This window comes from Diadema antillarum, unplaced genomic scaffold (assembly GCF_040938485.1).
Source record: "Diadema antillarum isolate AM-2024a unplaced genomic scaffold, OU_Dant_1.0 seq00001019_RagTag, whole genome shotgun sequence".
Classification (NCBI taxonomy): domain Eukaryota; kingdom Metazoa; phylum Echinodermata; class Echinoidea; order Diadematoida; family Diadematidae; genus Diadema; species Diadema antillarum.
Window position 1 is genome coordinate 163,870 of NW_027271854.1, and position 60,948 is coordinate 224,817.

The window sequence follows — 60,948 nt, forward strand, 5'->3', positions numbered from 1 at the left end:
GAATATGCCCTATGTATGCAGGCCTACATAAAAGGTGTGCATTTTCATCTCAGTCCAAATTCGCCACATTTTTTTTCAACATGACTTTACTCAGGCTATTCCACATCTATTTTTTTTTTCAGCTCTAACTTAGTGATGTCTGCATGCTGTCTCCTAATTCCCCGTCTGCCTGGAGAGGACATGCTGTATGTCTGTGACAAAGTAAGTGCTGCATTTTTTTTATGGGAGGCGGGAATTCCATCTGCTTTCTGACTAGAAATATAAGAGGAATATTTCTTTGCAACATTATCATGTTTTACTTATATGACAAAGAGCTGAAATAAATCCATCCGACTGGATTTGTTTAGAAACCAATATCAAAGCTTAAAGGGATGGTATAGTATTGGTGGAGGTGATGATTTGGGCTTTTAACTTTTTGTGATATACCAAGAACCTACTTATGAAATAATAGAGAGTATGCCATTAATCAATTTTCCATTTTCTGGTCAATGGTCATAGTTGCAACCTGTTAGTTTATGTAAGCAACAAAACTGCATAGTGTAAACGACCTATTTCCTTCGAAATTTTATTCAGTCATTATTTATTCATGCCAAAATCTCTTTCAGAACCTGGCAGGACTAAATCCCACAATCTTCACTGTGAATGCTGCTTACTAGTGACATCACTTTTTGGCTGGATGGTTGTGAAATCTGCCCGAATTCCTGTATACAATCGTGTCTTCCTTCGCTACAATGTTTGCGGCCTTCTGTGCTCTGTGGCTTTCAGTATCCCAGACAAGGCAGAAACACTCGATGCATTCTTCAGCAGTACATTGCAAGCCTTGATCTGAACAGGCAACTATCACGAAAAAAAAAACCTACGCCATTTCATTAACAATATTGTTCAATAATTGTCTTGATATAGTTCACCAGCCTAAAGTTTTCATGGTGTATACTTTTACAAGGAATTGTCACCAGAGAAATGATGTTGTTCAGGTTGTCCCTCCGTTCGTACATCAGTCTGTTATCAATTATGGCAACGTTGTATCACGAAGGGAAATGAAACGAAAAGTACAAGTGGACAAGTTAATGCAGGGAGATTACTTTAGCAGTTGAACACATCGTGACAAATTGACGAATATCGGGAAATCCGTTGAAGAGCTATATATACACATATATTCAGAGTTTCAGTGCCGCCATTACGAGATGAGAAAGCTACATCTTTCACGTCAACCATGGAAAATTATATAAAGAAATGTAAAGAAAATAGGCATAGTTTCACGTTTCTAGCATTACAAAAGGAGCACTTGATTTACTTCTTCCAGAAGGGGGGGGGGGGTAATATTACCCTTAACATTATGGCAACCACAAATAAGTGGAGGCAATTTGTACTTTTCATTTAGAATCAGATTTTATGAAATTCCCTTGATATTTTCTTCATATACGTTTCCATACATGAAAGTTACACTGAAACTTTAAAAAATGCATAACTTCCACTGGATCATACGATTTTCCATGTTCACTTATGTGTTCTTATGATATTGCTCCAATCCACGGGTACATTTGGGTTTCATTCCCTTTCAAGTACTGCTTGAGGTATCCAAATGAAACTTTGCATATGTATGTATGATTGGACGAAGTTATTTCTACCACCTTGTGGGTGCCAGCGTTCAAGGTCAAATATTGTAGGTCATTGTCAAATTCTACAATGTCATTTCGTACTCTTTCTTTGTATCTCACCTGGTAAGCACTGTCGACATAGTATTGTGGTGTTCTTTTAATATCTTTCCATACTTTTGAGCTATATGACCACCAAATTCACTCCTCAGATCATCTAAAGATGGCTGTCAAGTGTTGATATTGGTGAAGTCCGACTCCGTCAACAGTCAAAAAGTCAATGAGCTTACATTTGAAAATCAGTGTAATCACAAATTCGATATGTGGGCAAGACATCACTTCGCTTTTACCTTGTTAGATGGTAAATATTTGTGAAGCTTCCGTTTCTAATTCATACAGCATCAGCATACCTCATGTCTGAGAATAGTAGTAAAGAAGATTAGAGACTTTGGCAACAGCGTGTAAAATTCGCAAAATTTTATTTTGTGCCTTATTTGCTGAACAAACGTCGTAGGAGTACTACAACCTGCCAGGCATTATGGCGGAACAATTACTCTATTATTAGTGTTATAGAATAAATGACAATGATGTAGTTCTGAAGCATGCTCTTCATTAGATACTTTTGCAATGACTCCATATATACTTTTAATCGAACTAGGTACATGTATTTAATCATCAATGACTTGTACTTGAATAATGACAGAATGATTTCGGTGAGGAAAGTTTTCTGTCACGTCATTAAGGAAGAAGGGAACGTGTCAATATTATGGTATTTGTTCCATAGTTATTTCTGAAGTGGTTAAATGTATAAGCACGGTAGTCCCCTATTCGGAGACTACAAGTTAGATAAGCTGCTTTCATTTTGCACGCAACCATGGCGTTATAGCCAAAGGTGATCTGCAAATCCCTGTGTGCCTACAGAGGATTGGAAAACGTAACAACTTTCTGTGTATAGAACAACGAAACAGAAACTGGTGCATGTATTATTCTCAGTCACTCTGTTAGTCATTATGATGATTTGCTCATTGCAGTTCCGGAATCTCAGCTCGAGGGACTCGAATTGATCCCAAATCAGTCGGAATGCGTGTATCACCAAAAACAAAATCTGAATACATAACCATGATAACTGCGATTCTGCCTAGTCTCCATTGGTCGCCCATAAGGGCTGGTATCAAGTTCGATTTTCATATTATAATTATACCTTGTATTTAGATGTTTTCATCGAAATGCCCGTATATCTGTATACGGTATGCGTATGTCAGTTAAGTATCTAAACCATGATAAATTGTAGTCGTAATCTAAGTGCCAAGAATCTCATGATTTGAATAAGTGTAAACCCCAAGACATGTCGTGAGAAGGACTATAAAACAATTGGCATCGTCATTATAAAACAAACTCTTAATTGTAAGACATGTTTTAGATTTTAGATAAATTCATGTCTATGCTGGAAACATATCTTTTTGATGATTCATGATGACGTCACTGTCACATGAATATTGTACGCATGGAAATATGTAGGCCTATTCGTTTAAATGCATACAAACAACTTGTTAAATCCTCTTACATTTTTTTTTTTATAGATGTGGTGCATACTTTAGAAATGTACGTAGCATGCTCTTGTTTTTTTAGGCTTTGTGTACTGGTAAAAAGCATATCTTATTCTTATAGATTATGTGAATAAGTACGTATTCAATTACGTTTTGAATAAAACGTATCCACACAAATGTATATCATATTTTTACCTCTTCCTTCATGCAGATGTATACTCTTGCCTAGAGGGTTTGTTTGATAGATAGTGATAGTGCTCACCTTATTGGAAATGTAATTGGGTAAATATTTGTTTTAGTATGTCATTCAAACACAACTATAAGTTAACTTCTACATTAACATTTCGAAACTCACAAATTCCACACACACATTTCATGATTCACAGGATCCAAATTACACCAATCCTATTTACTTTGCAGAGTGCAACAACAGCATAAGTTTGATATACTGAGCAAACAGGCTTGCATTAGTTCGCACTATTCAAGGTTTAAAGTAGTTAAGTAACCAAATTGTACCTTGTTATGTGATGCTAAGTATATATACCTTATAATAAGTATAATGTTGCAAATATGTGGTGCTTATTTCATCCATAACTGCTGCAAAATTGCTTCTTTAAAGGAGCCCATCAGTGTGACTGCCTGTTCCTCTAGAGACGCAATATTGCCCAGTAATCTCAAGGTGCATTTGAGGTTACTGGGCAACATTGCGCCTCTAAAGGCGTAGACAGTGACACTGACTGGCTCCTTTAAAGAAGCAATTTTGCAGCAGTCATGGATCAAATAAGCACCACATAGGTGCAGCATTATACCTATATATATGGCACAAAATCGCACCCTCAAGAGAGGCTACAATCTTGGAACTTGGGGTGCTTCTTTGCACCCTCACGAAAGGTGTAAAGTTGCACCAAAAGTAGAGGCAAGAAAGGGTGCAAAGTTGCGCCGAAAATTAAAGGGAGAAAGATCACACCCTCAAGAAAGGTGCAACTCAGCACCAATTAGTGTGGGTGGAAAGATGCACCCTCAAGAAAAGGGTGAAACTTAGCACCACTTAGTGTGGGTGGAAATATGCACCCAAGGAAAGAACTTCACACCCTCAATAAAAGGTGCAATGTTGCACCCTCTATGGAGGTGCAAAGTTGCACTCACAGAGTGCAAAATTATGCCATTGCACCATGGTGCAACTTTTGCACCAATATCTTGAGGGTGCAAGATAACACCCATAGGGAGCCACCAGTGTGACATCACTTTGCACCCTTAAAAGGTGCAAGAGTGAACCATTTTTTCTTAGTGTGTACATGCCTTCTTGTTTAACTTCAGAACCAACTTTTGCACATCATGTGCACATAATGGAGAAAACTGTGACAACTTATTTTGAACTTCTGAGTAAGAAGATTGGTTGGGGAATCCATCTGCTCTTTTCGACTGAATGTCTTCACACATTTTCACTACTTTCTGCTCAAAATACATACCCAACTCATTCACAAAATTTGGAGTATCAATGTGTGATGGTAAATCAACTATGGACTTCTTCATATTTAACAAAGACTTTGCAATATGAAACAACTTTTTCTGATCAGCAGCATTCTCAGTTATACATCCATTATGATCTTGTCTAGCAGGATTCGATAAAGACAAAGTCATATTCCGTATATAGGCCTACTCTTATAATCGTCATGATCACATTTGTTGTGGCTTTTCATCCACTTCTTTCTGCTTTACGTCTCTTTCGTTTCGTTTGCCGAATGTCTTCATTGAACCAAGGTGTTTGGGGCCTCTCGGCACTCACATATTTTGTTACAAGTGGTGCATGTTTGTCAATAACAGATGAAAAAGAGTTTTCATAATTGAGACCAATTTCATCTAAATCATCACACGTGCAAGTACTGAGATCACTTGCTGTCAAATCATTCTGAAAAGTGTCAAAATCAATTGATGCAATTTTACGACACATAACTTTCTTTACTTTTACTGATGGTTTTTGTGTTCTCAAATGACACATGACTGACATATGATCGGAAACCAATGAATCAGCCCAAGGCTCTCCAACAACTCTGTCATCTGAACTTCTACTGATGATGAGATCTAAAGTATTACCATGAGTATGAGTATGTATACATATCATAACCATATAGCACCCAAAACTAGACTATGAATATTGTCATGTTTTTTTGTTTCTACTGCTTGATGTGCATGCAGATGTAAAATTAAAGAATGTACTTTGTGGAAATTCAATGAAAGAAAGAAAGACAGAATGAATGAATGAATGAATGAATGAATGAATGAATGAATGAATGAATGAAACATGTCGCAACTATTTTTATCGCCAATACTCATTAGACTTCACGAAAGGACAACATTCGTGCAATCTTACGTCGGGTTGGCGAGCTGTAACAATACATCGGTTACAGTTAGTAATCCAAAGGTTCTTTATTCAGAAGGTTGTTTGTAGGAAGATGAAATAAGGTTCGCTATGCCCAAGCCATACAGGTTAGTCCGAAAATGGAGAAAAAAGAAATAAGGCTTGTTATTTCGAAGGTTTGTATAGTCCACACATCCTCTTAACCTGTTACAGACATTTTTGCCAAAGCATTTATCACTCTCCACACCATCTGGATGATGGAGATCCATCCAATGTTTTGCATATGTGACCCTGCACCTCAAAACAAACAAAAAGTCGCCAGACATAAATTTTTAGTTAAGACCATATTCTAAAAGAGCAGACTTTAAGCTTTAAAATGATGTATAACTCAATTCAAATGGACTCTCCAAACCTATCTAAATATTGGAAAGAAAGCACAAACTCAGGAAAAGTGTGAACTGAGAAAAGCGGCTCTGAAGTAGAGTGTCTATTCAAGCGCTTAATCTTTACCAAACCGTGCTGGCTGTGTGATGAATGGGACAAAAAACAGGAAGTAAACCACCAGAGTAACAACAATGAAGGGATTATCAGATTATACTGAAATTAGGTATGCCTCATTAACACATTCTGTCCATAATCAATGCCAACTTTCAAAGCAGTAGCACTATCCTTTCAAAAGTTATTAGAGCTGAAAGTGAAGAGTGTGGACAAGGTTTTTCAGAAATGAAAAAGGGATTCTAAAAACACACCTAATCACACTATTCTACCAAAAATGTTCGAGATAAACTGCTAAAAAAACACACTTTCCTGCCCGTTTTATGATACCAAATTTGAGCATAATGTAAAAGAAGACCCGCTCTTTCAGAAAATATGAAAAAGTCAAGTTTGGCTAGGTTGACCCATTTCTCCTATTTTCAGTCCTCACGCAAAATCAGTGCGTGCGATTTTATGTTCATTTTGAGGTGCACGGTCACATATACACTATGTTTATGATATCGGAGTATCTTTATATCGTATACCACTGTGTTTTAGAGTTTCCATCCAGGAGAACAAACAGTCTATTCATTTTGAAAGGAATGTTCAATTTTCCTAACACTTTTTATTCAGTGTTTTGGAATCACAATGACTTAGATGGATCCCGATGCATTGGAGAAATAACTTTCATTGAGGGGTGGACAAAGATCGTGGTAGGCTACACTTCACCGAGTACTGCTCTAGGAAAATGGACAAACAAAATCAACATTGGCGCAATGTCAACTTTATTACGCGATGTGTACACCCAAAAATCAAAGAACTTTATATTTGCGATTGTTTATTACATTCACCTACACACTAAGAAAAAAAGGTTCAATAAGGGAGCTAGAAGGGTTCGAAGTCGCGAAAATGGGTGCAAACTACACGATTTGAGAAAATGGTGGAACTTTGCTTCTTATATGGTTCATTTTGGGTTCGATCTTGCCACGGTCATTGACGGTGCAATATTACGCCCCAAACTAGTCTCAAAACAAAGGCCATGCTATGGTGTTGCTCGGCACTAAAATGCAATATTACATATCCTTGTGCTGATATTATGAACATATATTTTTTGATATCAGGAAACTTAAATTTCTTTCATATTCTATAATCATTCATCGAGAGTATATTTTCAAATTAAGTTGAGTCCATGATGAAAGGGGTCTACTAAAAAAACAAAAGTAGAATACCTGATTGCTTGTCTGGTATTGACCAATTATACACATAACCTATAGGAGGTTTAACAGATGAAGTTCCAACTGGATGTAATTATTCAAATAGTCGTCAGATTTCTATTGCTGTACAAAACAATTCCACAGGTGCATTTGTGCCTTCGCTGATCGGGATTCGATGCCGCCGTCTCACTGAGCAATCTGAAGATTCATTTTGGACGTTTACATAATTTTGGCTATATTTTGCTTCAAATGAAATCCTATACTTTAAGATAAAAACATATAAAACAAAAGTCAATTCTGAACAGAAATATTATTGTGCAAAAGTGTTAATCAGAGCTGTTTCATGTGAAAGTGTTTAAACTGTACCCTGGATAGCCGGTTTATTTTATCACTTTTCCTCATGATTCTGACAAAGCAAACTGATATGAATCTTCAAATAGAATTCTCTATCAATAGAAACATCAGATTTCTGCCCAGGCATGCCTATTAGAATAATGTTCGTTTTATTTCATTTTCTTGGAGCAATTTCTATTCGTGTATCCCCGTGTCTTTAACATTCACCTAACCTATCTCTTATTGGTTGGGATGTCGAAACGTAATTACCATTACAAAGACATATCTTCCTGTTTGTGGTTCATTCTTGCTAAGGTGCAATATTGAGCCCATAACTAGTCTCAAAGAAAGACCCATATGGTGTTGATTGACACTTGAATACAATATTGCATACCGTCGTGGTGCTACTATGTACATGTTTTTTTAAAGACATCATAAAACTTGATGTTCTCCCATAATTTCATAATCATTCATCGGAGCATCTTTAAATGAAGTTGAGTCTTTGATGAAAGGGTCTGCGAACAAGCTAACGAAGAATACTTGACTGCTCGTATGGTATTGACCAATCGAAATGGAATATGTCACAGCATTCCCTGCATGCTTACTGTGCGATGATAGAATCAAACCCTACTACACGCTAAAGATTTTCGTTGCGACTCGATCTCGGGACAGAAAACAAAAAAGTCAATATTTTTTCAAGGCCCTCAAATCTGGAATTCCATCCACTCTGATGTGAAATGTAAGAAAACGGTACAAAGTTTTAAGGAAGCTTTAAAACGTATTTTACTTGAAAGGTTTTCTGGAAGTTACCAATATCATTTTACGAATTTATAAGAGACTAGCAAGATAGGGTGTGTTTGTGAAAATGACATCTTGTGTATTGCTAATATGCGCTGGTCCATGTTTTTGTCTGTGTATGCATGTGTGTGTATGTGTGGGTGTGTGTATGTTTGTGTGTGTGTGTGTGTGCCAATGTTTTTCTCTGTATATACAATGTATTTACTTTTCCGGGATTTGTTTTAAATAAGGCCAATTGCCTTCTCACTCACCCCTTCACTTGATATCTTTTGCTGTTTGTTTGCTTTGTTTGTTTGTTTGTCACATTGTCATTTTATTCATACCATTGTCACATTTTATGTATGCATATTTTATTAAGTGAACGTAAAGGAAATGATAAACTAAAATCATTTAGAGAGCAAACTCGCGGATATATAAGGGTGCAAACTATAATACACGATTTATTTGTAAGGGTTGATTTTTCCCCCCTTTTTTTTCATGGATTCATGCACGGTAAAGCCTAAGGGTAAAATGCATGCACATGAAAAATGTAAGCACATGTTTCCGTGTGCTTGCAAACACCACATTTTAGAATGAATAAAGACTAGCTGTGATAGTGGAATTTCTCATGAATAAATAATAAAGCATTAAAACCCTGGCTATTGTTCAACACCAATGTCAGGGTGTTAACCACATACTCCCATACACACCCATTGACTCCTGTGCAAAGTGAAAATTTTGTACAGAGGGTTGGAAATAGAGCAAAATCTGTAACCTAACTGTGAAATTGATCATGGATTTCATGAAACTGATTTGTGTTTTAAACCACCTCCAACGAAATTGTACACGATACAACTATCTCCCATATCAATGATAGTGTTATCTGATATATAGTTACTGAATTATTAAGAATCAAAAGTGGAATTTTTTTTAAACGCCTATTAATCCATAGAATACATTCGATGCAAAATAATGACATGGATGTTTCCTAGAGTGTCAATTCACGGACCCAGTAATTTGGTCACCTGGTGTGGGCATGTTCATTCTTTTCTTGAACATGATTTATGAATTCAATGAATTGTTGAGTCGTGTAAACTTATGTGCACATAAGTTGACTCCCAGATGGCTCATTGTACAGCTCGTTCATGCGTGTTTGAGCTGAGCATCTAGCGCAAATTCCATTTCCATAGCAGATCAGCTCTTCTGAGGCTTTTCGTAGCGGCTTACTGCAACTCTGACTTCAAAATTATTTTGTCCACTTCATAATATCAAGACCCCGCAGATTCCTACCACGTGGAAAATGGTGAGTTAAAACATCATCGTAAAGCATGATTTGAAATATCCACAATGTTCTCGACCAAGGCCTTACTCTCGATATTACCCTTCATCAAATTTCTTGTATCTGTTATGTTTTTGGTTGTATAGCCATGTCTTATAATGTAGGCTTGCAGGCAGTAATATTAAAATGTTCATTTTAGAGTTCTGTTAAAACTGGCTAGTTTTATGCGTGCTGTTTTCTGTTCTATTTTGTTTTGTTTCGTAACCATTCTGTGGAATTAGAGCAGCTTTAGCGATAAAATGTCTTGCTAAAGACGTCATGGCATTCCGATTTCCGATTTCCGATTCATTTATTGTTCATTTAGGAAATTCTTTTTGTTGGTACATGGGCGTGCACATAGGAATATCTACATACATGCATAAACTCACATATATTCATGTACATGTACACATTATAAATGATACAATTTTTACTACATACACAATTATACAAGCATATTTTATACTCACAATACAGTGAACACATACATAATCACAAATTTCAAGTAATTCTTTATATTTACCGATCAACAACAAAACAAAATAGTTAAGAAAACGTGGAATCGGATATTCCTATAGGAAGTGTATCCTTAACATAACCTTTACGCCACCTCCCCCCCCCCCCCCACAAACACACATCCCCAAGGATAATACATCGCGTCGTGCCATACCACATTTGATTAATAACGAATAAAAGGAACGGAAATGAAGTTGATGAATAATTGTTGATAAACTTATGGATAAATAGACTAGTGTACTAACTAGACTTATAATGGCAAACATCGCACGCTTATCTTTATGCTGGGATAATTCTCTGTAGTCAGGTAGTGTTAGTGGTAGACTTAAGTTCACCCTGTATGCAGCAAGGCAGTGCATAAAATTTGAACTATACATTAAGTTGCCATGGAGAGAGTTATGTAGTCACATTTACATAAGTTAGCTCTTCTGCAAAATTATTACACACGCATGAACAGTGGCCTTGAACTCATGACACTTGATTTTCCTTTTCAGGTATTCAAGCAAGATACAATAATTTGCGCGCATTCTCCTGATCACGTAAACTGATATGCAATTCTGAAGGACAGAGTGATTCCTCAACAGAATATGTAAGTTTCATTAATGGATTAATCCGTAATACATGTACACTTGTATATGTATTTTCAGGTTATTGATTCAACTAGATTTTCAGCATGTGATATCCCTGAAGTATATTATATTAAAGCGTATTATTACACATGAACGCAGTTTTATCAGTTACTATAACGTAGCCACCGTTTAGTGGGTTGCAGAAAATTTGATAAGACTGTAGTGCAATTTTTGATACCATCTATAATCGAGAGATATGTTGCTCAAGTGGACCATTGCGATCATTCATTCTTGCCTTTTCCGTTCTACGTCTTCTCAGTTTTTTTTTTTTGACTTTTTCCTGAAAACTCCATGATGGATTGTAACTCATACAGGCAGCATCTCTACCCCGCAAGAATCTTCTTTTTTTTTTCATTTCTTATTTATTTATTTATTTATATATTATTTATTTCATTTTATATTATTTTTATTATTATTATCATTTTTTTTGGGGGGGGGGGGAATCTTCTTTTCTGTAACCAGTATTATCAAAGTAAATCAAATCAATGTTATGAATAAGTAGAGGGGGCTATATTTTCACTTTTTTGTGTGTGTGGTAGCAGGATTAGAGGTGTCAACCATAATGGGCATCATTACACCCATTGCCATGGCCAGCACCCGGACCATCATCTGTGGCAAGCTCAGCAACGGCTGAATGGCTGAGGTCTATAAGTCTTACTCCTTTCCTAACTGTGTAAAATATACAGCAAACTGATGTTAAATTGGCATGTAATTTGATGTTGTCTTACTTTGTTATTTTATGTTATGAAGACTTTGAGTTGGTCAGGAAAAATGTGGGAATATTTGAATATGCCCTATGTCATAAATGTATGCAGGCCTAAATAAAAGGTGTGTATTTTCATCTCAGTCCAAATTCGCCACATTTTTCTTTTCAACATGACTTTACTCAGGCTACTCCACATTTATTCTTTTTTTTTCAGCTCTAACTTAGTGATGTCGGCATGCTGTCTCCTAATTCCCCGTCTGCCTGGAGAGGACATGCTGTATGTCTGTGACAAAGTAAGTGCTGCACTTTTATTTTTTTATGGGAGACGGGAATTCCATCTGCTTTGTGACTAGAAATATAAGAGGAATATTTCTTTGCAACATTATCATGTTTTACTTATATGACAAAGAGCTGAAATAAATCTATCCGACCGGATTTGTTTAGAAACCAATATCAAAGCTTAAAGGGATGGTATAGTATTGGTGGAGGTGAGGATTTGGGCTTTTAACTTTTTGTGATATACCAAGAACCTACTTATGAAATAATAGAGAGTATGCCATTCTAAGAGGAATTCTAAAGATTATTTGATGAAAATTGGTTTTGAAATGGATGAGCCATCCAAAAACAAAATAAAACGCAGCGATCATGATAAAAAGTGAGTCCTATATTATATTATTATTGCTCTGTTTTGGATATCGCAGCTATTTCAAAACCATTTCTCATTATTTCAGCAAAAGACGTTAGAAACCTGAAGTAGATCTATGCAATCAATTTAATTTTCCATTTTCTGGTCAATGGTCATAGTTGCAACCTGTTAGTTTATGTAAGCAACAAAACCGCCTATAGTGTAAACGACCTATTTCCTTCGAAATTTTATTCAGTCATTATTCATTCATGCCAAAATCTCTTTCAGAACCTGGCAGGACTAAATCCCACAATCTTCACTGTGAATGCTGCGCACTATTTGGCTGGATGGTTGTGAAATCTGCCCGAATTCCTGTATACAATCGTGTCTTCCTTCGCTACAATGTTTCAGGCCTGCTGTGCTCTGTGGCTTTCAGTATCCCAGACAAGGCAGAAACACCCGATGCATACTTCAGCAGTACATTGCAAGCCTTGACCTGAACAGGCAACTATCACGAAGAAAAACCTACGGCATTTCATTAACAATATTGTTCAATAATTGTCTTGATATAGTTTACCAGCCTAAAGTTTTCATGGTGTATACTTTTACAAGGAATTGTCACCAGAGAAATGATGTTGTTCAGCTTGTTCCTCCGTTCGTGCATCAGTCTGTTATCGATTATGGCAACGTTGTATCACGAAGGGAAATGAAACGAAAAGTACAAGTGGACAAGTTAATGCAGGGAGATTACATTAGCAGTTGAACACATCGTCACAAATTGAGGAATATCGGAAAATCCGTTGAAGAGCTATATATACACATATATTTAGAGTTACGAGATGAGAAAGCTACATCTTTGACGTCAACCACGGAAAATTATATAAAGAAATGTAAAGAAAATAGGCATAGTTTCACGTTTCTAGCATTACAAAAGGAGCACTTGATTTACTTCTTCCAGAAGGGGGTGGGGGTAATATTACCCTTAACATTATGGCAACGACAAATAAGTGGAGGCAATTTGTACTTTTCATTTAGAATCAGATTTTATGGAATTCCCTTGATATTTTCGTCATATACGTTTCCATACATGAAAGTGACACTGAAACTTTAAAAAATGCATAACTTCCACTGGATCATACGATTTTCCATGTTCACTTATGTGTTCTTATGATATTGCTCCAATCCACGGGTACATTTGGGTTTCATTCCCCTTTAAGTACTGTTTGAGGTATCCAAATGAAACTTTGCATATGTATGTACGATTGGATGAAGTTACTTCTACCACCTTGTGGGTGCCAGCGTTCAAGGTCAAATATTGTAGGTCATTGTCAAATTCTACAATGTCATTTCGTGCTCTTTCTTTGTATCTCACCTTGTAAGCACTGTCGACATAGTATTGTGGTGTTCTTTTGATAACTTTCCACACTTTTGAGCTATATGACCACCAAATTCACTCCCCAGAACATCTAAAGATGGCTGTCAAGTGTTGATATTGGTGAAGTCCGACTCCGTCAACAGTCAAAAAGTCAATGAGCTTACATTTGAAAATCAGTGTAATCACAAATTCGATATGTGGGCAAGACATCACTTCGCTTTTACCTTGTTAGATGGTGAATATTTGTGAAGCTTCCGTTTCTAATTCATACAGCATCAGCATACCTTACGTCTGAGAATAGTGGTAAAGAAGATTAGATACTTTGGCAACAGCGTGTAAAATTCGCAAAATTTTATTTTGTACCTTATTTGCTGAACAAACGTCGTAGGAGGACTACAACCTGCCAGCCAGTATGGCGGAACAATTACTCTATTATTAGCGTCATAGAATAAATGACAATGATGTAGTTCTGAAGCATGCTATTCATTAGATACTTTTGCAATGACTCCATGTATACTTTTAATCGAACTAGGTATATAATCATCAATGTCTTGTACTTGAATAACGACAGAATGATTTCGGTGAGGAAAGTTTTCTGTCACGTCATTTAGGAATAAGGGAACGTGTCAATATTATGCTATTTGTTCCATAGTTATTTCTGAAGTGGTTAAATGTATTTTCCTTTAAAAAAATTCCTTGAAAGAAATTTCCTTTAAAAAAAAATCATTTTATATATACCTACGTTGCATCCAGATGCTTATTCCTTGAAAAATATGGGCAATGTATTCAAAGGACAAAGATCATACACTAATGGGCCTATCAATAGGGTATACAACATTTCACTCGTTATTGTTGTTTTGCTTTGTTTTGTTTTGTGTTGTTTTTTGTTTGTTTGGTTTTTTTTTTTTTTGGGGGGGGGGGGACACGGTTCAAAGTGTCCTGAAACCTTGTATAATACATGCATTTAGTCATGTATGATGCCAAACTGTTCCCGCTCATACAAATGCAGCCGTTTCAAGGAAATAACATAAGATTATTCTTATACTCCATGATTTGGTAATACTTAAGTGGTTCATAAGAGTCCAGTGAAACTGTGTACAGAACAAAAAGTGGATTTGACAATGGTATACGATATCCGCAATTTACTCTTTTTGACGGGGTCTATCATCCGATTAATATGTATAAGCACGGTAGTCCCCTATTCGGAAACTATAAGTTAGATAAGCTGCAATCATTTTGCACGCGACCATGGCGTTATAGCCAAAGGTGATCTGCAAATCCCTGTGTGCCTACAGAGGATTGAAAAACGTAACAACTTTCTATGTATAGAACAACGAAACAGAAACTGGTGGATGTATTATTCTCAGTCACTTTGTTAGTCATTATGATGATTTGCTCATTGCAGTTCCGGAATCTCAGCTCGAGGGACTCGAATTGATCACCCAAAACAAAATCTGAATACATAACCATGATAACTGCGATTCTGCCTAGTCTCCATTGGTAGCCCATAAGGGCTGGTATCAAGTTCGATTTTCATATTATAATTATACCTTGTATTTAGATGTTTTCATCGAAATGCCCGTATACCTGAATATGGTATGCGTATGTCAGTTAAGTATCTAAACCATAATAAACTGTAGTCGTAATCTAAGTGCCAAGAATCTCATGATTTGAATAAGTGTGAACACCAAGACATGTCGTGATAAGGACTTTAAGACAATTGGCATCGTCATTATAAAACAAACTCCTAATTGTAAGACATGTTTTAAATTTTAGATAAATTCATGTCTATGCTGGAAACATATCTTTTTGATGATTCATGATGACGTCACTGTTACATGAATATTGTACGCATGGAATTATGTAGGCCTATTCGTTTAAATGCATACAAACAACTTGTTAAATCCTCTTACATTTTTTTTTAAAAGATATGGTGCATACTTTAGAAATGTACGTAGCATGCTTTTGTTTTTTGAGGCTTTGTGTACTGGCAAAAAGCATATCTTATTCTTATAGATTATGTGAATAAGTACGTATTCAAGTACGTTTTGAATAAAACGTATCCAGACAAATGTATATCATATTTTTACCTCTTCCTTCATGCAGATGTATGCTCTTGCCTAGAGGGTTTGTTTGATAGATAGTGATAGTGCTCACCTCTGGAAAGGTAATTGGGTAAATATTTGGTTTTAGTATGTCATTCAAACACAACTATAAGTTAACTTCTACATTAACATTTCAAAACTCACAAATTCCACGCACACATTTCATGATTCACAGGATCCAAATTACACCAATCTTATTTACTTTGCAGAGTGCAACAACAGCATAAGTTTGATATACTGAGCAAACAGGCTTGCATTAGTTCGCACTATTCAAGGTTTAAAGTAGTTAAGTAACCAAATTGTACCTTGTTATGTGATGCTAAGTATATTTACCTTATAGGTATAATGTTGCAAATATGTGGTGCTTATTTCATCCATAACTGCTGCAAAATTGCTTCTTTAAAGGAGCCAATCAGTGTCACTGCCTGTTCCTCTAGAGACGCAATATTGCCCAGTAATCTCAAGGTTCACTTGAGGTTATACTGGGCAACATTGCGCCTCTAAAGGCGTAGACAGTGACACTGACTGGCTCCTTTAAAGAAGCAATTTTGCTGCAGTCATGGATCAAATAAGCACCACATAGGTGCAACATTATACCTATATATATGGCACAAAATCGCACCCTCAAAAGAGGCTACAATCTTGGAACTTAGGGTGCTTCTTTGCACCCTCACGAAAGGTGTAAAGTTGCACCAAAAGTAGAGGCAAGAGAGGGTGCAAAGTTGCGCCGAAAATTAAAGGGAGAAAGATCGCACCCTCAAGAAAGGTGCATCTCAGCACCAATTAGTGTGGGTGGAAAGATGCACCCTCAAGAAAAGGGTGCAACTTAGTACCACTTAGTGTGGGTGGAAATATGCACCCAAGGGAACCACTTCGCACCCTCAATAAAGGGTGCAATGTTGCACCTTCTTTGGCGGTGCAAAGGTGCACCCACAGGTTGCAAGGTTATACCCTTGCGCAAGGTACCACTTTTGCACCCATTTCTCGAGGGTGCAAGATAACACCCATAGGGAGCCACCAGTGTGACATCACTTTGCACCCTTAAAAGGTGCAAGAATGAATCATTTTTTCTTAGTGTGTATGATATCTTCTCAGCTACTCAGCAAATACATTTGTTACATTCGGTGTATTTTGTATCATTCATTGAGAAATATGAAAATAAATGAAATGAAATGAAATGAAATAGCAATTAACGTCTTACGAGAGACCCAGAGAAGAATATTGACTACTAATTCAATTTTTGCATTTCTTTTAGTAACTCTGTGTTCGCTCTTGGGTCACTCCATTCATGCCATTCCGTGGCTTCCAACTGTGGTAACGCTGCCTAACCACAATCCATGCAGATATACATACATCATACATACTACATCATACAGTTATAGATGACGACTGGCGGTGGAGGGAACATACCGAATGTTCCACCCGAAGGGTTTGAAGTTCTATTGAGGGAGGTTATAAGTCCCGAGACGAAGTCGAGGGACTTATAGCCTCCCGAAATAACATTTCAAACCCTTCGGGTGGAACCTTTAATGTTCCCGACAACAAAAGTCATCAACTGTTATGGGTTAGTCAAATACGTCAACGTCAACCACCAAGTATCGTAGAGATTCAGTGTACGATGTTTGCAACCACCAGCATGCAGCACAACGCACTCGATCGCTCGCTCGCGCAGAGCCAAATTCACTGTGCGCGCGCGGTCCTAGGCCTTCTGTCATTTTTTACGTGAAAATAGTTTCCCTTGGGAGAACATTACCAAGAATGTTCACCCATGGGCGAACATAACGAATGTGCCTCCATCACGTGACTCTGTTTGGCCAATCACTAACCGGTATAGACCCTGTACTTCAAAGCCTCTTTCTCAGTTCACACTTTTCAACAAGTGTGTGATTTCTTTCTAATATTTAGGTTCCATTTAGAGTCCATTTGAATTATTTATACATCATTTTAAAGCTTAGAGTCTGCTGTTTTTGAATCTGCCCTAAACTAAAAATCCATGCCTATATAGCGATTTTTTTTTTTTTTTTTTTTTTTGGTTTCGTGACACGGGGTCACATTTTGAGTTCCACTGACTCTTCATGCAGTGTGACTGCAAAGGTAGACATTGGCTGTCTGCATGTTGTCAATTAACAACAACACATTACCAGCTTTGTCCCGCTATATCCTAGAATAATTTCTTTGTAGTTTTATTTTGTTCATGGTAAGTATGTGCATGAATTCAAAAGGGTAATAATCTAGCGGCATATAAGGTGGAAGGTTATCAAAAATGTGTAAGTGAAAATATGGCAGATTATACTCGATGGAGCTGTATTTCAAGATATGAGTTATCCTATCATATTCAATGCGATCAAAGGATTGGCAATGTATAGTTGTCTATTCCATTTCATGAACACGATCAACAATATTTCAGAGCTTTGGTATTACTTGGTCATACCGTCAAAACGAAATACAAAGGTATCCCATTAAAACAAAGTCATCGGGACAGACAGATTTCTTTCGTTATATCGAAATTTTGTTATAACTGAACAAATAAACGATAAAGAACAGAAAGCCGATTATGTCGCGGCCCGAGTTTTTTACTTCATTGTAACCGGAATTTCGCTATAAACGACGTGTTCATTATAACGGGAGTACACTGCATTGAATTCATGTTGTTTGTATAGTGTCATTAGTGCAGATCATCGTTTTCTAGACAATGTGATATCAAATACAAACCCGTTGTCCTCAATGTTCTTGTCCTATACTTCAGAAGGGATACTTGTTTAAAATGCGTATTCGTTGGAAATGTGAGTCTCTTTAGCACTTATATGGTTTTTCTTCTCATCTTGTGACAAGAACTGAATTCGATTTACTGCACTGAAGGACAAATGTTGATTACACTATTTCACTGACACACTCAACTTGAAACTTCTCATCAGTCAATTAATTCCTTAGTCCCACCAAACACCTTGCAAAAGGTATGCACGTACACCTTCTTGATTAAGCTACACTAGTAACATTTACCATGGCAACAACTATACATTTTTCACAGCTTGCTCTATAAGTGTACATGAAATTGTGATATTTCCAGTTTTTCATTCAATTTTACGTCCCAGTCTCAAATCCTGACATATCTAACTGATCAGATCATTATTCTGAAGTTATTCAATAATGAATAACATCATGTTTAACACTCGAAAATAACAGAAACATTTATTTTTTTTTTGGGGGGGGGGGGGGGGAGGGGGTTGTACACGATCAATGGAAAAGTGTGAGGTGACGATTTCATCAGCTCACCAAACCAATGGCTTTTTCGAAATCAGCTCTTCAATTATTTCTTACACGCGTATACCTTTGTGGGCGTGCAACAGCACGCGCGGTCGTTGAAGCAGCAACGCTGACAAGGCCGGGGATATCAGAAACGCCACAAGGATATTGTGATGTCCACAAGGGAAATCGTTCATACATCATGTAGGCATGCATGTGCATTTATTAAGCATATTACGTGACATGTTATTTGAATAAGTGCATGTTGGATGAAACAGTGTATCACTCCCTTTCAGAACAAGATGAATCGTTATCACCAAAGGGTAAGTTCATACCATAAACTAACGACATCATTTTGAAATAATAGAGTGAACGCTGCGAACGATCCAGAGGTAGTGTATATAGGCCTATAGACGAAATATCCGAATCCTATGGGAATTGGAATCAAAGATTAAACTCACAGAGTAGGGAGTCTTGCGGTGATCTAACTCGGGTAACAACTTTGAATGTCTCTATAGTAAGCAACACAATCTTGTGGGTTAGAGTAAGGTTGAGAAAAATTATTTGAACTCAGGATTTTAAGAACAATACAGGTATGACATTTTAGAAATACAATATTTTTGGTCATTGTTAAACTTCACTGACAGTATATGTAGTTTCTCTGAAACTCGTCAGATGTTATGTGTGCAGATGGTGGGCGTAGTTTCCTACTTTCACAACTGATAATCTTATGTTTGGATGGGCTCTGAAGCCTATTTCAGAAGACGTGTTTAGATGCATCTGCCGTTACAGACTGAGCATTAATCATACCAATAGGCCTACAGTTCATGTGAACGGCAACAGGCGAAGTGTAGAAAACTATACCCTTATATAAATACCAATCCTAAAGATGACTCTATATCAATTTGAAATAACTTAAAAACAAATTAGAAGATTCTTTGGTGTTAATGTTGTTAGGGCAGATGATAAACGACTTGTCATTGGTTCCCAATATAATGGTTCTTATAGGCCAAAGGCAACATCCTAGCTCTGAAGCAATAGAGTTATTATATACCTCACATTGTTAAAAAAAACCTCAAGAAATGATTTTTTTTAATTGTTTCATTCCTTGCCCTATTTTTCACCCATTTTGGTACATTTGACGCCTTTGATTTGTGACATTATTATTAAATTACTTGTACTATACCATCAAAGGTCTTTAATGTGTGGAATTAGACTGCTACTGCTATCACTGCAACCAGTGCTCCTCTTTGTACTTTCAGCAATAGTTATATAATAACCTATTAAATTGGAAAGTGTGAGTCTGGACACATTTTGCATCAACTTACTTAAAAAGACATGATTAATGTTCTTGAATACGCTGCTATGTTCTTCACGGGTGCTGTTCATTATTCCGAAGGTTCGTTAATCCGAAACATACAAATCCCCTATATGCCTAGAGGTTCGTTAATCCGAAAATGAAAAAGGATTCGTTAATCCGAACATTTGTGGCCTTATTCCGAAGGTTCGTTATTCCGAAGGTTCGTTAATCCGAAAATGAAATAGGGTTGGCAATTCCGAAGGCTCGTTTATCCAAAAATTAAAAAGGGTTCGTTATTCCGAAGGTTCGATAATCCGAAAATGAAATAGGGCTCGCTATTCCGAAGGTTCGTTGATCCGAAATGATATAGGGTCAGTAACAAACCTTCGGAATAACGAGCTTTTTTCATTTTCGGATTAACGAACCTTCGGAATAACGAACCTTATTTTAATTTTCGGATTAATGAATCTCGGAATAACAAACCTCATCACATGTTCGGATTAACGAACCTTCGGAATAACGAATCTTCGGAATAGCGAACCTTCGGAATAACGAACCTTCGGAATAACGAGCTGTAACCTTGTTCAGAGAGCAACACAAAACTGAAGAATAGTAGTTATCATTTTCTCTTTGCATTTGTTGAGGAAAATATCCATTTCTCTGGTTTCAACATTTATTCCAGGGAATTTCAGTCTCCATCTGGCTCTCTTTTCTACTGCTGAAACTTTCAGGTAAGCATGCCTTGTTTTGTTTTATTCTTTCGTTTATATATTATGGTGATCGTGAGAGATCACGGATTACCTTCTATTTCTGCAATAATCCATAATTTATTTATTTACGTTGTATTTGTATCTGTACAAATCTCAGAAAGCTCAATTTCTTATGACTGGAAAATCATGTCAGTCATTTTTCATGATTTAAGTTTTGAATGATATATTTCTCCATATGATCACTCAACCGTGATGTCAGTATGATGTCAGTTTCTAGAGTCCCATTATTGTCCCTATAGTAACTGTCATTTTGCAATGAAACTTCGCAGGAAGATATTTCATGTGACGGTGTATGTGTAATAAGTGCAAAGTACTTGAAATTGTCTCACATTTGATCACATTTGTTAGTTGTTACGTGACATAATCTTGGAGTACTAGTAGTTATGTTATATTATCTATAGATGGTATCGTAGTCTATAAGAAAATAAGTAAAAATCATTTGAAAGATATGAGAAAAAATCAGTGCTGATCCCATTACAGCTTTATGTGATCCACTGCTCTACAAGAATTTAGGAGAATTTAGCAAATAATTGCTCGGCAAGCCCAGTTTGGACATTCGGGCAAGAATGCTGCCCACAGCCTCGAAATGATGTCCAAAAAAAAAAAAACGAAGAAGAAAGGAACAATTGATTCAACATGACACATGAATGTATCCTCACTAAAGACATGACGCATGTAAAATCATTGCACGAGCAAGATATAGAAATTATCATTATACAGTACCTGTTATAACGAACATGGTTGTAACTAAGCTCTAGTTACAACGAAGTAAAACTTCAGGTCTGAAAATTATCATTTCATATCTTTGTATTCTTTATTGTTCAGTTACAACGAAATTTCAACACATGTCTAACTAAAGAAAACTGTCGGACATAGTTATAAATGGAGTTGCCTGCATGTGTTATGCCTTTGTATACAAGAAGTTCATAGGAAACTGCTTATTTTTGTGTATTACTGAAAGTGCACAGTCCTGACATGCACCAGTGGTACCAAAAACCAACAGAACAAAAGGAAAGTAAACATATAGAGCTACTGGATCATTGCCAAAGCTCTCATTAGACCGTTGATATTAAAGTGATCTCCTTAATTGACTGTCGCTTAGCGACTAACCATGAAACTTCCACCAATGTCTGTCTCATTAATTTGTTGTCGTTGTTGTTGTTTTTGTTATTGTCGACTTCGTCATCATCCCATTGTAATTTTCCCAGTTATATGCCGTAAGGCATCACCTGCCTTGTAATTTAAGCGCAAATGAGTTCATGAAGTACTATATACATCAATAATCAGATGAATGCAATAGCTTCGTTTAGCTTGAAAAAAAGAATACAAACGGAGGGGACGGAGACTAGTTGGTCCGTCTATAAGGGACAAATAATAGATTTGCCAATTCAAGGGCAAAAAAGAACAAAACAAAACAAAAACAAAAAGGCACTGCCTGTTGTGGTACAATGTAATGTCTAACGTGACCATGGTGACTGTAATGTCCCTTGGGGCGAGTGGTCTGTATTTCTGTTTCTACAAAAAAGAAAAAACTCTATAATCTTTAAAACTCTTTTTGAGCTGGAATATTTATCTTCAACCTGGCGGAATTTTATATTATTCCAGGAAAAAATTTGCACCAGAGGAGTGTACTTTTTTTGTATCAAAACTTGTCTTTCAATTTGCAGAAATGAAACAAAATTAATGCACAAAAATGAAGGGATTTTTGAGAACCCGTTAAGTTTCAAGTTAGATGATACCCAGATCAAGGCAAATTTTGTAAATCACATACACACGTATTACCGATATCTCATAATGGACAGTTCGCGGTGTCATGGGGTGTACTATTGTTCTAGAAATGTTGAATTCATTGAGGGATTACAGTTTTATAGAGATACTTTTTGAAAAAGTAACACAATCGTAGCCCGGAATAAATAGATTAGAAGATTTTAATGTATTTTTAAATCATGGAAAAGACAAAACAAAAATAGAGAAATATATAAGATTTACAAAGATTTGTTTCGGGCACTGCCGTTTTCTCTTTCTAGTCACTCAGAATTGGAACGGGAAAGGCCACAAGGGTGCAACAAAGAAACCAAGCAAAGAGGTTGATTGATCGATTGATGTTGGTTCAAATGGATGAGAACACTGCCTCACAAAGATTGCAGAAATTAGAATTGATGAATTAAAGATCATGACGTATGATTACTGTGAGGTTTAAGAAAGATCACGAATTTTATTGGAAGACATCATCGCATCATACCATGCAGTAAAATGCAATCCTTATAGGCTTTAGACCCCCACCGGAGGGGGTGAGGGGTGGGGGTGGTGGTTGTCGAGTAGCAAGCATCAAGTTATTGGTATACACATCGTTGCAGATTACTCTTCCAATTGTTCACTGTATATTGCCCAAGTTCATACAAGGGAATAGCACAATGTGCCTGGTTGATACCATTTGCTGATTATATTGGTAATCACCTTGGGCTACCAAACCAGGAGGGATCGGCACCATTCGCCCGTTTTCTTTGTGGGTAGAGGGGCACCACTTCACCAGGTTTATATAACACCCTGCTCTTTGCGATGAATGAGTGACTGAAGTGGAAATCGAGGCTAACTCACACACGGAACATCAATGAGAAGACTACTACAGCTTGTGATGTAATATGAGTAGTACAATAAAGAGAAAATTCAACATATCTTCACTTTTCTCCCATAATAAAAAAAAAACCCACGCAACCTGTCTTTTAGAAGGCAGGGATAACAATATTACCCTTAACATACGTCAGTGACAAGTCGAGGAAATGTGCATTTTTTCTTTCAGAAGATAAAACTTTGTGAAATTCTCTGTATATTTTCCTTATATCGTTTTACTCGTGTGATATCATACACTGAAGTAGTTTCCTCATACAGCGATGACTGTGTAGATACTCTAAAAAATATAATGGAATGTTCGATTTTCCCCAAACTTTCACTGATATGCAGCTGCTCTGATATTACTGCATTCACTCAATTCACATGCATATGAAGGTGGACTTGTTCTCTAACAAGGCTTGTAGTAGGCCTACATTAAAGATATTTTAAAATGTCACATGTCACTTTTCGCGTATATATGCATCATTTGTAATTTGTCATATTGACATAACTATAATACTTCAGTCCTAGTTGCTTTGTTTTAGCAAACAAGAAACGTATGGAAAGAAAAAAAATCGAATCTATTATATAAATTATACCCTACAATTACAAACATATCAAGCATACAGTAAAAGTTAGCAAAAAAAAATACGAACACGTACACAGGTTACAGGTATAATGCTATATAGTCGGCAGTAGCCAGAATCGAAATGACCCTTATTTACGGCTAACTTAGAAATGTTCAATATCCAATTTTTCATGCGTTTAAAGGCACGTATAAAGTAAGAATTAAAGAACATCGCAAAGACATGTCAAAACACACAATGACAAACAAATAGAATAAAGGATGTGTCATAACATAAAGGGAAAATACTCTTAACAGCAATAAGTTTGGGTGTCATTATTGATGAGAATATCTTTTTTGTAAAGCTAGATTTAAATGTGTTAAATATTTAGAATTATGAAGTCAGCATGGTAAAAAAAAGGTAATGGATAATAGGCAGATTATAATAGATTATTGATGAAATGAAGTGCGAAAAATAGAAGTGAATGAAAATCACTTTTGAATCTCATGTTATAATTTTGAATGTGATTAACAAAACTAAAGATATCTAAGAGAATGTTTGGTAATGATACATTCTTACAAAGATATTTAAAAATTCCCGCTTGATGTTCATATATATCATTCAATCACATTATCTTTAGTGGAAATTATTCGTATTGCACGTTTTAGGGTACTGAAAGTATGCTAAAATGAGTTTCATGAGCATTGGCCCAGACGGTGAATTAAAAATTCAAATGAAATAAACCTTTTGTTTTGTAAATTAGTTTCAAAAGAGACTTTTTGAAAAATGTGAGTATAAAGATTAGGTTGTTTTTTTTTCTTATACTGTGATAAATACAACACTATAATTTTATTACTTTCATTTATTTCTTTTTTGTAAAATTGGTTCTTGATATATTGAAAATTTGTTTATTCTTAGCGAGGTTGTAACTGATTGCAATTCGTTTTTTTTTTAATAGAAAAAACTCTTGAAGAGAATCAATATCATCGTGAGAAAAGTATAGGCTCATTTCATCTGCTAATGACATTTTGAATGATCAGAAACACTCCCATATGTGTTTATATTCTAATACATTGTTATCGAAACAGACTGTTTACGATTGCCGAAATATTATTTTTTTTGTTTAAAGTATGAGAATCAGAAAAGAGAATCAATGAAATAAATACAAATCAGTAAGATACGTTTTAATATGTTCTCTTATGTTTAAATTTACTTTTTTTTTTACTTCTAAAGTAAGAGAATCAGAGAAGTGAATCAATAAAATAGATAAAGATCAGCAAAATACATTTTCATATGTTCTCTTATATGTGTGTATTCTGATACATTGTTATCAATCGATACAGACTGTTTATAATTGCTTCGATATCTTTTTTTCTTCAAGTTTTAAAGTAACAGCGCGAATTCCGTAATTAACTTACTCTATCTGAAAGTATCTTATAATCAAGCGTATAAAATGCTTTACTGAGGTCTAAAGATAAGCTCAGTAAAATCAGTATTGCACAGTTCACCTTGTGAATAAGATCAATCAATAAAGCCGAAGATGTGGAGTGTCCCCTTTATAGTCAATATACTGAATTTTCTTCATGATATTGCACTTTGTAAGGAAATCAGCAAGCCTAGTGTAATTGCATCTATTCAAAAAAAATAGGAGAAATTAGACAGGCTAGATAATTTGCCATTACATCAGAATGATCACTCTCAAGAACTCTTGCAACTGTAGCTTCAGCCCAGCCTATCCGGAAATATAACAGATTCTGTACAATGATTGATATTGCACATGAGGGTTTACATATTAATTGGATAGGTCATTTAACAATTCACATATCACATGTCAACTGTCTTGTTTCATCCTGAAAATGTTGACAGTATGAAATATTTCTTTACTTGTCTTGTAGTCACTTTAAAGGGAATGGCTAGTAACCAATCAGTGGGAATCAGTGGGAAAGCTGGGGGATGATTGTTCCAATCCTTGTGGGATTCATTTAAAAGTACATTTTATATCTATCGTTGTGTGAAAATTATTTGCTTCAGAACCTGCTTCCAGGTTAGCATGCCTGTACAGTGACGGGGCGATCATTAACATTAAACTGCACATTACTTGAATATGAGACCATTCCGAAGCAAATAATGTTAACACAACAATAGATATATAATGTATACTCTTAAGTGAATCCCACAAGGATTGGAACAATCATCCCCAGCATTCCCACTGAGTCCCACTGATCAGTTACTAGCCATCCCCTTTAAAGTATGCCGTTGGCTAAACTTTTTTGACGTGTTTGAGTTAGTTATTTTCGTTAGAACAATGAAATAAGAATTTATTTCATAACCAATTTTGACAAGGAAAAATGTATTTAATGAATAACAAGTTTCTTTCTTATCAACAACTGTTTTGTTAGCACACTTATAAGATTTAAAGGGGATGACTAGTAAGTGATCAGTGGGAATCAGTGGGAATGCTGGGTATGGTTGTTCCAATCCTTGTGAGATTCATTTAAGAGTACATTATCTCTATTCCTGTGTGAAAATTATTTGCTTCAGAATGGTCTCATATTCAAGTAATGCGCAGTTCAATGTTTCCAGGTTAGCATGCCCGTACAGTGTCGGGGCGATCGTTAATGGCCCGTTAACGATCACCCCGTCACTGTACAGGCATGGTAACCTGGAAACATTAAACTGCACATCACTTGAATATGAGACCATTCTGAAGCAAATAATTTTCACACAACAGTAGATATGTAATGTACTCTTAAATGAATTCCACAAGGATTGGAACAATCATCCCCAGCATTCCCACTGATTCCCACTGATCACTTACTAGTCATCCCCTTTAATAATTGTTTTCTTCATTGCACCTCCCCCCCCCCCCCCCAGGGTGTTAGTTGTCACATCCGATGTCTTTCTATTATTCCAATTACGCTAGGCTAACATTTTCTGATAACTTTTATTTTTAGCTAATTTTCAATCGGTCACTGTAGTGCTGTATTTCTTATAGAAACTTTTACGATAATAAGTAGGGATTTTTTGTATAGACTGTTTATGTTACATTTCTTGCTTAAAAAGTAATCGATCACTAATTTATTTTCAATCAATTTCCTTCCACAGCATCACAAGATCCCGAAATGTGCCCCCACCTCACCAAAGCCCCGTGCCCTTCTGTGCTGTCAGATGATGGTACCGTTATTCAGTACATACCTAAGCCCATAAAGGCAAACGCATACACTCTACCACAACTGCCGCCTGAAATGAATATCCCAAAAGACGTGAAAAGATACGTCTGCACAAAACCAGGTAGGTTCATACATCTAAATTTAAACATACGTAAGAGTCTCTATTGATTGGTGTGGTACAATACCAGTCCTCATTGACGAACTGTGCATTTGTGCATTTGCACATTATCCTTACCCATAGCTTTAATATATCATCAATATGAAGCCGTAGTCACCCTCCTGTTGATAATATTGATATATTCCATAATTTTTTTTTAATATTTTCCTTATATTCCTTGAATTGGATTATAAGGAAAAGTTAGCAATTGATATAATTTCATGAGAATTAAAATTTGAATACACAACTAACCTAAAATAAACTTACAACGTATAAGCTTCCTGTATATGCGCTGCTTATCCGAGTCTGAAAAATCCTAGGTGTTTTCTCTTTTCTTTTCTTTTCTGCGTCAAACAACTTTCTGATATCACGACAAGCTGGTTGAAATGAACACAGGGAAAGCAGAGACTAGTATAAGTTATCACTATTGTTTTAATGAAGAGGAGTATTTACTTTGGCTTACTTTGCATTTTTCTTTGCTTCTCTGATTAATTGTTGTTGATAAAGTTCAGGGAAGGAAATGCCAGACAATTAAGTAAAGAAACTTGAAGTTTAATTTACCATGTAACTCAAAGGCATATGTTTACATATTTATTCCATGTATTCTTTTAGGAAAGCTATGGAAATAATGTTACTCTCCCGATATCAGTAATTTCGTTGTCATTGTTAGTATAAAATACCCGAAATTCCTTCATATAAATATCGCCGCATTTCATCTACTATGTAATCATGTAACCAACCATGAACTGTAACTGTTCACCTGTACCTCGACCGGTGAAAAATATTTTGTCATGCCTTTATAGGCCTACTGATCAGTGATCCAGGTGAAATGATTTTGTGTAAGCCTTTAGTGAAAGCAGACAGACCTCTCCTTTTCCCTTTCTCCTTTCTACTATCCTATCTCTACGCAAGTCACTCTCCTTCCCATTTTTTCTATGTGTATTATGTACGAGGGCTGCACGTAAATCAAGCCATGAACGCTAAACTGTAGCCCTAATGTATTATTCATTGTACGGTTGTATTGCTGATACGTTTTTGCTGTTCATTGTGTAAAGGCAAAGAAGAAAAAAAAATATTTTGTGAACAACTGATGTTTATGTATGGCTCCAACAATGTATGAATATAAACATTTACATGTATGCCCATGTACAATGATAATACAGGAATCAATAAATCAAATCAAATCAAATCAAATTTATCCACCATACTCTCGCATATCTCTCGTTGAAACAGCCTGTCTGTCTGACCCGTGTCTTCACCAGTCCCAGTGTACTGAGACGGACGAGGGTTTCAACTGCACGTGTCGCGATGGTTTGCGAGGTCCACGATGTGAAATAGGTGGGAAACAGAATTTCTGCAGAATACTTGATGTCTTTGTTTTTATGAGATGTCTTCTTCATGTTCTTGTCGCCTTTTCGGTCTCGAAAGATTATTCGATGAGGTAGATTCTATCATCCTGATAGACTAATTTCACCAATATGTTTTTCTTTTCCAATTAAACTCAAGTTTGATTGAAAAGAGATGGGTATGTATTCTACGCTCCATTAGTTTAACTGCAATCATGTATTCGTTTCCATTCGTATAACCTGATAGATACATGGGTGGAGATGTTGCTTTTGTTTAAATGTCTGTGTAGAAATTATATTTTCATTTGAAGGATTTTCTTGGGTTTCATGATCGTTTTTCTCAGCTACTTTCGTCGAAACTGTCAGAATCATTGGAGGAAAGAGCGCTGAAGGGAGAATGGCCTTAGCCCCTCGCTACAGCCCAGACAAATTTAGATTTATACACCAAAATGGGTGGACGGCAAATGCATCTCGTCTGGTCTGCCAGTACCTCGGATTCGGGGGATCTTACGCAACAGTTAATGGGAACCTCTACGGCGAATCGTCACAGGATGCGTACGCCAAAGTGGGTGTGGTCAGTTGCCCAACGAACGCAACAAATATCACTGACTGTTGGATTGGCGAAGAGACGAACTATGACGTAGACGCTACCATAGGTATCTTGTGTTGTTCAGGTGAGACGTTTCACCACATGGAGTATAGGCTAGCATCTGTGTGCCTGTTTGTTTGTTCTTATGTTCCATCTGACAAGGTGGCTGATCGCCCACAGTCAGTACTAGCTGGTCTCCCATGGGGTCCAGTTGTAGCCTATGTACTCTGGGCGAAACACTTAACCGTATTCATTGTACGTAGGCATACATGTAAAAGTGCATGTGCCTTTGTGTATACGTAGTTATGAAAAAAAAGACTACATAGTACAGTATCATACATAAATAAAGACATACCTACGAACGTACATGTTTTATGTTATATACGAACCATATCTATCGATCTATCAGATATATAGATATAGCTATTTATATGATATTTAAGTAGAATAGCTTGTCTCCCATGGGGTCCAGTTGTATATACTCGGACCCCATGAGAGTCAAGCTTAGTATAGCTGAATGTTGACGACTAGCAGTATGACTAGCCATCTTGTCAGATTGTATTTTTCATTATATACATTGTATATATATTTCATAATTCCCCTAATGTGATTTATCACGGGACCTGTAACTATACAAGCTTGCTCTTTCTAGACAGGCCCCATCGTTATTCGTCGCATAATGACCAGAGCCCAACTCTAATGTATACAGACTTTATGTTTATATCGAGACAAAGTATTGTACAATTAGTTTCATCTAATTCATGTCTTGTTCAATTGTGTATTTATTTTTTCCCTGTTCTATTTGTGAAAGAATATGAAAACACATTACAAAATTGAATTTGAAAATATGTATATATCGGTCCTATATGATGAAGTGGAATGACGGTACGCAATGTCACAATTTGATCCTGTAACATATTCCCTCAGCGAGTCCCAGCATGTCTCCTGGTAGTCCTCTTGGTCTCGAAAGTGGCGCCATTCCAGACTCCAGCATCACCGCTTCATCCTATTACTCCGACCCCAGTGTCAGGCATGAACCCCAATACGCTCGTCTCAACGGACCTCAAGAGTGGTGTACCAGCGAGTTAAACACAGATCAGTGGCTGCAGGTGCAGTTCAAGTCGAACTATCTGGTGTCAGGTATCGTCACGCAGGGACGAGTTACAGCTGCTGCTAATGACCACTATGTGACGTCGTATAAAATATCGTCCAGCGTAGACAACTTGGTTTGGACAGAATATATGGATCCTTTCACAGGTAGCGTTAAGGTGAGTTTGATGTCTCTGAAACCAAAGCGTACATAGACAGTGTACATAATCTGAGGATTAATGTGCATCGATCAAAGGCCGCAGAATATATCACGAAAAAAAAAATATTTTGAGTTTTAAAAAAAAGTTCATGAGCATGGATGAATTTCAATGGCTAAATCGTGGTTTATGTTTGATATAATTTTTGATTGATTTGATTTATTTATTTCAACACGGTAAAAAGCCTGCTATCAGCTTTGAAGCTGCTTTTCAGCAAGGCCGTGCATAAGGATTTACAAAACTGAATCAAAAACAAAGGAACAGGCACAATAATAATTTGAAAGAAAAAATGACAAAACTCACAACATAGATAGCATAGAGTGAATAAAACTAGAATTGGAACAAATATAGATACAAATATAAAATGGCTTACACATGGAGAAGGCATTTCGATGACAACAAAATCAAACTGTGACGAAAATGATATGCGTCATCAAAAAAAAATAAATATCACAAAGATTTGTAACAATTGAATGGCAAAAAAAAAATAACATAATATCTGGAAATTTACTTTCTGAATTTGCTTGTGTAAAAAAGCTTAAACTATCAATATTTCGAATATTTTGAGGTAAACTGTTAAATAATTTAGATGCATAATAAAATGGACTTCGCTTTAAACAATTCGTTCTTGGTATGGGTAAAAATACAATTCTATTATTATTGCGTACATTATAATAATATTCTCTTAATGTAATAAGTGAACATAAACTCTGCGGTAATAAATTATGAACGGCTTTATATATTTGAGTTGCTGCGTGCTTTTTTCTTATGTTGCCACTCACTTGCGCGTAGTCTTCACTGTGTGCAAGTATATTATCATGGAGGTGGGAAGTTGTCACCAGCCGTGACGAAATAAATGGAGTATGATGTGAGTGGTGACAGAAGCCACGATATTGCTATTTCATCCAAATCCCATTTGTGGGGAGGGGGGACACTTTTTTTGCACCATGCAAAGGAATACATTAGACGTCACCACTCTGGTTCCCCCCCCCCCCCCATATTTTTTTTTTTCCCTGGAAGTGCGTATAAAGTTGCACTAGAAAGAAATAGGTAGAAACCATAGAAGTATGGTAAGGGTTGTTTTTTTTTTCTTTTTTGCTTGTTAGCTGATGAAACCGAGAGTGGCACCAGAAGTCTGAAGTGCCCCCCCCCCCCCTTTGAAAACGTGGCGCCGGCCATGAATTATCCTAGCTACAATGATAGTCATTATTGGTCAAGCTTACTTGTTTTCACTTCCCCATCGGAACATCGCCAATATTCCAGCAGCATAGTTAAAAAAAAAAAACGGTCAAATTTGTCTTACAGCACCAAATTCGGCACATATATAGACTGACATATCATTTTAAGTAGATTTGGATATTGAGCCCTTTAGGAATTTGACATCTTCTTTCGTTGCCATGGTAACGATTGGGGGGAATCAAATATTTCCAATTATACCATACTAAAATGTAATGGAAGTGAATTCATTCTTAGATTTGGTAATAATGATTCTGAAAGTATCTACTATTTACGATCGTGTGAACAGCATAGTTTTACGCATAATTTCTAAGAGGCATTTTTGTGATAATTTGAACATTGGGTTCGGATGATTTTTTTTAAACAATCGTCTGCATAATGTTCTTGCCCTCAAAGGTGATGAAACTTCTTTCGCTGCCATGGTAACGGGGGGGGGGGGGAATCAAGTATTTCCAATTATACCATGCTAAAATGTAATGGAAGTGACTTAATTCTCAGATTTGGTGATAATGACTCTGAAAGTATCTACTATTTACGATCGTGTGAACAGCATAGTTTTACGTATGATTTCTATTAGGCATTATTGTGATAGTTTGAACATTGGGTCTAGATGATTTTTTTTTTAACAATCGTCTGCATAATGTTCTTGCCCTCAAAGGTTTTCCCGGCTAATTATGATATAACGAGTGAGGTAAGGCACTACTTCAGGAGAGCCATAACAGCAATCTCCATTCGACTCCATCCAAATACCTACAATGGTCGCATATGTCTCAGACTCGAGCTGATCGGGTATGGACCTTTGCAAGATACTATCGGTAAATATACTTGTTTTAAAACATGTAAACATAATACTATCGGGCCACAAATGTTACTAAGTTTCTATTTTTAATGGCCCGAAAACAAAGAACAACAATAGATGACCAAACAAACTCTACTATTGGGTAGAGAAATTTTAGCAGTGAGAAAAGGATACCGGTCTGGCTGAATTCGGCCGTGAAATAACCCTGACAAAAGATACGTACATTCATCAAACACTGAGCATCTTCGAAATGACACAAATATACCAAATCGACGTATACATTAACAACCTATCGAGCCACCAAACCGTATAATTTCTTAAAATGTGCCCGAAAACTATTTCTGGTAGCCTGGGATACAGGGTCCCCGCTAATATCCAGCCTTAAAGATACATGGATGTATTATAGTGTAATACGTATTCTTGATGAACATATACATTAATAGATGGATTGGCACTCAGACACTTAAAAAAATGAAATAAGTATGCTGAGGAAATGTACGATGATTAAATAGATTGTTGTCTGATAGTATACAGTGCTGTCAATTACCTAAATTTGTTGTACATATTAGTTATTCGTTCACTGATAGCATAGGTTTTCCCGGCCAATTTCGCACTTGTGTCAGTCCATTTGAAAGAAGGTTCATTCAATTTATCAGCAGCACCTCTTAAAACCCATTGAGGACGAGTCCCGAGTATACTCGGGCAGGTGTCTATGGGAAATGCGTGTTGTAGCAAAATCAAACCGTCCTCAACGGGTTAACGTACAGTCTGTCATTCAAAATTGCAACTTGTACGTGCTTTCAACATTGTTCAATTTAGCATTTCGATCAATGAAATTCGCACATGAGGCTTTCAAATTCGCAAAAAGGGCATTCAAATTGTCTGGTACTCTACGTTCATTCAAATTCGCCACCACTTGCCGAAAAGGGTACGTGAGTCATTCAATTTCGCGAATAGGCAGTCAATTAAATTCCGAACTGTTTTATTCAAATTAACGTCATGTTATTTCTTTTATGCATATAGGTGAGAACATTTAAACGTGTGCGTTTCTACGTGACTTTTTGTTTCATCCACGCAGTGTTAAGCAGTGAAAGTATCACTTTTTGACCTGATATTACTCGAAGTAAAGCGCTCAAGGTCCAGATATTTTAGTTGTGACCACACGCACTATCTTCGGACTGGGAAACTCAATAAGCATGAAGTTGGAAAAAAACAAACAGATGTGGCTTAAATTGCCAAATTCTCCAAAATAAATTCGAAAATATTAAGTGTATTACCATGCTTACAAAATAATAACTATGTTGTATAAAATGAAGAAAGAACCAAAGCATAAACATGCGTGCTAAATTGCCTGCAAAAGATGCTAAATTGGATGCCCAAAAACGAATTCGAATGAACGTGTTCACGTGATCATAATCATTCTGAATTGAATGAACGAATACCGAAATGGTGCTTGTTCTACATATTTTAATTGAAAAAAAAATCAAATTAGAATGAGGTAAAAGATAATTTGAATGCTCCAAAATGAATTTAAATGAAGAAATCATAAAACTGAAATACCGAATATGTCATCTACGCTAAATTTTGTTACATTGAATGCAGCAATAAGGAATTGGATTGACAAAGATGCGAAATTGGCCGGGAGAACCTATATATAATTAATTTGAAGTGTGCCATTACTTGTCATGACCTGCATTGTGTCCAGAATAAGACCATGGTCCTGGTATACAAGTATACCAACATGTACGTATACCAGCTGTATACTGTGTATATTGATTTTGACAGAACCGCATCTTTGAGTTTCGCGTGTTGTGTGTATGATTTGTGTTGTGCATGTAGGCCTACAGGGAAACCAGCCCAGTTAATGAACGGAGAAGGCACGCACACACACACACACACACACACTGACATACAAATGAAGACCTGAATATAAGAACACCACAAGTCCAATTTTTGGCCAAATTCAGTTTGACATGGGAAATTATAGCTTTGAGGGAATATGCATGCACTCATCTTGTGTATAAATGATAAATCCTAATTACCCCCGGAAGTGTCTGAAATGAATGAGTTAAATCTTATATGAATGTAAGAATGAAGGACTTGGGTCATTCTTACATTCATATTATAGCGCCCTCTCTCATCCTTCTCTCATCTCTATAGCAGAATATCATGTATATGATTCAAAGAACGACCCAAGTCCATCACACAAAATGGCCTCTCCACAATTAATGTAAATGTTAATTGTCATAATAATATATTATGTTCTAATTTGTATATACAATGTTGCCTTCCCATCACAGTTAAATGGAATATTATTGGACAAGTAAAAAAGATATGAAGTTTTTTAAGTTTACTCGAAATGGTCTTCCATGGACTTGGGTCATTCTTATATTCAGATACTCAAATGTCTATTTCTGACACGACTGTATTGCAAATATCCTAGGAGGTACAAGATATGGTTCACTGTACTAGGACATCTATTGTAGTCTCCTAAGTGTAAAATATGTGGGCAAACAGAAGAGACAGCTGGCACACACACTTACACTCCGACAATCACACACACACACACACACACACACACGCACACACACACACACACACATACACATACGCACACAAACACTCACACACACACATACGCACACACACACACACATACGCACACACACACACACACGCACGCACACACACACACACATACAAATTTACACTCAACCACACACACACACACACACACATACACAATATCTTAACTTGCAAACAATTTCTCTAATTGCCTTTTTGAAGACAAAATTGATTTGAAATACAACACACTGTATTTGTACGGCATTTTATATGCTCTGGAGCAAACGTTAGCTAACATGCATCCATATATGGCATGCAGGTGTGTTTTGAAAAGTGTGTTTTGAAAAGTGAGTCTCTGTGTGTCACGCTGTTTGTGATATCAATGTAGGCTATGTGTACGCATTTTAATATGACGCGAAGGTTCGATTTTGTATAAACCAACTTAATAGTGCCGGCATTAGAACCATGTTGTTTTATGAATGAGCACTATTGTCTTGTCACAATTGTTTCTAATTTTAGCCGACATCGATCACCATAGCGAGCTCTGTCCACTCGATCGGGGACTCCCTCTTGGTGTCGGAGATGGTCGGATTCCCGATTCTAGCATGTCGTCTTCGTCCTTCATTCATTTTGTTCATCAGGCGCGGTATGGCAGGCTAGACAGACAACCGAACGGTGACGGCGCATCATGGGTACCACGTGTAGATGATCAAGACAGGTGGTTGAAAGTAAGCATTAATTGGTTAAAATGCCTATTCATTGACTTTTTACCAATTTTGTCATAAATCAAGACAAGAAGTTATACTGAATAGATTTTTTAACATATTTTTTGTCTAACATTAGACAAAAATTGTTCTAGAAAGGCTGCAAAATGGGTCGATTTCCCCTCACTCAGGGCCTCGGAATTCCTGTATAATGCAGCCACTTACTTGATGACGTCATGTGCTGAAGGATGCATTCAACTGGCGTAAACGCGTCGGCTGTTTGCATATGAGTGCGTACATTTTCAGTCACGGTGAACGAAGTTCAAGCGATCTGATACTTTTATTGACGCAAAATGGCCCAAGACGATTTCAACTTTATGCTATGATTAAATCTGTTGATAATATTATTGATGCACTTACTAAAAAGGAGCACATAATTGGAGTTTTTATGGACCTTAGTAAAGCGTTTGACACTATTGATCATGATATTTTACTTGAAAAATTACATAACTATGGTGTGAGAGGGATTACTCTGTCGTGGTTCAGAAGTTATCTAAGTCATCGAAAACAATATGTTGCATTTAAATCCACTCACTCAACATATTCTAACGTGTCATGCGGTGTCCCTCAGGGATCTATCCTTGGGCCCCTACTCTTTTTGATTTATGTTAATGATATTATCAACTCCTCTCCTCGTTTAAATTTCATCTTATTTGCAGACGACACCAATGTTTTTTATTCCCACAAGGACATTGTAACACTGGTTGATACATTAAATACGGAATTAAGCAACATCTCGAAATGGTTTAGAAGTAATAAGCTTTCATTGAATATTGATAAGACATGTTTTATACACTTTCATACGTTGCAATCCCAACCCACCCATCCTCAAAGTATTTTTATTGATGATATAAACATTGCTGAGAAACATTCAACCAAGTTCCTAGGAGTAACCCTAGATAGCAATCTAACTTGGAATACTCATGTGCAGAATATTACAACAGCAATATCTAAAGCAACTGGTGTTTTAAGAAGAATAAAATATTTAATTAATGATCACACTTTAATTATGTTATATAACACTTTATTTTTACCATATGTAATGTACTGTAATATTGTATGGGGCAACAGTAGCAAAACAAAATTGAACACAATTTTTCTTCTCCAGAAAAAGGCTCTTCGTATATGCACACATTCATTTTTTTTGGCTCACACTGATCCCATATTTTATCGCCTAAAAACTTTGAAGGCCCATGATATACATCTATACCTAACTGCCATATTTATGTATAAACACACTCAAAATTTATTACCATTTTTTCATAATACCCTAGTAACCAATAATATTCACTCATACCCTACCCGTCGTTCCCGTGATTTTCACTTAAGTAATCCGAAGCTTTTACTTGCTCAAAAGTCGATTAGACATCAAGGTCCGGATACATGGAACACTCTTCCTGAGGAGTTGAAACAGTGTGCCTCCTTGTTTTCATTTAAAGCAAACTTAAAGAAGTACATTTTATTACAGTATACTTCAAATATGAACTAAAAACAAATAATATATACAACTAATGTTGGTCTCCTGATAGCAACAGCGCATATCGTCCCCTCTTTCAGTAAACCAATTTCATTATTCTAAATTCCAGCCTATCTGCCATTGTGCACCCTCAAGCACCTGCACACACATTCACCACCACCACCATCACACACCAGAGTTTATTTTCCCCTGCTACCTTCGCAGCAGAATTAATATTGTTACGAATTTAGTACGTCCTTATCTTTTCCTCGGGCCGGCCATCTTTTCAAACAATGCTTATAATGGCGGCCCTCTGCATAATCGTTTCTTAACTATAAATGTTATTCTTATCACTGCTGCATAGACATGCATACTGTATATTAAATTTCTTTCATATTGTTGTTTATGCAAGTCAAAAGACTGTGTTAAATTTATTTTACATAATATTTCCTACATGTTCATGATTATGTACTTATATGTATCGTGGTTTATGCAAGTCAAACGACTCTGCGTTGAATTTTCTTTGTATATTTCCTGCATCTTCATGATTATGTAACTTATGTATATTGATTTGCAGAAAATAAAGTATCAAACAAACAAACTTCAGTGTTGAAGTCGATGAAGATAAAGACAAGGGTGATCTAGAAACCAGGGGTGATGACAACGGCAAATAATATTATAATGGAGATTTGGAGGAGTTAAGGGATGCGAAAGACGGTGTGCTCGCGGCGGAAGTAGGCGGTGGTGCCGCAGCCCGGCTATTTAAAGCCGGGGTTGAGGCCGGCGAGATGGTACAGCTAGACAAACGGGCGATTATGTAGGGCCTACTTTCGTATATCCATGTATATACATCTCAAGAGAACTTACCGCGAGAACTTACCGCGGGCGCTGAAATTCATTGTGCAACAATCGTATAAGGCTGAAATTAAAAGTTGGTTATTGCATGAGAAATGTGTGGGTGTGGATGTGTGGGTGTCTGTCTGTCTGTCTGTTTGTAGTCTTGTACTATCTAGAAACTGCATTTCTTCTCCGACAACTTCATTCAACTGGCGTTTTGTTTTTCTCTCAGTCCTCATTCTCGCATAACATTTGATTTGATATTGATTTTTCTTGATTTATTTCTGCTTAATTCCGTTGCATCAGATATGATTCTAAGCAAGTCATTTATGATGAACAGTTTATTGACACATCGTTTTTAGTACAAAATAAAACAAATACAAACAGCTTAGGGAACTTAAACAGAAGGGTCTCCAAAATATAGACAGCTAACTTTTCATATTTTGCATGCAACGTGTAAGTACGTCGCAATCGCTAGGAAGAACGACTTGTTTTGAAGGAAAATTGAGCGACGACATGAAAGTCACACGGATATCGACGCTCTGTGGAGCATTTTCATGATTTTCCTTTTTTCAGAAAAATATCAAAAAATGAGTGATTTTTCCTTCGTTATACCGTTCACGCCCTACGACAATTTGGAAAAGTGACAGCAAAACCACTTCTACCAAAAGAAACATGGAACTTATTGAAAGACCTAAACATTGCTAAGTTCACGAAAAGAGGATGCAGGGCCGGGATACATAAGCAACGACCTATCTGTCCAATTTTGACTAGAAGAACGGCCATGTTTGCTCCTACACGAACGTCCTATCCTGCAAACCTTGTCACCATAGCAACCACAGTGACAAAGGGAAACTCAAACGAACAAAAGCAGCGAAAAAATCTGCCAGCCGTGCTGTTGTGTAACCCCCGGTCTTTGAACAATAAGCTAGATGAGCTCAGTGTGGTGCTAGAAAACAACGCTATAGACGTAGCTGCAATCAGTGAAACCTGGTTTTCACCTGACATGCCAACTGATCTGATTACCGTTCCTGGCTATGACATGTTTTCCCGACCGAGGGCAGATCGCCGTGGCGGAGGTGTCGCTTTGTTTGCCAAACAATGCCTCAATGCAAAGGTGGTTGATTGTGTCAACGTTCCCGATGAAGTTGAAGGATTATGGGTCACACTCCGTCCCCTTCGACTTCCGCGAAGAACTTCGAATATCACAGTTGGAGTATTCTACTACCCCCCAAACAGCCCCAATGCCGCCACCCTAGTTGCACACATCAATACCACAATCGACAGCCTCCTTACAATTCAGCCCAACACGGGAGTGATCATTCTTGGTGACTTAGATAGACTGGATTTGCAAGAAATTGTCTCAAACTCATTTGTGCAAATCGTGAAACAGCCTACACGTGACAACGCAATCCTTGACAAAATCATCACCAACATCTCGGATATGTATGACAACCCTCAAATTATTTCACCAATCGGCCTGAGCGATCACCGCTGTGTGATAATCAAACCTCACAACCACGTTCCGATTGGAAACACAACACGAAAACGAGTAGTACGCCCGATGCCAGACAGTAAGATAAGGGAATGCGGGTCATGGATTCTGAGCCATGATTGGTCAGAAGTTTACACCGCCGACGATGTATCTAAAAAATGCACTGCCCTCTACGACACGCTCCACCAAACACTCCACAGGTTTTTCCCCTCCCGCACAGTCAAAATGCATCAAGGGGATAAAGCCTGGATTACTCCTCGCATCAAGCACCTCATTGCCAAAAGACAAAGAGCATTCTCAGACAATAAGCGATGCCTTTGGGCTCAGCTGCGAAACAAAGTCAAAAGAGAAATCAGAGCTGCAAAAGAACATCACTACGTCGATAGCGTTCGACAGCTGAAAAAGGAAAACCCAAGTAAGTGGTTCCAACAAATTCGGGTGATGTCGGGAAAAAATCCGTCACTGACAAACATCAGCGTTGATAACATCGATGCGACTGACCACGAGGAAATCGCAAACGCTATCAATGATCACTTCATCTCCATTGCAGACGACATGGAGCCCCTTGACAACAGTGCGTTGATGACGTACCTCCCGTCTCTCCCCATTCGCACTATTCAACCATGGGAGGTATTCAATGAACTGAAGAAAATCAAAACAAAGAAAGCAAGCGGCCCAGGTGAAATCCCATCAAGATTCATCAGCCTATTTGCTTTAGAACTTAGCCAGCCCCTCACAGATGTCATTAATGCATCATTCGCACAAGCAACGGTCCCCATGCCGTGGAAGCAGGCGAATGTGACTCCTGTGCCAAAGTCATCACCAGCCACCATCCACAATCTCCGCCCCGTGGCCCTCACAAACCACTTCGCGAAAATCGCAGAACACTTCATCGCTAAGGACGTACTACGCTCTATGATCAGTCGATTAGACCTAGCCCAGTACGGGAACCTAAAAGGAGCCTCAACTTCACATCACCTTGTCGACGTTATGCATATGCTCCACAGCCATGCAGATAAACCCGCCACAGCATCGACGATACTCATGACTGACTTTTCGAAGGCCTTCGATCGTGTAGACCACACGACAGTTATCGCCAAACTGCTGGACATGAATGTGCATCACGGATACGTGGAATGGATAGCAGACTTCCTGTCGTGTCGTCGTCAAAGGGTGAAATACAAAGGAAAGATGTCTCAGTGGCGTGAGACCATAGCCGGTGTACCGCAAGGAACCAAATTGGGCCCTGTTCTATTCATGGCCCTTGTCAACGATGCTGCAGCCGACATCGACGAAAACGACAACCTCGGCAGACATGTCCGACGTTTCAAGTATGTGGATGACCTCACCCTAGTAGAAACACGTGCAGCAAACGCCGAATCGCACCTCTCTTCAGCACTCCAAACATTGCAAGAGTGGTCTGCAACAAATCTGATGCGACTTAACCCCCAAAAATGTGTCACCATGGATGTGTGCTTTGGAAGGAGCAGCTTTGAGCCAAACACCCTCATGTTAGACGATGTGACGCTGCGCAATAGCAAGACAGTCAAACTCCTCGGAGTCTTCATACAAGCCGATCTTAAGTGGGATACTCATGTGGAGTACATGGTGAAAAGAGCAAATAGCCGTTTGTATGTCCTACGCACGCTGAAGCATCACGGTATCCCTGTCTGTGATCTCGTTACGGTATACGCCACTTATGTGAGACCAGTGTTGGAGTACGCCGTGCCAGTGTGGTCGAGTGTTCTCACAGAGCGGCAACGCCAGGTGATCGAGCAAATCCAAAAGAGAGCATGTCGCATCATTCTTGGGAACACATATACCCGATATTCTGAATCGTTGTCAAAGTGTACCCTGTCATCCTTGGCCGACCGCAGACAGCAGCTATGTACGACTTTTGCCAATTCATTGCAACGCCCAACATCCAAACTGCATCATCATCTGCCACCCATCAAAACTCATGATCACAACACTAGGAGCGGCACCCAACGCTCAGAGCCCCGGTGTAGAACAAGTAGATTCAGAAACAGTCCGATACCACACTTTACACGCATTTTGAATTCAGCAAGAGTTTTCTATGCGTAAGATTATACATGTATATGTTATGTCATGGATTTCACAGGAGGGCTTCCCATACCACCAATATTGATTAACCTTTTTGGTTATTTAGTGATTTGAGGTTATTTAGGGTATAATAATGCTTTGATTTTATATATTTTCCCCCTTTTTCCCGTCTTTTCCCTCTTTTCTTTTTTCTTTCTTTCTCGCTTTTGGTTCTTCCTTTTTGATCACGGCAAATCTTTTGTATGACTACAATTACAGTGAATTCTGTTTATCAGTTTTGTATGATTGTATTTTGTGTTTGTTTAAAAGAATATGTTGTATCCTATATGAATTCGACGATATCATGGGATATTGAAGGAGAATAGAGGTCAATACTTTTTTATGTATATTGTGCTTTTTTGTGTAACTGATAGATATAATGATATACACGGGTTAAGACATCATTTTGTACACATGCAATAGTGGTATCCTCGGTTTTTTATTATTTCACACTTTCGGGTCCTTGTCACTGATTCTGATAATGGCTTGTGTATCTTTTGAAATATTTAAAGTTATAAGATATCTATGATAATGTATACAATATACAAAATATTTTTATTGTTATATATATATATGTGTGTGTAAGTATTAGAAGAATTACCATATTGAATGATATCGAATGATTTTAATTTGATATGAACATTGAGTTATTTATAGAGAGAGAGAGGGAGGGAGTGAGAGGGAGATGAGAGGAGAGGGAGAGATGGAGAAAAGGAGGGAAATATAGACACAGTGAAACATACCTAGGAAAGAGGGATAGGGAGGGAGTGAGGGAGAAAGACAGAAAGAGAGAGAGAGAGAGAGAGAAATGGGAAGTAAGATAACAAAAAAGATTGATATTTTTTTTGCAATCTGAAATGTATATGATGATATTGTGCAATATTAATCTCGCGATTCTTTTTTCAACTGTAATATTCGATATTTTATAGAATAAGTCGTACACGTCATTTGAGTTTGTTATGGATATTTATGTGTGTAGTTAATCTGTTTGTGCATGTATTCCTCTTTTGAGCTTTTTTATGTATTATTTTATATCATTTGCTGTAAACCATCACAATTCGGCCTTTGGCCGCGACGATGTTGATATCAATAAGCCATTTCAATTCAAAAAAGTCTCAATCCAGTTATCACAATAACCCACAAAAAATGGTATCAACTTGTAGAAAATTTTATTCTTTCATATGACATCAAATTTGTTGAAATTTGATGTTTCTATCAAATTCTATCTTTCAAATAACAAATTCAGTAAATATGGCGGCCATCTTGGACGCCATCTTGGATTTGGAGGCTTTCTCAACAATTTTTTTTGAGGTAGACCAGTGGAATTTTGTTTGTTACAATAAAAACTTGAAAATAAGCATGGTCTACTTAGTTTGTAGAGAGAGTGGAACTCACTCGTTAAGTAAGCGAGTTTTGGGGGTTTGGCCCTCCGGTTATTAGGATTATTAGGATTAGATCCAGTATTAGGAGTATAAATATTAGGGTCACGGGAAGTGTCTTGGGTAATTGCCCGGGGGTTAACTAGCCTAGACACTCTCTTTCAAGGAGATCTTCCCGGAGGACAGCAATCTATAGCAAAGCAATATGGTCCAAGGATGATTAGGTTGAGACTGTTGAAAATCACCATTTTAAACGCTGTCACAGATCATTCTGGCGACATTCTTGACTCACACGGAACATTCGTGTTGCATTCTAAGTGCATTCTAAGTGTGTTCTAATTTATCGGGCTGCATTCTGTTTGAATTCGTCAACATTCAAAGTATATTTGGTAGCCATTCCGGGAACGTTCTGACCGCATTCGAAATGAGTTTGTACTGCATGCGAGGCGCTTTCCGACCATCAGACTTCGTGCAGCAATCGAACCGCGATCGTGCGGCATTCGAAGTGCTTTCTAAAGATTCTGACCGCATTCTAACAGTATTCTGAATATTCCTACAGCGTTCCAAGTACATTCGAGCAGCATTCGAGAGCTGATTCATTCGGAATGTGCAAGAATGATTCGAGAAGGGTTCGAAGTGCATTCCAATTGTTCGAACAGCATTCCCTACACTTTGATCAAACTTTTAGAATTTGAATTTTTCTCCCGAATGTGGCCCGAATTTGGAAAATCTTTAATTCCGGCTGATTCTGCTTGGTTCGTGCTGTTTCCGAATAAGTAGTGTGACGGGGGTATTATTGGTTTGATTTACTGGGGGTATTATTTTGCTGCTGAATTGTAACTATAACACAAGTACTATCAATGATATTGATTTAAAAAAAAGTTTTATAAAGAAATTTTACAGGCATGCGAACAAATACGATATTTGAAAGATATCAACTGTGAAAACAGTGGGTCAACTGATGTATTAAACCAAATTGTTTGGCATAACAAACTCATATTGTTTGACAAGCATTCGCTGTTTTATAAAGATTGGTATGAATGTGGCATACTCCATTTTTGGAGATTTAAGTAACAGTAAATGGTTTCTGGTCTTTGGAATACATTATGTAGGAAATTAATTTCAAAAGAAGAAATGTACGGCAATTTTTGATTATGCAACATTAAAAAAAAGCAATATCATTGGATCAATGTATGGATTAATATGATAAATAAGGAAATGTTAGATAGTTATATCAGAAAAGAAAATGTATTGTGTATTCCAAATTTGTGTGTTAAAAAAAAAGAAATAATTTCATCATGGGTCTAAGCAGCAAGGCAAAGTATAATTTGATACCTTCAAAAAATTTGTTTAATAACCAATACATGTTCCATGTATTGGGAGAACAAGTTTAATTTCCAAGCTGACTGGGCCAGTGTACTCAGATATAATTTTGAATACAGAAAAGAAAACAAATTACAAGAATTTAATTTGAAACTACGTTATAATTTATTGTCAGTGAGAAGAAATCTATTCAAATGGGGTTTAAGTTATGATGACTTGTGCCCGACATGCCCGAACTGCAACGTAAGAGATTACATTGTTCATGCCTGCAACGTAAGGAGTTTGTTACAAGATGTACAATGTATACCATGCATCAGTAACATTATTATCAACGTTAACATTCAATGTTGAAAATACAGTGCAAGAGTCAGTATAGTTTGTTTTTGACAATAGCATTTTGGAGTATTTATAAGCTTATTTGAAACGGAATGAAGCCAGTAATGATAAAAGAAGCTGTTCTTTAAAGTATGTGTATATGAGAGAAATTAGAACGAGAATAGAAATACAAAAATGTTATATGAAACATAGAATAACACTAAGGAAAAATGTACAATTAACAGCATGAAATGCAGTGTGCTTATACACTGCTATAGGTTTATACGCATCACGCATTGGAGCTTTTCAACATCAACTGTAGGCCTAGATGGCTGTGTGTAACCACCACAATCTATTTGCAAGCTAGACATACGTTCCCTGGATGCCCAGGTCAGTTCCTGTCTGGAAAGTCACGTGACGTCCGGTTTGTTTATGCTAATGAAGCAATTATGAATAATTACTGTATGCCAGCCAATCATTTTACAGTTACTTAATGTATGCAATATTTTGTAACCAGTCAATCAAAATGGTTTTGCCTTTGTGGCCATTTGGAGCTTGCCAGTTAGTTTGCAGACCCCAAAATTTAGGCAGTCCTGCTGTAATCTCCATGGAGTGGACACCCTGTTAAGTCTCAATTTTTATTTCGGTAACCTAAAAGGGGGAAATTTGGTGATTTTTGGAAATCCTTGGTGACAAAATTTTAGCCTGGTAACCAAATCAATATTTGATGGTTTTTAGTAATTTTTTGGCGATTGTAAGACCAATGGAAAAAAGTAACAGTAAATAAAAAGTAATTTTCCCCAAAATTCTTCCCAAACTACATTGCAATTTCCTTTAGAAACATTTTGATATGCGTCTTTCACTCAAAACACTCACATACGCACAATATTATCCATACACATTTGAACACGTTTGCATTTAGTGTGTGCCACTACGACGTGTGGATATCGATGCAATAAATTGCACCGAGACTCGCGCAATTCAATCAGGCAGCATTTGATACAGTTTCACTGACATGATTGATCATTGGTCAGTTTGTGTTTCTCTTGAAATCGAAGCCTGAACTACATTTTTCCAAATTTCGTGTTTTTGTTTGTTTGTTTGGTTGGTTGGTTGGTTGGTTGGGTTTTTTTTTTTTTTTTTTTTGATGATCTTTGGTGATTTTTCACGTTCCTTTTGGTGATTTTGTTCAGTTCGGACGTGGCAACACTGGTTGAACTGAGAGTCAAAACATTTGTGCATTCGTGAGTGTGAGTGAATTTTGAAGTCCAGTGCTCAATATCATATTTACTTTTTGGTTACAGCTTTCATCCGTCATCACTCACTAATATGATAGTTCATACACTGAAACGCTAAACCAACCAATCATCTCCACAGCGTGCTAACGTATACTCAATATGGGAATTTGCCCTCTCTCGGGAAACTCAGGATCTTTGGTGCTAGTAACAGCCAGCACCCATAGTCAGACACATGCCCACATACGGTGCAGTGGTCGTCCTCTAATTTCCACGTGTTAACGTAAGGGAATTTGGTCTTCATCGCAAAACCTCTCCGCGAGAAATAAGCATCGACAGTAAATTGTCATCACCGGGAGCTCGAGTGTCCGGATGTTAGCGGTGCCATGTGTGCATGTTTTCTTCTTTGTGATTGACCGGAGTGTTTATATGCAAAGTTAATGGCGAAACCCGGAAGAAGAAAAATACCCACTAATATTGCCCCGCTGGAAACTGGTAGTTTCCCGACTAATCACTACAATTGCCCGGCAAAACTACCTTTCAATAGGTAATAATCATATAATATTCTCAGTACATAGTATTATGCTATATGATATAATACATCTGTATAATGTTATATATTCTATACATGTAGTCACACACGAGCGCGTGTATGTGCATATAGTTGATCATGTCTTCTCTCATCCAAGCATTTCAGAGAGTTTTCGTAGATGGATAATAGTGATTGGCAGATGTCTTCTGGTTTATTTCTTTTTATGAAATAGTAATCTACAACTACACTTGTACACATAACTTCAATTTTTGCCTCTTTACACACCAAAGTTACACACTTGACAGTAAAATGACCATACATGTGATGATGACATAAACATATGATATAACGGTGGATCTATCTTTACGGGGAAATCCAGTCTAAATATAAGTCTGATAAAAAAGGGTAAAATCTTACAAGTTCAAAAAAAAATTGACTGAAATCGGATGAAAAATGAAGAGGTTGTGAAATTTTGAAGTTTTGCTAATTTCAGCAAAACAGTTCTTATACAGTGGATATGAATATGTAAATAAGTGAGCTGAACATGTCATAACCTCACAATATTCCATCGATCCTGTACAAAAGAGAATGACGAAAATTCAATATTTCTGTCATTGAAGTCTGAAACATGACGTTAGTCCTGGTTGAATATCTTCAGAATAGTAATCAAATAATATATACGAGGATTGGAGCCTCTGGCATAATTGCGTTTGAATGAAAAACTGGAAAGTACAAAGTCTTATGTACAGATTATATGGCAAGTTGCGAAGGTACGACACACTCACTTTGTCATTTGCATATTCATATTGACTGTTCAAGAACTGTTTTCCGAAAAATTAGTGAAAGTCACGACTTCCTTATTTTTCATCCGATTTCAGTCAAATTTGTACCGTTGAACTCCTAAGAATTTACTCTTTTTTTATGAGACTAACTTCTATATCTAGACTGGATTTTCCCTTTAAGAGAGATATTATATAGATGCTCCTAATTACTTTATTAAAGGATACACGCTTACCTGATGGAGACAATTATTGTGTCTCCTTAACGTTTTACGGAATATTGGATATAATGAGCTATAATATATTCTATTCAATCGCATGATTTATTTCTGACATTGCATATCTTTACAATGAATCCCTACAGTTGGATCCCTGAGTTATGTACATATAATTATATAAATTGTGCATGCTCTATCATGCACTATTATACAAATAGGGCTTGATCTATGATACATATTCATGGTGGCTTGTAGAACGACTTTATACTAAATTATCCCAAGTGCTGTTTTGTTTCACCGAGGCCGCAGGCCGAGGTGAATAGAACTGCACGAGTGATAATTTAGTATTTTGAGTTCTATAGTCCAGTACTTGCGCATCAATAGAATATGCACTTAATGTTTTAGTGAATAGACCTATCGATCTACATGCATTTTCCGTAGGTATAGACCTAGACAGAAAGATCCGTCTGTCCGGAGGAGTCTTTTATATTTTTGAAGGAGGGGATCCCTGAAGCCAGACGCAGTCTCCGCGGAACATTCCCCGACGACCAGATACAGACCGATATTTCGGTCAAGTATAGACCCTATTATATTCCACATACTAAGAATCTTGCTATAGGATTGGTCAAGAGCTGATCACGTGATAAAGCGTAGTTTTGCCCATCACGTCACCTGAGAAGAACTAGGTCACTTGATACTACACAGTGCAACGCACTTTCCCCGAAGAAAAATTCACTAAGAATGGAAATCATGGACAAATTATATATGTCTGTAAAGGTTGAATTATGATGAACAAGATTAAATTACTTAGAAGTCAAAAAATGTCATGAGGAGACAGAAATCCGCAATTTTCTCACTCCATTCAGACCCTAATGTGAGACTAGCGGATCGCCAGTCGACTTGGGAGAAAAAAGAGCAGAATAGGATGACGTCACATCGGAGACAATTTTTATCACAGCCGGCCAGCCGGCCATCACGTAGACAAACTCGCATTCATTTTCCCGCACATGTTGCATATTCACCTCGTTTGCATCTCATAGTTTTATCGACAGATGCACCATTTGATTTTTCATTCAGAGTTTGACTCATCTTGGAGACTGTTTGGAAACGTAGCTGTGCGTGTGATCGTGAGACTGCACTGAAGACGTGAAGTGGAACAGCAAACAAGATAAATCAATTCAATGAATTCTCAAATCTTGTTTGCTGTTCCAGTTCAAGTCTTCAGTGCAGTCTCACAATCACACGCACAGCTACCGTATCGCTAACTATACACAGCCCTGTCGCTATACGAAAGTATACATTTGTGTACAGCGACAGGGCTGTATAGTTACCGTATCGCTAGACTATAGATAAACTAGATCTAGAGGGTCTAGATTTCTAGTGACTGCTACCCCGGAGCCGCGTAGCGTAGGCATCGGGTGGGCTGGGTAGGCCTACGTGTAGACCTATTCACTATTCTGGATACGGACCCCTAATCTCCGGTTTTGCCCTATAAAATATTGTTTCAAAGGATTAGAATGTCAGCCGACTGTAAGTATGAGCAAAGAGCCATGCCTAGGCATATCCATAACGGTGCCGGTGGCGGTGCTGATCTATATTTCTCTACGACAGTACTACTACTAGTCCGTGGGCCCCAGACTGCAGACTGTGTCTCCTCCGGTTCTTTACTCTCCCTCGTCTAGCTGGGGGGAGGGAGAGTAACGAACCGGAGGAGACACAATCTGGCCGGCCCGCGACAGTACGTCTACGTTATGTTGGAGCTTGTTCGGATATTTCTCATGCTTTTTAACATTATCATTCTTTTAAAACAATTTTGCTGTCATCTTTTCCTGCATATAAGGCTACCATATTTTTTCAAGAATGATAAACATTATCCTAGTTGATAAGTGACTGCGTAGGCTGAGTGATGGCATATATAGGCAATGAAATTTATGGCAGCTGGTTCTTGTCAGGCATAATTCAGATTTTGGTGAGGGTTTTAGATCATTTTTCATCTTTCATCTGACATTGATTTTGTGCTCTCACATGGCACATTTGTGGAATTTTCATGAGATATTTTTTTTCAACATTCGTCTTTCACAAACGGGTTCTGTTTTTCTAATACTCACTAGAATTAGTAAATCTATAAGTATAAACTACTGTATTCGGAAAAACTTCCCTATGGCCCAGCCACAAATATTGATAGTTGTTAGCGAAGTATCTTGATCGAATAGAAAATGACACGGGAAGGACAATTTAGTAAGCAAATAATCATCGACTACTAGGGTGATGGGGCGAACTATCGTTCGCCAAGGCGGCTTGGGCCCACTATCTTGCCTGAGCCGCTGGGCTCCTTGCTGGCCGGCCGCCGCCGCGCCGGCTGCTGTGGCTCTGGCTCATGCTGGTAGGGTCGCGGCATTCCACCCACATCTCCCTGATCGTCGTCAACTTCTAGCTCATTTTCTTCTTCTCCAATCTCTCCGACCTCTCCATCATCATCATCATCGCTGTCGTAACAATCACTGTCACTCTCTTCACTAGATTCAATGTCCAAGTTCAGTAACTCGACTTCCTCGTCTACTCCGTCCGACATTTTGATAACAAAACCAGACCTGATACAGGGATTGTGTGCACATGTGTGATACAGCTGAAAGCCGGCAAGAGAATGGTCTCCGATGTGACGTCACAGATATTAAGCTCAGCTGTGATCAATTTCCCAACTGCTGATCAGCGGGCTAATAATTACCTGGACAAAAATCAATATTACCGAAGGGCGTGAGCATATTTTGAAGAAAAAAGGTGCGTTTCACTTTGGACTATCATTTAACTAGGTCACTTGATAGTACACAGTGCAACGCACTTTCACTTTAGTGCCGCGCGGTGCGCGCAGCAAATTCATTGTTTTGTCATCTACGCGCACACGTAGCCTAAGCCCTAAGGACACCTAAAGACAGCTAAAACGGTTTCAGATGTGGAATAAAATGGGAATTTCTAGGACCCTAGATGTGGAATATAAAGCAAATAATCAACTTTTAGTTTCAGGCAATGAGACAAACTATCACTTCCTCGGCGATCTGAATGTGCACGCGATCTTTCCTCAGCTGCGCTTCGGAAAGATAGCTACATCCACATCGCCTGGGAAGTGATATTTTGTCCCATCACCTTCACCAACGTTGATTATTTGCTTCCTGGATCTAGGCTCGGCCTACTGACTTCGTACAAACTATCACTTCCTCGACGATCTGAATGTGCACGCGATCTTTCCTCGGCTGCGCTTCGGAAAGATAGCTACATCCACATCGCCTGGGAAGTGATATTTTGTCCCATCACCTTCACCAACGTTGATTATTTGCTTCCTAGATCTAGACTCGGCCTACTAATTTCGTGCACGCATATAGTAAGGAAATAATCAACGTTGGTGAAGGTGATGGGACAAACTATCACTTCCGAGACGATCTGGATGTATACGCATTCAGATTATTTGCTTTATATTCCACATCTAGACTCTATATTCCCGTTTGAAATCATTTTAAATGTCGGGAACAGAACGGGGTGGGAGGGGGGACGTGGATCAAGTTAGACTAGAATCTAAGTCCAAAAACATTAAAACTGCAGATCTAACGTCATGTCTAGCGAGAGTAGGAGAGTCTAGACCTAGCTGTATCCTTAGGGCTACGTTCACTTACCGATCATGTTGTTGCCAAAAACTTAAACATTCTGAAACACGAGCAAGGCAACTACTACAGTAGATTACGTACACGCACGGTGGTTATACGGTAAACATACGAGTCAACTTTTAGACGTAGGCTGGCACCGCGGCATCGTTTCACTGACGCTAAAAGTGCGTTGCACTGTGGTCTATCACTTGATCCAGGTCAAATGATAGACCACAGTGCAATGCACTTTTATTTCGCGCGTACTAAAAAATATCACGTGTTAGGACTGTGTGGACTAAGAGATCAGCGAAACAAAAATGACTATCACCATAGAGTGTAACGAACTTTTCTTCTCAGGTGATGTGATGGGCAAAACTACGTTTTATCACGTGATCAGCTCTTGACCAATGGTACAGCAAGATTCTTAGTATGTGGGATATAATATCGTATAACGATAATCTTGAACAGCCGCGTAAATGCGTATTGCTGAGCAGACTTGCGTAAACTGCGGACTTTCTGCGTCCTGTGCTCTATGCGCATGCGTCATTATGCCGAAAGGTTTCGTCTGGTCCCGTAATATCCTTTTGCAAAGGCAGTCGCAATGGACTCCATAAAACGAACATTGGACTCGAGTCCGTTGCACTGCCTCTGTGTGTGTGTGTGTGTGTGTGCTGAAATTAATAGCGAGCTGCCTTTAAAAAAAAAAAAAAAAAAAGCTAGTCCCTAAACGTCCCCCCGCTGCGAAGACAATCATAGGCACCCTATGTAAGCTTTTCGTTACGGCGCAAGACCGATTTTTTTTTTCACGATCACTTGATGCAATCCAACCAATCACAGCGCATATCATACCCGTATACCTATTCACAATATATGTACAATATCTATGCCCTAATGCCCTTGCATGCGTGTTTGTGTGTGTGTGTGTGTGTGTGTGTGTGATTATGTTCATAAACATGTAAGAAATGCTCGCTTATTCATTCATTCTCTATTCGCTCTGTTTCCAAGACGTCTGTCTTCCAGATTTAATTTTAAAAGGATATACAAGAGCTCATATCATTATCCCTAACATAATCATATAGAATTTATGAGGAAAAAAGCACATTAGTTTTCATATGCAAAGGGGAATTCTGACGTGTGTTCTATGTGAATTTCCCCTGATCAGTCAGAAAGAAACATTTTGGAAAGATATTTTGAGAAATTACAGCATGTACAATGACGTCTCAATTATCATTTTCCAATTCTTTCCAATTACTTATAGACGTTATATAGTTTCATTCCAAAAGAAGTTCATTCTTCTGAGAGGATACACATACACAGGCAATGTCATTCTGTTTTTTTTTTTTTTTGCAAGTTCCTCGGCGGTTCGATCAATCTACACAAATGAGATAACATCTGTCTCCTCTGAGTAATAAACGTACAATACCTAACAGCCATGATTAACTTCTTGCGTAGAATTGTCGACAACAACAATTTCATCAATTTGAACGATTACGCAGTATACTAGCTGCATGCTATAAAGATTAGAACTATAGCACTGACTGTCGGGCGGAAGCTCGGTGGTCTAGTGGGTAAGACGCCTGTCCAGTGATTAGGAGTTCGTAGGTCCGAATCCTCCTCGAGTATGTATGCCCATGATTTCCTTTGACATGAATACCAATAAAACATTGATTAATTCAATGTTAATTTACGCCGATGCAGGGCAATTTGTCATTTAGCCAATATCCTTTACCTATAGAGTCACGAATTACTTAACTTCCAAGCGTCTAGCCTTTTCATTTATTCATATGTACAGTAACAATATATCCAACCTAAACATTCATAATCATTCTCATTATGATTATAATAAGAAATGTCGCAATGTCCGTCAACAATCACATCATTCAAATGGGGGTAAAACTACTTTCATACAGGCTTTGAAATAATATTTCCTCAGTGAACAAATCTAAGATTGAAAAAAAAAAACAGTAATCCTTTCCATATCATGGTACGCTCTGGTAATGAGTAAGACGTAGCATGTACTCTTGGTCAATTTCAAATTATTCTCACATTATTGAACCTGTGTTGCATTTCTGTTGTGTTTGTATTTTTTGCAAACAATTGTATATTAGATTGACCTCGGTGAAGTGTTCATGGTCACAGGTGTTATAACTCAAGGCAGAACAAGCTTTGAACAGTGGGCGACATCCATTCACATCTCCACGTCCTTGAATGATATCGACTGGATTTTTGCAATCGACCCGCTGTCCAATGGACCCAAGGTAAGAATAATGTTCAGACTTGCACAATGATTGATGCCTTTTTATTACTTTTACTCCCATCATGCTCAAAATTACTTGAACGATGATCAACTATGATACTACGGCAGCTCTCAAACTACAGAACACCGAGAAATGTATATATATAAGTATATATATATATATATATATATATATGCTGTTTCTTCACTGAGAATGATATAGTATACAAATGATGCACAGGATAGAGCCACGAAACAATCCTGTGCATCATTTGTTTTATAAAATGGGTCGAAAATTCGAAAACTAACAGCATTTTTCAGCGTTTTTCACGTACCTTTGTGGGTCAAGACGTCCGAAGATGTTCGTCCCAAACATTTACGCACGTCGCACTCGGAAATCCCGCACATACAGTATAAGTATAATGGGGGGTTGGGTTTCCGGACACTTAAGTTCCCGCATGAAAACTTACTTATTTTACATAGAATATGCACCCTTTACCTTAAAGACTTGATATCGACTCCTCATAAAGGCCTACTAGACAACATACTCTGAAAACGGCGTGAGAATTAACCTGCTAAATCGTTGGATTTGCCCTTAAAGTGACTCCATGTACGCGTCCGGTCCCACAACGCTTGGTCTACTGTACTGTACAAAGTGTACGTATAGTCGAGTATACGTACGCCACACATGTTATGCACAAGGGAAGAAAGGCCGGCCGGCCGGCAGCCCGAACTAGAAGTTGTTTACAGGATTGACAGCGCGTATGCATGCAATTCAAAGGAGCCGCCGCGCGCACAGACGATCGGCAATAGGATTTAACACGCAGTGCAATGGGACTGAGTAACCAAAGCACATGTGACTAATTTCAACGCTTCCTATTGGCTACATTCTTTAACCCATTTTATAATTGCCTTTACAACTGCAGTGAGAATAAATTTCGCATTGACTTTGTAAAATTTGGTTAACAACATTTTGTTTTCTTCGAAGCACACATGTCAAAACTTTCTCAATAATATCAGATGTTTTTTTTTTTTTTTGCTCGTGTGTGTGTGTGACATTGATATCCCAGGTGTACCCAGCCAATTATGACAGAGATACTCACGTGACTTCGTTACTACCTAACCCATTGAGGGCGCGTTACGTCAGGATCCATCCAATCACGTTCATGAACCATGCATCGATGAGAGTCGAAGTTCTGGGGCGAGTTATCTGAGGGCTTCTTAATGATCCCTTACATTATTGTCCCCGCCGAACGAGTTCGAGCAGGGGACTATGAAACGGGCTCCGTACGTGTGTGTGTCTGTGTGTCTGTCTGTCTGTCTGTGTGTCTGTCTGTGCGTCCGTGTGTGATCAAAATCTTCAATTTACTACTTCTCTGTCATTTATCAGCCAATTTTGATTCTGTTTGCTTTATATGATAGCACTACATGGGAGCTTTGAAACTTCTACACGGAATTTCAGTTGTGACCTTTGACCTTGACCTTTGACCTATCTTGTACATTTTGCTACAAAATGCTACTCCTTCGCCATTTCTTACCCGATTTCGATTCCGTTTGCTTTATGTGATGGCACTAGGTGTCAGGTGAGGGCTTCAAAACTTCTACACAGAATTTTGACCTTTGACTTCTTTGACCTTTGACCTTAATTTTTTACCTATATTGTACATTTTGCTACAAAATGCTACTCCGCCATTTCTAACCCAATTTCGATTCCGTTTGCTTTATGTGATGGCACTAGGTGAGGGCTTCAAAACTTCTACACAGAATTTTGACCTTTGACTTCTTTGACCTTTGACCTTGATTTTTGACCTATATTGTACATTGGCTACAAAATGCTACTCCTTCGCCATTTCTAACCCGATTTCGATTCTGTTTGCTTTATGAGATGGCTCTAGGTTAGGGCTTCAAAACTTCTACACAGAATTTTAACCTTTGACTTCTTTGACCTTTGACCTTGATTTCTGACCTATATTGTACATTTTGCTACAAAATGCTACTCCTTCGCCATATTTAACCCGACTTCGATTCCATTGCTTTATGTGATGGCACTAGGTGAGGGCTTCAAAACTTCTACACAGAATTTTGACCTTTGACTTCTTTGACCTTTGACCTTGTTTTTTGACCTATGTCGTACATTTTGCTACAAAATGCTACTTCCGGCGGGGACATATATTACGCACCGCGTAATTTCTACTTTTCCTTGTTTCATTTGTTCTTGGGGTTTGGTTTGTGTGTGTGTGTGTGTGTGTGTGTGTGTATTTATGCCTCTATGTATCAAGAACTTAAGCTGGTTATAGCATTGACTAGGACAATGTAATGGACGAAACATAAACATAGCCTCCATCTATACATATGGGCAAGTCCAAGATAAGGTCCCCTCAGAAGGCAAAATTTCATCTTTGCTTAATATTGACAGTTTGGTATCATTTTGAAGCTTATGAGTTGAAGTTTTGATTTCCGTAGAGGAAAAAAATGATATCATGTAAATTTATGCAAATTTCAAGGGCTTCATTTGCATTAATGTGAAATACAGCGTTACATATGGGTCATATATACAAATTCATATCCATTCAAAGGAAAGCAAATGATATTTGATTAATATGTGGACATAAGAAGTTCATCAAATAGTTTAACTTGATATGAAAATTTAGGGATTATGCATATGATTATGCAAATTAGCTCGTGTCCGATCATGAGATGTCCCATACATAACAAATTGACGTCATTTTTTTAGTTTTTTTTTCTGAAATTTCTAAGGTTATTCAAGTGCCCTTCTGCGAAGTTCTAATTAATTGTTTAAAAAAGTTAAATACCACAGAAAGAAGAAAATATAGTATTAGAAATATATATATATATATATATATATATATATATATATTTAGGCAATTACATAATGTTACGTATGGGACATCCTCATACATATTGCATGCGAATGCATGTAGCTAGCTGGGAAGGTCTCACAGTACACAAATGGTCAGTCATCCTGCAGAAAGCATCCCATCTTTGCAGGTACTTTTGAGTTATAGACACTTGAAACAATACATGTACTTGACTGAACAATTTCAGAAATGGGAGGGGGAGAGGGCAAAATACACAATGAAAATCAGCATTAAAGGGATGGTATAGTTTTTAATAGAAATAAGTATTAAGTTTTCAACATTTTACGAGATGATTAGAAACCACTTATATGGATTATTAAAGACCATTCAATTCTAAGACCACAGGATTTCAAAGTTTATTTATATTCTTAATTATCAGGTTTAGTCGATTTAGCTCCTTTTGGAACAAAACTTTAAGCATGTGACGGACATCTCGTAAATGTTCCTTTAGTTACTTCGTCACTTTGTGTACTTTTCTGGGATGATTTGTTATCTCTACGCATTCCCCTCCTGTTTCCCCTTTCTTTCCGAAGGATTCATGTGCAAAGAAATGAAACATTTCACCGGCAATAATCAATTAATATTTGGGTCATCTTGAAAAGTCAGGCAGGAGAGGTAGCAAGCCTGGACTTAATACTTGGCGCCAATGTGCGGTCAAGCATGCATACGGGTTTAGCACCTTATAGAACATAACATTTCATTGCCTGAATTCTCACTTTTCTCGCAAGAATGTCAACACTTTGAAGAGGTTACTGTGTGGGACTTCTAAAGAAGAATACATTTTGTGTCAATAAGTGAATTTTTATTTGTTAAAAATGGGTTTAGCACCTTTTGGAAAGGAACTCTTCATGTGTGCTAGAACTTCTGAATGTATATCTTTATCCTTGTGTGTTGGTACCAGAATCTAGGAAATTTCGAATGGTCTGTATTCTAACATACAATTTGAAATTTCAGTACTCGCAAATTATGTTTGTATATTGTGCAATTCTATTTATGTAAAAGATCTTATTATCAAAAAAAATTTGGCATGATTGCTAATAAGTTCATTAAAAAATTTCCGCCATTCGTCTGACTCTACTCCATGAATTGAGGTCACCTTTAGCATGGTATTGGTCAGTTTAACCTCTTTACAACAGGAGTACAATGTAAGTGAGATACTCTCGAAGAATATAATAATTTCTTCTCTATTTTTGAACTTACAGTCAGATATATCATGAATAGTATACATAACTTTGTGACAGACGATAACATTGTATACAGTAATAGCAATTCCCTGTCTATTAAACCAGTATGCAGTGAAATATGAGTGATGTAGATTTTACAAGCTGTGTAAATTGTACTTGCTTTACTTGTTAAAGAGTCATATATTCACTGAAAATGCTTTCGTCTTCATGACCATTCAATATACACGCGTCACAATCTGAGTTGGAGGTACAGTTTGCCTACGACATGTAGTACGCAATTTGGACAAAGGAAACATGCACATACACAGGGTTATAATTACATTCAAAAAAATACATTAAATAAAACTGCATATATGCATATCAAATATCAACTGGAAAGAAAAATTGCAATTAGATGTAGACTTATGAAGAAAAAAGGATATTGGAGTATGAAGAAAAAAGGGTATTGGGGTATACAAAAGCTTTCCTAAAAAAAGTACTTATCAAGTTAAATCAAATTAAATCACATTACATTAATCTCTTCTCTATTATTGAACTTACCTTCAGGTATATCATAAATAGATATAACTTTGTGACAGACGATAACATTGTATACAGTAATGGCAATTCCCTGTCTATTAAACCAGTATACAGTGAAATATGAGTGATGTAGATTTTACAAGCTGTGTAAATTGTGCTTGCTTTACTTGTTAAACATGGTATTTGAGCCACAGAGTTTGAAATTATACACAATTATGTGACCATGGATTGAACTTCGCCTAATTATGAAAATATTTAGGAAACATTTCATTTCATTTCATTTCATTCATTAGGTTTCACGTGTATATTAGCATTTATGAAATTAGATTTTTTTTCCCTCTGGATATGCAGGTCCTAGAATTGTTTAATACTTAAGATTTTCTTGCTATTCTAGAGCGTCTAAATAAAATTCCGGTGTATCTATATTCCCAGACTTAAGAAGCATATCTATCAATTGTGTGGGTGTATTTATGTAAAAGATCATATCAATTAGCCCAGACATGCTAATAATAGTCTTGTCCCGGGAATAAATTGTTTTAAATTTCCCCATTTTGAATGTATGAAATGTAAAATATGATATTTTATTTGTTTCTGAACTTACGGTCAGTCATGCAGTAGACATAACTTTATGACAGGAGCTAGCGTGGTATATTGTAATGGCAATTCTCTGTCCATTATACCAGTCACCTGTGTGCAGTGATATATGAGTGATGTAGATTTACAACCTAAGTTAATTGTGTTTGCTTTTACTTATTAACATGGTATTTGAGCTAGAGAGTTTGAGATTATGCACAGTTATGTGACTATGGATGGAACTTTGTGTAATTATGAAAATATTTAGGTTGTATCACGTGTACAGTGTACAAGCGTTTCTGAATGTATATATTTTCTCTTGGTATGTAGGATGCAGAATTGTTATTGAAAATGTTCTTGCTATTCTAGCGCATGTAAAAACAAAATTCGGGTGTATATATTCCCAGACTTTTAGGCATATTTATTAATTATGCGGTTGTATTATGTAAACAAAAAAAAAATCTTGTCAATCTAGAATTTGGTGTTGAATTTGAATTGAATTTATTTGTTCAGCATAAAAAAACAACAACAGATAAAGATTTTGATTAACAATCATGACAAGCACAGAGTAAAGACAGATCCTTGGAATACATAAAGCTGAAGGGAAGCAGCCAACGAGGAATTACAAGTTTCCTTAAAATCTGACCGACCCAGATAATCAATTTAAAAAATGCATTGGTGGTAATCATTTCATATTTATAAAAAACGAGATGAACAAATATACAGATACAAGAACAAAACAAAAAGAAATTCAGCATGATACACAAAACACTACATTTACATTACGAAGACAGTACAAACATTAAGTGAGTTACAATCATTAGTGATATTGCTAACAAGTCCAGAAAACAATTTCCGCCATTCTTTTCGTCTGATTCTACCTTACGGAATAAGTCACCTTTAGCACAATATTGGCCAGTTTAACCTGTTTACAATTAGAATTACAATATCAGCGAGACACTCCCGAAGAATGTAATAATCTCTTTCTGTTTTTTAACTTCCAGTCAGACATAATCATGAATAGTAAACATAACGTTGTGACACACACTTTAAAGCATGGTATACTGTAACGGCAATTCTCTGTCTATTAACCAGTGTACAGTGAAATATGAGTGATGCAGATTTACAGCCTAAGTTAATTGTGTTAGCTTTTACTTATTAACATGCTATTTGAGCCGCAGAGTTTTATATGATACACAATTATGTGAAAACTGATTGAATTTCGTGTAATATGAAAGAATTTACATGGTATCACGTGCATATATTAGCATTTCTGAATTGAGATTATTTCCTCTGGGTGCATGTGTAGGTTGCAGAATTGTTACTTAAGATTTTCTCACTATTCTAGCGAGTCTAAACAAAATTCCGGTGTATCTATATTCCCAGACTTACGAAGCATATCTATCGATAATGTAGGTATCTATGTAAAAGATCTTATCAACTTAGAATTTGGTGTTATAACAGAAATGGATTTGGCACCTTTTGGAACAAATTTCATTTTTCATTGCCTGAATTCTCCCTTTTCTCGCAAGAATGTCAACACTTTGAAGAGGTTACTGTGTGGGACTGCTAAAGATGAATACATTTTCTGTCAATAACTCTATTTTGATATTTAAAAAATGGAGTTAGCACCTTATGGAAAGGAATGCTTCGTGAATGCTTATAGAACTTCTGAATACTTCTAAATATATGTGCTTTTTCCTTGTGTGTTGGTTTGCGAATCTTTATTTTGAGTGGTCTGACTCCTCTAGAGCAAAAACATGAAATTCCAGGATTCGCAAACAGAAAGAGCGTATGTACAATAGTGCAATTCATTTTTGTGTAAAAGATCTTATCAACCTAGAATTTCGCGTGATTGCTAATAAGTCCAGGAAATAATTTCGACCATTCTTTTCGTCTGATTCTACTCTATGAAATAAGTCACCTTTAGAACGGTATAGGTCAATTTAACATGTTAACAACTATTTGAGTACGATTGCAATAAGACACTCCAGAAGAATATAATAATCTCTTCTTTTCTTTTCAACAATGGTAGACATAACGTTGTGACACACACTAGCGTAGTATACTACAATAGCAATTCTCTGTCTATTAATCAGTGTGCAGTGAAATATGAGTGATGAAGATTTTACAACCTAAGTTAATTGTGCGTGCTATATTTGTTAACAAGCTTTTTAAAGGCATTATTTACCATTTGCAGATGAAACAAAAGCCCAGCTGTAAGTGCTTCATGATAGTTGTAAATTTGGAGTGAG

The 60,948-nt window shown here is 37.2% G+C and overlaps 1 protein-coding gene across 1 annotated transcript; it reads left to right on the plus strand.

Annotated features, from left to right (window-relative positions):
* Window positions 1–27,184: 27,184 nt before the first annotated feature.
* On the plus strand, window positions 27,185–54,752 carry LOC139742771 (lactadherin-like). The gene is made up of 8 exons (XM_071653289.1): window positions 27,185–27,353; window positions 28,623–28,700; window positions 29,080–29,409; window positions 30,252–30,592; window positions 32,526–32,682; window positions 35,751–35,959; window positions 53,411–53,560; window positions 54,609–54,752. Exons 1-8 carry the CDS (start codon window positions 27,185–27,187, stop codon window positions 54,750–54,752), a joined length of 1,578 nt encoding a protein of 525 aa, XP_071509390.1.
* The last annotated feature ends 6,196 nt before the right edge of the window (window positions 54,753–60,948 follow it).

Bases quoted from the DNA above. Each gene is read 5' to 3' on its own strand.
- LOC139742771 (XM_071653289.1), top strand. From the start codon at position 27,185: ATGTGCCCCCACCTCACCAAAGCCCCGTGCCCTTCTGTGCTGTCAGAT. The intron at 27,354-28,622 runs GTAGGTTCATAC...TCGTTGAAACAG, and splicing joins ATACGTCTGCACAAAACCAG to CCTGTCTGTCTGACCCGTGT. The intron at 29,410-30,251 runs GTGAGACGTTTC...ATATTCCCTCAG, and splicing joins AGGTATCTTGTGTTGTTCAG to CGAGTCCCAGCATGTCTCCT.